Consider the following 72,089-nt stretch of genomic DNA (forward strand, 5'->3'; position numbering starts at 1 on the left):
TGAGTTCGCGGCAGCGGAGTAGGGGAGTGGAGATCCAGCATCTGCTCCTGTGGAAACCGAAGCTCAGCTTGAGGTACTTGACAGATTGAAGTGCCTGAAAACTGAATTCCACCCGAGCACGATGGCTGAGGGGATTGATGTTAAGGCTCTAGCTACAGTATTAGATAGTATCCAGAAGCAGTTAAGTGATACAATGGAAGAGAACAAGTCTTTGAAAGAAGAGGTTAGAAAGTCTGTTTTAGATGCAAGTTATTTGCGCCAACGGTTTGAAGAGTTTTCTGGGGGAACCCGTCCATCTGTCCAAGAAGATAAGCCTCCCTCTTTTGCCCCGGCCCCTTCCGCTGCCGAACTCACTACTCAGGTTATCCACGCTATCTCGCCAACTATTCCATTGGCTGCTCCTGAAAGATATAGTGGGGATCCGAACAAGGCCCAAATTTTTCTTACTCAATGTTCCCTACACTATCTCTGTCGGCCAATTATTTTCAAAGAAGATCAGTCTAAGGTGGCGTTCATGCTGTCGTACCTGAGTGGAGATGCCGCCGCCTGGTCTATGCCGTTGGTGAACAACAACGACCCCATTTTGTATGAATTTGAAGGCTTCAAGAAAGAATTTCTACGAATTTTTGACAGACGGTCCATCTCGCAATCCACTGATAATGAGTTGTTAGATCTGAAGCAAGGGAATCGAGAATTGGTTGCTTATTTGGCGCAATTTAATAAATTAATTGTAGAAACCAACTGGCCAGAGGCAAAACGTGCTGCAATTTTTTATCGTGGTCTCAAGGATGAGATCAAAGATGGTCTATCGCAGATTCCAAAACGTCCCACGGAGGTTTCAGAATTAATTGACTTAGTTCTTCAGATTGATCAGCGTCAAAATGAAAGGAGGAATGAGAGGCGGAAAGAAACCAGGTATATCCCTCCTCGTTTTGACAGAATGAAAACAGAAGGATCAAAGCAGAAAGAATCGTCGTCAGAAGATGAACCAATGCAGATTGGTTCCGTTCGAGGTCCGTTGTCTAAAGAAGAAAGAGAGAAGAGACGTTTGGGAAAGCTGTGTATGTATTGTGGGAACTCTGGCCATTTTGTGAAGGAATGTCCAAAGAGGCCAAAGAACAACTCCTGGGTAAAAGATCGGCTCCACCAGTAGAAGGGGTTGCCCTGGTGGAAGCTAAAGAACAGTCAACTCCAGAGGCGAAATTAGTGGCTAATACTTTGCAATCTTCGGCCCCACATTTAATTTTGTCAGTTCGGATTAAGTTTGGAGGACAGATCAAGGAAGGAATGTCGGTCATGATCGATTCAGGGGCCACAGGAAATTTTTGTGACATTGGATTTGATAGAGCTCTTGGAATCGCCTTCTTGAGGAAGGAACGGCCGGAGCCTGTACGTGCTGTAGATGGAACAAGTTTGTCCTCCGGGCCTATAGTCTACGATTCAGAGGAGATTTTGTTGTACGGACCCGGCCAACACGTGAGCTCTTTACAATTCAACTTAATCGATGCTCCGCAGTTTCAATTTATTTTGGGCCTGCCCTGGCTCACCGAGCATAACCCACAGATTGATTGGGCTCAGCGATCCATTCGCATGAATTCACATTTTTGCTTGCAACATTGTTTCCAATCCCATCCAGAACCATCAATAGCTTCACAAGCTTCACAGTCCCAAATCTTAGCTAGCATCCCAAAGACCATTTGTGCTTTAGATACTCAAGAAATTCCACAAGAAAATGAAGATCTTGCCTCAGTTTTTGATGAAAGAGAAGCGGACCGTTTGCCTCCCCATCGTGAATACGATTGTCGCATTGAGCTGGAGCCGGGAGCCTCTCTGCCCTGTAGCCGAATTTACGCATTAACCGAAGCGGAAAATGTCCATTTAAAAGAATATTTGAATAATTATCTGGCTAATGGCTTCATTCGCCCTTCACAGTCTCCAGTTTCGTCTCCACTTTTCTTCATTCCGAAGAAGGATGGCCAGCTGAGAACTTGCATAGACTATCGCGCCCTCAATTTGGTGACCAAGAAAAATCGTTATCCACTACCTTTGATTTCTGAACTCTTGGATCAGGTAAAGGGAGCGAGGGTGTATACTAAATTGGATCTGAGAGGCGCCTATCATCTGGTCCGCATGGCTGAAGGAGAGGAGTGGAAGACGGCCTTTCGCACTCGTTTTGGTTTGTTCGAATACCAAGTTATGCCCTTTGGTTTATGCAACGCTCCAGCCGCTTTTCAGCACTTCGTAAACGATGTGTTGCGAGAATTTTTGGATCGATGTGCAGTGGTTTACATTGACGACATCCTCATTTTTTCTGCCAGTTTAGAAGAACATATTCAGCACGTCAGGTCCATTCTGAAGAAGCTGCTCGAGAACCAACTCTTTGTCAAACTGGAGAAGTGTGTGTTTCACTCCATACAAGTGGAATTTTTGGGATTTGTCCTGTCACCCAATGGTGTTTCCATGGATGAATCAAAGGTTAGGGCCATCAAGGAGTGGCCCTCCCCGAGTTCAGTGAAGGAAGTACAGAGTTTCCTCGGCTTCGCCAATTTTTACAGGCGTTTTATAATTAACTTTTCGGAGAGAGTTTGTCCCCTCACGAAGTTGCTCAATAAAAAGGCGAAGTTCGAGTGGAATGCGGAAACAGAAGCAGCCTTTAATGAACTCAAAAGCATTTTTGTATCATCTCCGGTGTTGCTTCATCCAGATCCTGGAGAACCGTTCTTTGTGGAAGCAGATGCCTCCAATTTGGCCATTGGAGGAATTTTGTCTCAGCGCCATAAGCAGACAGGCCAATTACATCCTGTAGCCTTTCGCTCCAGGAAGTTAACAGCGGCAGAGATCAATTATCCCATCGCGGATAAGGAACTGTCGGCAGTCAAGGATGCATTTTTGGAGTGGCGTCATTATTTATTGGGTGCCCGGCACGTGGTGACCGTCTTCACGGACCATCGAAATCTTCAGTTTTTAAAATCTGCCCGCACCCTCACCCCTCGTCAATTGAGATGGTCACTATTTTTTGCCGATTATGATTTTGTTCTAACTTACAAGCCTGGATCAGCAAATGGAAAGGCGGACGCCTTATCTCGTCTGAATGTGAACGTAGAGGGGAAGACTGGAGAAGAGGGAGTTATAATTCCTGTAGATCGAATTATCGGAACTCTCACTTACACAGACATTGAAAAGAAACTACAAGATACACAGTCTCCAGAAGAAGTGAGGAATTGGACTGCCAGGGGAAAAGACTTCCAAGTGAAAGAAGGAAGGCCCTATTTTCAAGACAAGTTGTTTGTATCAAGTGTGGAATTGCGAAGGCAGATCATCGAACACTTCCATGATGAGCCTCTAGCTGGACATAAAGGGGTGAAGAAGACATTGGAGTTGATCCGAAGAGAGTTTTGGTGGCCGGCAATGGAAGCTCAGGTGCGGCAGTATGTAGCCACTTGTGAGTTGTGTATCAAGGGAAAGACTCCCAGAAGGGCTCCACAAGGTCTTTTACAGCCATTGCCTCTCGCCCCATATCCTTGGCATACCATTTCCATGGATTTCATTGTGGATCTTCCGTCTAGTGGAGGCCTTTCTGTCATTTGGGTGGTGGTGGACCATTTTTCTAAAATGAGTCATTTTGTCCCTTTGAAGGCTCTTCCCAACGCAACTCAGTTGTCCAAACTGTTCACACAACATATAGTAAGGGCACATGGTATTCCAAAGATAGTCATTTCCGACAGGGGTCCTCAGTTTGTCTCTCGTTTTTGGAGATCTTTTTTAAGGAGGTTGGGAGTTGACTCTCGTCTGTCCACCAGTTTCCATCCAGAGACGGATGGACAGACGGAAAGAGTAAATCAAGAATTGGAGCAATACTTGCGCATGTTCTTGTTGGATCAGGAAGGTGAGTGGCCTGACCTAATATGGGCAGCCGAGTTTGCTTACAATAATGCCGTTCATGCATCTACTGGTTACTCCCCATTTTATTTGAATTCAGGAAGGCATCCTAACACACTGGTAGATAAAGAAATCAGTAATGTTCCAGCAGTGGAGACAGTAGTACAAGAATTACATTTGGCTTACCGGTGAGCTTCCAGAAATTTGTCTAAGGCTAAGATTTCCTATAAGAAGCAGGCAGACAAGAAGAGGCGCCCAAATCCAGTTTATGAGAAGGGAGATCAGGTCTGGGTTTCCACCCGAAACTTACGTCTGAAGGGGAACCGGAAGTTTCAGCCTAGATTTGTGGGTCCTTTTCGAGTAGACCGGATGGTGAATCCTGTCAGTGTTAAGGTTCGTCTTCCTCCAAGGTTAAAGATTCATCCAGTCTTCCATGTTTCCTTGCTCCAGCGTTGTCCTGAGGGTTTTAGAGTCAAGAGGTCCCCTTCTTCAGTCTTGGTGCAGGGAAGTGAAGAATTTGAGGTGAAGAGAATTCTAGATTCTAGGCTACAAAGAGGGAAGATTTTCTACTTAGTTGACTGGAAGGGTTATGGTCCTGAGAGAGATCCTGGGAGCCATTTTCCAACATTCATGCTCCACGTTTGCTCAGGGAGTTTCATCGCACACATCCCACTAAACCCAAGGAGGAGAGGAGGGGGGTTTTGGTGGGAGGTACTGTCAGGATTGGAGCTGAAAGGTCTAGTTTTCCCCAGTTGAGGCAACAATCTCATGGTCAGGCTAGGTTGGTCCGAGGAAGGCGTAGATGCGTTTCTGTAAGATCGCTCTCCGCCTTCCTACGGTCCTTTGTAGTGTAGTCACATTTCTACCCCTTCCTTCCAAGATGGCCGCTGGTCGGTCCAATTCTTCCCTCCCACTGTTCCTCTGCTGCGGTGCAGCGTTCCAATTTTGAAGTTGTGCGCGCGCTTCCAATACGCGGCGCACTTCAACTGTCTAAATTTGTGGAGTGGCGGTGTTCTCTCGAGCTCCGTCCTCTTCCGGTTAATTTCCAGTCAGAGTTTAGACCTTCAAATATAAATTAGTTGCCAATTTAGAGAACCTTCACTCAGTCCCGCAGTGGGACACTATTTTGAGAAAAACAGCTGTATTTTCGAAGGAGTTTTGTGAGGAGAATCTGCAGAGAAGTGGGCATCTCGTTCACGACGTGAGGGCAAGTTCTTCATGAGTAAGGAGGGTGAGAGGCTCGGCGCGAGAGCAGGGCATTTTGAGAAGTAAGTGCGCCTTTTTTCTCTCACATTCTTGGAGCGTCAACCTTCCAGTGAACTTCGTTTCAGAGACTAGAGACTCAGTGGGTCAGTAAGCTTTTAAGTGTCCGCTTATGATTCACGTATTTTCTGCAACAGTAATTCTTCAGTAAAGATTCGCCAGTCAGAATCAATTTTGATTTCCAGTGGATAGTAAAGAAAAGAAAAGAGACTGAATTAAGAGACAGAAGGAGGAGTAGTTGTGAGACAAAGAAAGACTTCCGCAGCTTGAATTAAAAAAAAAGCAATTGTAAATATATATATATATATATATTATTTAAGAGCATTCACCTACCAGCATATCTTCGTTGTGCAGAGTTCAGCAAGAAGATTAGCTCACCTTACTCAACCTCAATTTCCAGCTCTTCTTTACAATATAGAATACCTCTTGTTGGGAGACAGGTAAAGTTGGAGGGAGAGAGTCAGGGAGCAGGGGGCTTAAGGAAGAAATAGGGTTTTACATGTGAGTTTTCATTACAGGATTTGCTGCACGCCAACAGTACAGCCCTTCATTCCCAATGAGATACCCAGCCGAATGAGTATAGAGAGTAGCTACCCACTGTGTCAGGACAGGTATTGTGTGGAATAATTACATTTGGAATTCTTAAGGGGAGTGTTGGTGGAGCTGTTGTTTATTAACTCTCGTTACAGGGATCTAGAAGACAGAGGTTCGTGTCCAGACCAGAACGAAGACACAGTGCAGTCTCTCTTGTCTGTCCAATTCCCCTTTCCCCCTCCTCGCTGTTCGTGAGCCTTTGAGTTCGCGGCAGCGGAGTAGGGGAGTGGAGATCCAGCATCTGCTCCTGTGGAAACCGAAGCTCAGCTTGAGGTACTTGACAGCTAAGTCAGTCCTGAAGCAGGCGTAAGGAAAGTAGCGATAACAGGGGTTATCGCTACTTTTCCTGATGCTATGCTTCATAGCGTTAGGCTTGCTGATAGGAGAAATGTTGCTTAGCGACATTTCTCCTGTCATGCCAGGACAGGAACGCCCACTTTGCATCTCATTAGAGATGCAAAGCTGGGCGTTACGAATCCTGACGCTAAAGCAAGGTTTCACGCGTTAGCGTGACCTTGCTAATTAGGCGATAAAATTATCGCCGCTTTTCGGACGAAAACGGCCGCAAAAGCGCCAATAATTTTTTATCGCCTGCTTGTTGATATGCCCCCATGTTCTGGTGTGAACATGGGCTTCTATTGGAACTCTCTGCGGCATATTATCAAGCCCCTTATCACCACTTTAGCTGCAGTTTTCTGCCGCTAAAGCGGCGATAATTTTAACGCCGTGCTTGATAATATGCCCCAATGTTCTTTTACTGTTAGAAATTACCTTGCCCTACAGGCCTACTTGTCACACATGATGTAGGGTTACTAGATTGCACTATTGAATAAACATTAATATTTTATCCATACTGGGATTGCATTCATGTAACCATATCACATTTGGAACAAATTTAAAAACAGACATGCGTTTCCCCACATTTTGGAGGGCATTGATTTTTAAACATTTCTACATATTAGAACACCTTAGATATGCCCCTGCAGAGAAGTGATTGCACTTTCTTATTAAGATTATAGGTACTAGTCTTCAAAATGTAAAAGCTCTACTGACATGAAGTCTAAACTCTTCTCCTAGTAACCTCTTCTTTCACTTTGAGAGCTCCCTGATCAAACCGTTCACATTCACAGCACAAAACAAAACACCATGGCCTGATATACTAAGGATTTGCGTTGTCCATGGGACTTACAATGCCACAGAAGTGGAACTTTACGCCGCCCTGCACCAACCATAGAATTTTATGCATTCCCAGAAGAACTCCTGTAGACCTTGTATTGCGCCGAAATGGCACTTCTTCCACAGAGAGGTGTAACAAGGAGAAATATCTTTATTTCTCTTCATTCTTTGCTCTTTCCACTTTTGCTGTATTCTGCAGCAAACACAGAAACTTCCTCTAAATATTGTTTTTGTAAAGGAAGGAATTGTGTCAGAAATGACGTGCCATGTGATCAAAGTTACTTTCCTGCAACAAATTGTGATCACACAGCAATGTGGTTTCTGACACAATATCATATTACGGGCTTATCAAGGTCCACAATTTTCAGGGGATCGCATCTTCCTCCCAATATTTCAGTGCAAGGGCAGAACCTGGCAGTCTTCATTTCTGGGATGGGACTTCACATGCATATTCACAAGACAGACATGATATTTGTTTCCATATTACTTTGGAAAAAATAACAGCCTACTCATCAACTGGAGAAACAGAGATTTTCTTTATTATCTGGTCGGCGAGTAACAATAACTAGAAACTTGTGTTTACCATCCCAAGAATTCCAGTGACTTTGCAATTATTTGAACATTGCCTTAAAAACGTTCAGCTGCAGTGTCTAAATACGAGTCAACTGAAAATGGGCTGAAATTTTCTATGAAGCAAATTTGTAGCCTTTGTGAAAAGCGATGATATTGTTTGTATCAAATTCTTGTTTACTATAACACTTGCAAAATATTCTGATTAACCCCTTTGTTGCTATGACTTTTCCTCCCATGCTAAGGCTTTTTTTGTCTATTTGGGGTAGTTCATGTTTAGGCCCCATAACATTTTGTCCACGTAAGATATCCACGTCAAACATGTGTCCTTTTTTTCCATCATCTTGAGGATTCTAAATGTATCCAGGGTTTGTGGATTCCCACGAAGGGGACCAAGAAATTAGCCAAAATACAGCAAATGTTTGTTTTTAGGGGGAAAATGGGAAAAAAGTGCTGCAGAAGAAAGAGTCTGTGTTTTACCCTGCAAATGGTATCAATGGAGGTTTTATGTTTCTAAAATCACCATCTTCCCATCTTTCAGGAACAGGCAGACCTTTGTCAGAAAAACAGATTTTTTCTACACAGTTTTGGCATTTTACTGGGACATAGATTTAGGATATTTGTCCTATTTTTGGTGCTTTCAACCTTCTTCCAGTTAGTGGTAGAAATTGGTCTGAAACCAATAATTAAACCTATATATGTTTGAAAATAACAACATTCTGCAAGGGGTAATTTGTGTAGATCCTTCAAGGTTTTCCTATAGAAAGTAACAGTTGAAATTAAAAAATATATTGAAATTGAGTTAGAAAAAAAATAGCATTTAGTACCTACATTTTCACCCCCTCACTTCTAAGTATGGCAGATTTTTTAAAGCACTATATACTGTTATATTTGCTGAATCTTTCTGGTTGCAGGAATAAATAGCGTTTGTAGGTTCGCCAAGAACACAAAGTACCCAAATCCAATAACTGAGCTGCACCTTGCAGTGGTTTTTCATTATGTACCAAGCATACAGCAATTAATTTAGTAGAAAATAAAGATTGAAAAATAGGTATTAAGGAAACCTATGTATTTATGGAATGGGAACAAGATGTGGAGTTTAGAAGCAGTTGTTATTTGCACATCTCTGGGTTTGTGTGTTGCCTGAAATCAGAATGACAAAATACATCTTTTAGTGAAGTTGGTTTTAACATTCTGTGTTTGAAAATACCACTTTTAGAAAGTAGGTATTTTCTTGCCTAACTATCCAAGCCTGCCTCTGCTAGGTTGTGTATTCCATGTCTGGTTTCTGAGTGACAGGGGCTGGGGGACCTATCAGCATGAGGAGTGGTGGGAGGAGTACCACCTGGGCTAAATAGGACTGTGCCTGCCTTCCACAATGCTGGCACCACCTCCTGTGGTGTGTCTGAGGAGCCTGACCCACACTGACAAAGGAAGAAGGTGTACACTAGCAGAATGCACCCAGAACTGGTTTGGACTAGGTACAGACACTCTCTGCCTTCAGAGACAAAGGATTTTGGTGTATAAAAAGGGGGACGCAGACCCCAGAACTTTAGATCACTTCTGGGAATCAAGACGAACCTTTGCTGAGGAGAAGAACCAGGAAGCTGAAAGAGGAGACTACCCCAGTGCTGTGTGTTTGGGGGTTGGCCTGCAGTTGTTGCTTCATTGCCAAAGAAAGGAGAAGAGGACTGAGTGTGCTTTTCATCAACTTGAAAAAGAATCTCCAAGGGCTTGAACTTTGAGCTTGCCTCCTGCCTGAAGTCTCAGGGATACAAGACTTCACCAACTAGCTCCCCCCTGAATTACCTTGCTGGGAATTGAAGTGCCTGCTATTGTGCTGGGCCTTCTGAGAGACTGCGTGTCGCTGGGAGCTGGAAGCGCAACTCAACGACGAGAAGCGTATCGCCTCCGCAGCAGTTGCTGTCGCATCGCCAAGGAAGCATGCCGCCGTCATTGCATCACCAAAGCACGTTGCATCACTGGAGAAGCGTGCCCCCGCTGCAGAGTTCACAGTCGCATCACCAGAGAAGCGTGTCGCAGGGGCTGTCGCGGCTCAGAAGATCATCGAGTCGCCGCACGGCCGTTGGGCATGCACGCATCGCATCAACGTTGTCACATCGTAACCAAGACGCCATTTTGTTGCATGGCACCGGAGAGGAGTATCGCATCGAGGCGCCATCCTGTCGCATCATACCGGAAATCAGTAAGAAACCGACACAGCACCTCCCCACACTGTAAGGAAGTGAGCATCAACTCCCCTGCGCAGCAGTAAGGAATCGACGCATCCACTCCCGTGAGTGTAAGGAACCGACGCATCACCTTCCCTGCGACCCTTTTGTTTGCTTTGTGTTATGCATCCATGGTACTTTGAGAGTAAAGTGTTTCATTTACAATCTTAAGAGAACTGAGCTATTTCCTACCATTTTAAAGTCTATTTTTGAGTACAGTATTGTGGATTTTTGTCGTTTGGTCTTGTGATAAGTCTATATAAAAATAATTATTTCTATAATACAACCTGTGTGGTATCCATCTGTAGTGTTGTCACTGTATTACTGTATGTGTTCACAAATGCTTTACACACTGCCTCTGAGATAAGCCTGCCTGCTCGTGCCAAGCTACCAAGGGGATGAGCAGGGGTTATTTTAGGAGTGTGCCACTTACCCTGACTAGACGCAAGGGTCCCTATTTGTCAAAGGTACCTACCTCTGCCAACTAGAGACACCCAAATCTAACATTGGTGGTCAGCGGTGAGGATTTGGACTTGCATTTGTGGCTCATATACAGTGATTGGTGGACACTACTAGTGAGTGCAGACCATAACGCAACCACATACATTTTGGTAGAGTTTTTCCTTGGAACTTCTATTCTATTTTTGATTCTTGAGAACTGCCAGTCTTTTCTACCATGAGTAAGCCAACATCCATAGCACCTGTAGACATTGAATTGGAAGAAGAGAGAATTGATGCTTACACTGTGCCTAATCTCAAAGCTTTGTGCAAGAAATTAGAAATCTCTGTGAAAGGCCTTACCAGGAAAGAGGAATAACAAAAGGCGCTGAGGGCCTGGTTGGAATCTAGAAATGCTAGTGAGAATCCTGAGAAGCCGGTGGTGGCGGCAGAGGATTTAGATGGGCAGTTTGAGAGGCCAGTGGGCCCAAACAGGGAGAAAGTACCTTCCAGGGCAGGTAGCAGTGTTTCTTCTAAGGGTCTGTCCCCAGGAGAGCTGGAGGATGGAGAGAGGGAAAAGGGTGCACAAGTTGGAGCTAGCTAAGCTCAAAATGGATGGTCAGAAAGACATATGGAGAAAATAGAGCTTGGGATGGAGCTAGAAATGAAGAAGTAAGCCTTAGAGGAAAGGAAAATGCATTTTGAACATGAGAGAGTGTTGAGGGAGTTGGAACTCAAGGCCAAAGGTTTAGACGTTCCTCCCTCTGGTGGCAGCGCACCGCCAGTGCCTGTAGAAGCAAGAGCCTACATCCCCAAAGAAGTAGTTAAATATTTACACAAGAATTAGGATATTGGTCAATGGTTTAGGGCTTATGAAGCTGCAATGTTGGCCCACTGGGTCCCTGAGAAGGATTGCGAGTGGGGTTGTGGGGCCGCTTTGTTAGTGATGGGAGAGACACTTTGTTAGATTTACCTACAGAGGAGCAGGTGTCCTATGCCCACATGAAGAGAGCCCTAATCTCCAGATATGGTTTGACCCCAGAGTTATACAGACAAAGGTTTAGGAATTGCAGAAAACTGGAGTCTACCACTTGGGTGGAATATGTGTCTTTCTTTTGCAGAGCATTGGATGGTTAGCTGAAGGGTAGCAAAGTGAGTAATTTTGAGGCGTTCTATGATTTGTTTGCATAGGAGCACTTGTCCAATAACTGTTTTCCAGAGCTATGCCAGCACCTGATTGATAGTAAGCTGACTAACCCTAGGAAGCTTGCTGAGGAGGCGGACCGCTGGGTGAGCTCCCGGGTCCAAAAGGGTCATGTGGGAGACTTCACCAAAGGTGGGCAGGGTCCCCAGCAGAGGAGTGGGGGGGACAAGGGTAAATAGAGGGAGTTCCAGAAAGGGCCCCAAAGTAATCCCCAAGGGAACCAAGGGAAGGGTTCCTAGCCTCCCCCTGAGAAGAAGGCAGGGGCCCCGACAGATAAGCCTGTTCAAAGTGGCCCAAGACCTATTTTGAGTATGGTCTAGTGGGCCACTTTTCTTATGATGCTAGATGTCCCATGTATGGGAAGACAGCACCCACTGGTGCACCACACCGGCAGATGGCTAGTGTAGCCCTGGGGGAGGAGATGGGTGCCCAAGATGGGTGGGGTCCCGCAGAGATGTCCCTAGTCTCTTTAGGAGACTGTGAGGAGGTCCTCAGGACCCAGCTGCCTGATAACACTAAGAAGTACAAGCAGTGGGTGACCATCAATGGCCATAGGGTGGAAGGTCTTAGAGACACCGGAGCCAGTGTGACAGCTGTCAGTTGTTGGCTGGTGTCTGAAGAGCAGGTAATCCCCAATGCATTTTACCCAGTTGTTACCTCTGACAACACAGAAAGGCACTGCAAGGTGGCTCAGGTTCACTTTGAGGGGGGGTCTCAGGGACTCTTCAAGTAGCTGTGAGGCCAGCCATGCCTGTCGATTGTCTGTTGGGTAACAATTTGGAGAGCTCCCCTTGGGCTAAGGTGGAGCGAAGTGCTCATTTAGAGATGTTGGATTTGCCTCAGTGGACATTCGTGACCACTCAGTCTATGACAGCCAGTAAGGGTGTTCAAGAGGACCTTGAGCCTGAAAGAGTGGCCCAGGTGCCTGACTTAAAGAGAAGAGGCCGAGGGCGTGGGAAACCCACCCCCACGGTTTCCATGGTCCAGGAGAAGGCAGACCTTGAGGGGGATGCCCTGGAACCTGTAGGGGAACAGGTAGCTGAACTGGGGTACCTGCCTGAGCTGACCCATTGGCAGCAGGAAGGAGGACCCCTCAGGGAAGCGTTCTGCAGAGAGCAGAAGAAGTGCCCTTCTCTTGTGGGTTTGTCGCAACAGGCTGCAAACCAGGCAGCAGGTGATCAGTTTGGATCACATTGGATCTACTAGGAAAATGGTCTCCTGTATGGTGAGCCTAAGGCTGCTGAGCCTGGGTCAGCCCATGTGCTGGTAGTACCCCAGCACTTCAGAGCCTTCCTACTGGGGCTGGCTCATGATGTGCCTTTAGCAGGACATTTGGGGCACGACAAAGCCTTTGAAAGGCTTGCCACCCACTTTTATTGGCCCCAAATGCGCAAGAGTACAAACACTCATTGCAGGACCTGTCAGACTTGTCAGGCAAGTGGAAAGAGTGGGAGGAAGCCCAAGGCTCCTCTCCAGTCCTTCCCTGTGGTCAGCACTCCCTTTGAAAGGGTGGGCATTGACATTGTGGGGCCTCTGGATCCTAAGACAGCCATTGGCAACAGGTTCATCCTGGTCTTGGTGGACCATGCCACCCGGTACCCGGAAGCCATGCCTCTCCGGACAGTGACGGCTCCCATGGTGGGACGTGCACTGATGGGGATTTTCTCCCGTGTGTGGTTCCCCAGAGAGGTGGTGTCAGACCGAGGTACAAACTTCATTTCCAAGTATATGAAGTCCCTGTGGCAGGAGTGTGGGGTAACGTATAAGTTCACCATTCCTTACCACCCCCAAGGTAATGGGTTGGTTGAGAGATTCAACCGGACCCTAAAAGGCATAATAATGGGTCTTGAGGAACCTATGAGGTATAAGTGGGATGTCCTCTTTGCATGCCTTCTCTTTGCTTACCGTGAGGTGCCACAGAAGTCCCTAGGGTTCAGCCCCTTTGAACTTCTCTATGGTCACCCAGTGAGAGGACCCCTGAGTCTGGTCAAGGAAGGCTGGGAGCAAGCTCCCAGGAAACCTCCCCAGGATGTTTATAGCTACATGCTGGCCTTCAGGAACCAGACTAGGCGATTTAGACAACTCGCTCAGGCGAATCTGGAAGCCAGCCAGGAGGAGACGAAGCGGTGGTACGACCAGAATGCCACTCTGGTTGAGCTTCAGCCTGGTCAGAAAGTGTGGATCATGACCCAAATAGAGCCCTGTGTGCTCCAGGATAAATGGACCGGGTCATTTGAGGTGGTGGAGCGCAAGAGTGATGTCACCTACTTGGTGGACTTGTAGTCTCCAAGGAACCCTTTGCAGGTCCTACATGTCAACGTCCTGAAACCCCACTTAGAGAGATCCGAAGTGGGCATGCTCCTGGCGACAGATGCTGGAATGGGGGAGGAGACTGAGCCTCTTCCTGACCTCCTGTCTGCAACTGAGCAAGATGGGTCAGTGGATGGTGTGAATCTCTCTTCTACCCTGACCCCTGACCAACGGAATGACAGTCACCAGTTGCTGGGACAGTTTTCTGATCTGTTCTCCCTGGTTCCTAGTGTCACTGATTGGTGCGTCCATGACGTAGACACTGGGGACAGTCCTCCTGTTAAGCACAAAACTTACAGAGTGACTGACAGGGTGATAGCTTGCATCAAGAAGGAGGTCTCCAAGATGCTTGCGTTGGGGGGATTGAGTCCTCTAACAGTTCTTGGGCCAGCCCAGTGGTCTTGGTCCCAAAGGCTGCCACACCGGGTGTCACGCCCGAACTGCGGTTCTGTGTGGACTACCGAGGGCTCAATTCAGTCACCAAGACTGACGCCCACCCCATCCCCAGAGTTGATGAGCTCATTGATCGGTTAGGGGCTGCCCGGTACTTCAGCACGTTTGACTTAACGTCTGGGTACTGGCAGATCGCCTTGACTGATGGGTCAGGAGAGAGGTCAGCATTCTCCATACCAGTTGGGCACTACCAATTCCCGGTTATGCCCTTTGGGATGAAGAATGCCCCTCCCATCTTTCAGAGGTTGGTCAACTAGGTGTTGGCTGGACTGGAAGAGTTCAGTGCCGCCAACCTGGATGACATTGCAGTGTTCAGCGCCAGTTGGGAAGAACACCTGCGCCACCTCTGGGAAGTGTTGATGGCGCTGCGGAGAGCAGGCCTCACAATCAAGGCAGGTAAGTGCCAGATCGGGCAGGGTTCTGTGGTGCATTTGGGACACCAGGTAGAGTGCTGCCAAGTGGTGCCCCTACAGCCCAATATTGAGACCATCCTGGCTTGGGAAAACCCCAAGACCCAGACAGAGGTGAGAGCCTTTTTAGGACTCACCGGGTACTACAGGAGGTTTGTCAAGGGGTATGGCAGCATTGTTGCACCCTTGAAAGAGTTGACCTCCAGGTAGCAGCCCAAGAAAGTGAACTGGACTGACACCTGTGAAAAGGCTTTTGATGCCCTGAAGACTGCCATGTGCACGCCACTCGTGCTCCTGGCACCCAACATCTCAAAAGAGTTTATTGTCCAAACAGACGCTTCAGAGCAGGGTTTGGGGGCTAGTCTGTCACAGAGGAATGAGGAGGGCCTAGATCAACCTGTAGACTTCATTAGTAGGAGGTCACTTCCACGGGAACAGAGGTGGAGTGCAATTGAGCGTGAGGCATTTGCTGTGGTCTGGGCACTGAAGAAGTTGAGACCATACTTGTTTGGGACTCACTTCCGGGTTCAGACAGACCACAGGCCCCTCAGATGGTTGATGTAGGTGAGGGGTGAGAATCCAAAGCTTTTGAGGTGGTCCATTTCCCTACAGGGGATGGACTTCACGGTGGAACACCGCCCTAGTACAGTACACGGCAATGCTGATGGTCTGTCCAGATTTTACCGCCTTAGTGATGAGAACTTCCAAGAGGTAGAGTAGTTCTCCCCACATTTCAGCTGGAGGGGACACGTGTTAGACCTGGCACCATTGGCGTGGGTCTCCCTTCCATTTTTTGCTGTTGCCGCTGATATTTTTGCTGGTTTTAGATTCTTTGGGCACTGTGCCACTGCTATTCAGTGCCACAGTGTAAGTGCTCCCTATGTTAAATTGATGTATGGATTAGTGACTCCAATTATTGGCTTATTTGGCTTACTTGCCAGACCCTAGTACAGTGCCCTGCATGTGCCCAGGGCTGGAAAATCAAATTCTGCTGATGGGCTTGCAGCACTGATTGTGCCACCCACCGGAGCAGCTTGTAAAGTGTGTCTCAGGCCTGCCATTGCAGAGCCTGTGTGCAGTCTGGTACTGCTATGTTGATTTGGCAAGTGCACCTACTTGCCTGCCCCAAAACCTTCCCTTTTCCACATATCAGACACCTCTTAGGTAGGCCCAAGGGCAGGGTGCATTGTAGGTAAAAGGAAGGGCATGCCCTGATGTGTGTGGCATGTCCTAATAATATATTACAGCCATTTTAGTTTATCACTATTGCAAGGCTACCTGCTCCCATAGGCCAGAATGCGCAGTTTGATTATAACACCTTATAATCATAACTGACCCAGGGTACATGGTAGAAAAACAAATTTAGTATGCCTGAACTCAGAATGATAAATTACGTCTTTTAGTGGAGTTGGTTTTAACATTCTATGTTTGCAAATACCACTTTTAGAAAGTAGGTATTTTCTTGCCTAACTACCCAAGCCTGCCTCTGCTAGCTTGTATATTCCGTGTCTGGTTTCTGAGTGACAGGTGCTGGGGGGCTCCAGGAGACACGGTGAGACAGCACAGGGCTGAATAGACCTATCTGTATGAGGAGTGGTGGGAGGAGTAGCACCTGGGCCTGAATAGGGCTGTGCCTGCCTTCCACAATGCTGGCTCCACCTCCTGTGGTGTGCCTGAGGACCCTGGCCCACACTGACAAAGGAAGAAGGTGTACACTGGCAAAATGCACCCAGAACTGGTTTGGACTAGGTACAGACACTCTCTGCCTTCAGAGACAAAGGATTTTGGTGTATAAAAAGGGGGACCCAGACCCCAGAACTTTAGATCACTTCTGGGAATCAAGATTAACCTTTGCTGAGGAGAAGAACCAGGAAGCTGAAGGAGGAGAGTACCCCTGTGCTGTGTGTTTGGGGGTTGGCCTGCAGTTGTTGCTTCATTGCAAAAGAAAGGAGAAGAGGACTGAGTGTGCTTTTCATCAACTTGAAAAAGAATCTCCAAGGGCTTGTACTTTGAGCTTGCCTCCTGCCTGAAGTCTCAGGGATACAAGACTTCACCAACCAGCTCCCCCCTGAATTCCCTTGCTGGTAATTGAAGTGCCTGCTGTTGTGCTGGGCCTTCCAAGAGACTGCGTGTCGCTGGGAGCTAGAAGTGCGACTCAATAACGAGAAGCATGTTGCCGCCGCATCAGTTGCTGTCGCATCACCGGAGAAGCGTGCTGCCACTGCAGAGCTTTTCGTTGCATCACCGGAGAGGCGTGTCGCAGGGCCTGTCGCGGCTCAGAAGATCATCGAGTCGCCGCATGGCCGTCGGGCGTGCACGCATCTGTTATATGCTGTAATTGTACTAATGATTAGACACATGTCTCTTTAAAGATTAGAATGTGTTTGTGCTGGGTAATCTAGAGTTTAGAATGTAACTTGTACAATATCATTCTTACTGGGATCTTGTGTTGGAGAAGTCGTGGGTTTCATATCTCTGGAATAAATCCTTTTACTTACAAAGAAGAAGAACCTGTTTTGCAGTCTTATTTCTTCGTTATCATCATACTACATATATTGGCGACGATTGGGATTATTTTGAGGAACCCATCGACCGTGTTTGGACAAGTTACAAAAGATCATCTTCAACCTTATTCATTTTCATCTGATTCAAGACAAATGGCACCTACGTGAGTGTGTTCTCATGTAAAACCTGAAAGACTGTAATTATTTCGCTGCTTTCCTGCTTAAGCATAAGCATCTTTTTACAATTTGTGGAAAGATTTGGAACTGCGTCAGGGCGAAAACCTTGTGGGTTTATATTCGTCAAAATTGTGCAGCCTGCGTTATCTACACGGAGATACTCGTGAGTGTTGGATTCGCTGTGGCTGATCAAATTTCATAGAAAGCACTCTACCTTGACGGCAAGTTTTCCGTTGCAGCTCGCTGAGTTTTAATTCTCGCCATTGTTCGACTGGAGTCACGGGAGCAGTCGCGGGACCAGATGCGTATCTCAGCAACATCTGTCATCAGCGCATCGTCAACGTCACGCCTCAACATCGACCTCACTTCACGTCTGCTCGTCACTGCGTGATTCTCGTACAAGCCGCCATCTTTAGTTGGGGAATAGAAGGACATTAACATTACGGATAGAAAATATCCCGTTTTTGGCTTTTTGGATTCTCTATTTATTACGGAGATCGAGCATATGGAACAACGGGTGGTATAGCTCGTTGAAGGAGAATTACTTTGGTATTCAAGTGTCATAAATTATTGTCTCAATCTGTTTCTTTTAGCTTAATGATATTTACGTACAAGACTACTTGCATAGGTGATGTTTAGGTAATTTATTAACCTATATTTTCTTTTTAGGTGTTATTAATATTTCTTTGTCAAATTCATACGTGGTATACTGGGCATATAATTATATTTTAAGCATGTCATCTTCATCAAACAATGTGATGCAGCCACCACCATTTTTGACAAATCCAGGTAAACCACTTATACCATGGCATAGATGGTTTAGAATTTTTGACAATTATTTGGAAGCTATTGATGCAACGAAATACTCTGCGGGAAGAAAAAAAGCATTATTGTTTAACCATTTAGGTAATGCTGGTCAAGACGTTTTTGATAATTTACCTGTAGTAACAGCTCCACCCAGGGATGAAAGTTGGAATGTATACGCAGAGGCCTTGGCTAGATTAGGTAAACAATATGTAGATGAGCCTTCCGTTATGGTTGAACGTCACCTATTTTTTAAGCGTAAACAAACACAAGAGGAATCCATTGAGGATTATTTAGCCGTGTTACGTGTTCTAGCGGCAAAGTGTCAATTTGCATCTCAATTGGACACTTATTTGCGTGACCAGTTAGTGTTTAACTGTCATAATAAGAAAATACAAGAACGTATTTTAACATGTAAGAACCCTTCACTATATGAGGTTATGGACATTGCAAGGAGTATTGAAAGATCTGTGGTGTCCTCAAAAATTTTGACACAGAATTCTTCCAGTAATGTAGATTCTAAAGTTTTGCAGGTTGATGGGAGTGCTAACAATAATGAAACAAATATTAGTGCAGTGTCCACGAAAATGAAAGTTAGCAGTTCTTCAGTAAAAAAAGGTTCATGTTATAGATGTGGTTCTAAGTATCACATGGGGAATTCACCCAATTGCCCTGCACAAGGGAAAAGATGCAATACATGTAAGAAGATTGGTCATTTGTACACAGTATGCAGATTTTCTAAACATAAAAGTCAGATCAATAGCGTAGACATTGAACAGGAGGATCTTTGCAGTGCCATGAACAACATGTTATCTACAATTGAAGTAAATAGTTTACGTGGTGATGTGAGAAGGTGTAAAGGACCGTTATGTAGCGTGTCTATTGGGGTTATTGATGTGAATGTCATGGCTGATTCAGGATCTCCCATTACTATTTTAGATGAGATAACATTTTGTAAGTTTTGGTCAAAGGTTCTGTTGAAACCTACAGATGTAAATCCTAAAGCATTTGGGGGGTTTGATATTACCATGAAAGGATATTTTTCTGATTCCATCAAGTTTATGGGTAGAGAGATTTACACAAAGATGTATGTTGCTGTGAATGGCAGGGACATTCTTGGGTGGCAAGATCAGGCAGATCTGGGAATTATTTTGAGACCTGGACATATAGAACCTGTTACTTTAGGTGATCTGCCTATATCAACAATTGTACATAAACATGATTTAGAAAAGCACAATGTAGAAGATGTTAACAATATTGTAGCAAAGTATCCTAGCGTGTTTTCAGATAAGATAGGATTGGTTAAAAATTTCCATCATACTATCAAACTTAAAAAAAATGCTTTTCCTATTGTTCAAAAATGCAGACCTGTGCCTTTGTCTGCTAGAGAAGATTTACGGAAGACTTTGAATGATTTGTGTGCACAAGATATTATAATGCCTGTTGAGTCGTCGGAATGGGTTTCTGCGGCTGTAGTGGCTCGCAAGAGTTCTGGCGAGATCCGCCTATGTGCAGATTTGAGAGTTTTGAATAGAAATATTGTGGTGGATTGCCATCCACTTCCTAAGATCCAAGAGATGTTAGCAAATTTAGGTGGTAGCAAATTCTTTAGCACAATTGATTTAAAATCAGCTTACCATCAAATTCCATTATCTAAGGAATCTCAATCTTTAACCACTTTCGTTACACCTTTTGGTGTCTTCATGTACAAACGTATGCCGTTCGGGTTAGCGTCGGCTGCTAGTGTATTCCAACGTCTCATGGACAAGTTGTTTACTGGAATGAAAGGCATTCAGGCTTTTCAAGATGATATTTTAATTCATACTCCCACTCTTGAGTCACACTATTCACTACTTGATAAAGTTTTACATATATTAGAAGAGGCTGGTATGACTGTCAATAAAGGTAAATGTAAATTTATTACTCAGGAGGTGGATTATCTGGGGCATAATATTTCTGTTGATGGTATCAAACCTAAATTATCTCTTGTCAACGCCATTAAAGAAGCTCCGAGACCATTAGACAAGGATGCATTGAGAGCCTTTTTAGGTTTAAGTGAATATTATGCTCGGTTTGTGCAAAGTTATGCGATCATTGTACAACCTCTGAGGGACCTGTTAAAAAAGAATGCGAAATTTCTTTGGTCTGAGGAAACTCAAGTGTCCTTTGATAAGGTCAAAAAATTAATTTTGGACGCACCTGCTATCAGAGCTTTTTCTCATGGTCATAATTGTGTAGTTACGGTAGATGCTAGTTCAAAGGGTCTAGGCGCAGTTTTAAGTCAAATTGTGGAGGGAAAGGAATTCACTATAGCATTCGCGTCAAGATCTTTGAGTAGTGCTGAGTTAAATTACAGCACTATAGAACGTGAAGCTCTAGCATGCTGTTGGGCTGTAGAGAAGTTTAAAATGTATATCTGGGGTTCAAGATTTCAGTTGTTTACTGATCATAAACCATTGATATATATGTTAGGTGATAGTAATTCTAACAAAGCCTCCACTCGTTTGATCAGACTACTTGCTAGATTACAGGAATTTCATTTTGATATCAAGTACATTCCAGGTGGCAAAAATGTCAGGGCTGACTGTTTGTCGAGGATTCCTTTGGAGTGTGATGTCTCGGATGGTGATAGCAATAGTGATTCTGACGTGGTGTTTAGCATTAGTGATATCACACATATGACTAAGTTATCGGAAGAGGAATGGATGGAAGGTGCACAGAAAGATTCTTGCTTGGAAAGGGTGAAGAAGTTTTTGGTTCAGGGATGGCCATGTGATAGGAGTTTATCCATGCAGGATAAATGTTTCTCGCAAGTGGCGCACGAGCTTTCAGTTGTCAATGATATTCTCCTTAGAGATGACAAAGTTGTACCACCCGAGTGTTTAAGGAGTAAAATTATAGTGCTTGCGCATGAGGGACATTTAGGAATTTCCAGTACGGTTAGGAAAATCAAAGATGTGTATTGGTGGCCAGGCATAGATAGTCAAGTAAAGTTATTTGTGGATAAATGTCCAGAATGCTTGTGTTCTGACAAACACTGGCGTAATTCTACTTCCCCTTTGTGTCCGGTTGAATGGCCCAGTGGACCATGGCAAAAGCTGGGGTTGGATTTTTCAGGTCCTTTTAACATACTTGGGAATGATAGCAAATTTTTGATTGTGGCTATTGATTATTTTTCTAAATGGTTGCATTTCTCTTTTGTCAAGAGCTCAGATTCCAAAGCAGCTATTTCCTTTTTGCAGCGTTTGTTTTTGATTGAGGGGCTTCCTTCCCAGATTGTTACCGACAATGGTACCCACTTTGTTTCTAATGATTTTGAAAACTTTTTGAGTGAAGTTTCTGTAAAACATATTTTGGTGCCATTGTACAGTCCTGCCTCAAATGGTTTGGTTGAAAGAGCTAACAGAATGTTGAAGGAAGGGGTACAAACTGCCTTGAATAATGGTTTGGATGTATATAAGTATATCTGTGATAAGATTTGGAGTTATAATGTGACTCCCCATTCTACCACGAACTTGTCCCCATATATGTTATTGAGAGGTAGGAAACCGATCACAATGTTTAGTCCATCATGGCTGAAGGGTAAAGTAGAACTAGGTAATCACCATGAGATTGACTGGCAAAAAGTTAGGACATATGTAAGGGAGAAACAGCTTTCTTATAAAGCTAACTATGATGCTAGAAAACATGTTAAGGATATGGATTTGGTTCCGGGAGATTGGGTACTAATTAAAAAACCTATTAGAGTTGGGAAAGGTCAATCTAAATTTTCGGAACCAGCTAGAGTCATAAAGGTGGCTAGAATGTCAATTATGTTGCAAGATCGTGGATGGTGGAATCGGAATGCTTTAATTAAACTTAAAAAGGGTCAAGCAAAAATTATTTGTGATAAGTTGAGGTCTCAAGGTAAATTGTTTGATCATTCGGATTGGTTCAATTTAGGTGATCTGAATGGCAAGAATGATAAAAATGAGTTGTCTTCGCATTTTTCTAGTTCTTTGATAAGAGAGGGGGATGGTGACAATGGTTCTAGGAATAACGATGGTGACAATGGTTCTAGGAATAACGATTTGGAGATCTGTGATGACAGTGGTGAGACTAGAAATGTAAGTGGTTCTGGTGACCACATGTGTGTAAGGCAAAGTTCTCGAATTAGAATTCCATCTTCTCGAAATAAGGATTTTGTTTATTATTAATGTGATATGTTGAATGTTGTTTATTGTTTTCATTTTCTATGTAAAAAGGGGGATGTGTTATATGCTGTACACTAATGATTAGACACATGTCTCTTTAAAGATTAGAATGTGTTTGTGCTGGGTAATCTAGAGTTTAGAATGTAACTTGTACAATATCATTCTTACTGGGATCTTGTGTTGGAGAAGTCGTGGGTTTCATATCTCTGGAATAAATCCTTTTACTTACAAAGAAGAAGAACGTGTTTTGCAGTCTTATTTCTTCGTTATCATCATACTACAGCATCGCATCAACGTTGTCACATCGTAACCAAGACGCCATTTTGTCGCATCGCACCGGAGAGGAGCATCGCATCGAGGCACCCTCCTGTCGCATCGTACCAGAGAGCAGTAAGAAACCGATGCATCACCTCCCCTGCGCAGCAGTAAGGAACCGACGCATCCACTCCCCTGTATGTAAGGAACCGATGCATCACCTTCCCTGTGACCCTTTTGTTTGCTTTGCGTTACACATCCAAGGTACTTTGAGAGTAAAGTTTCGCATTTACAATCTTAAGAAAACTGAGCTATTTCCTATCATTTTAAAATCTATTTTTGAGTACAGTATTGTGGATTTTTGTCGTTTGGTCTTGTGATAAGTCTATATAAAAATACTTATTTCTATAATACAAACTGTGTGGTATCCATCTGTAGTGTTGTCACTGTATTACTATATGTGTTCACAAATCCTTTACACACTGCCTCTGCGATAAGCCTGCCTGCTTGTGCCAAGCTACCAAGGGGGTGAGCAGGGGATATTTTAGGAGTGTTTCCCCTTACCCTGACTAGACGCAAGGGTCCCCATTTGGTCAAAGGTACCTACCTCTGCCAACTAGAGACCCCCAAATCTAACAGCCTAGCTGTGGATTTTGGGCCTACGGAAACTTAGCACACCTGTACATTTTTGATAACCAGACACCAAGGGGAATCCAGGATGGGGTGACATTTGTGGCTCCCATCAGGTTATGTTACCCAGAATCACTTGCAAACTTCAAAATTTGCCTAAAGAAGCACATTTTCCTCACATTTCAGTGATGTAAAGCTCAAAAATCTAAGGAGAGCCACAAACATCCTGCTACCCTGCATTCCACCAAATCTTCTGATAAAAATGGTACCTCACTTGTGTGGGTAGGCCTAGTGTCTGCAACAGGAAACGTAAAAAGGCAACATGGACACATCACATTTTTCCACTAAAAACTGATCCTTTTTTACAATGTGCCTAGCTGTGGATTTTGGACTCTAACTCAGCCTGCACCTACAGAAACAGAGAAAACCTGTACATTGTTAAAAACTAGACACCCAGGGGAATCCAGGATGGGTTGACTTATATGGGTCTCATCAGGTTCTGTTACCTAGAATCCCTTGCAAACCTCAAAATTTGTGTAAAATAACCAATGGGAAGTTCTGGAATCTTCCATCCACCTAGCATTCCCTCACATGTCCTGGTAAAAATGTACCTCACTCGTGTGGGTAGGCTTTGTGCCTGCCGTAGGAAAAAGCCCAAAACACAGCAAAAAACACCACATTTTTCCACTGTAAACTGACCCCTTTTTTGCAGTGTGCCTAGCTGTGGATTTTGAGCCCTAGCTCAGCCGGCACCTAGGGAAATCTAACAAACCTGTATATTTTTTAAAGCTAGACTCCCAGGGGTATCCAGGATGCAGTGTCTTGTGATGCTTTCACCAAATTCTGTTACCCAGAATGTCTTTCAAACCTCAAAGTTGTCTAAAAAAACACAATTGCCTCACATTTCTGTGATGAAACAAGGGTGGCTTCTACGCTAAGGCGAAGGAGCTTCGCCCCAAAAGAAAAATAAAATTATAATAATGTCATGTTATTATCATTTGATTTTCCCCTAGTGACTCTCTAGGTGCGGAGCAGAGCTGGGCTGCCCTCAGAGCAGGGGAGGAGTAGTAGGCACTCTCAAAGTGAGCATGACGCTTTGCCGGCCGTCTTGGGATGGCCAAACAGTCATGCGCACTTTGCATCTTTCTCCACCACCTCTAAGGCAGAGCCTGGGTGGAGACCTTGTACAGGCCCCCAGTCCCCATCTGAGCACCGAATCTCGAATCTACTATTAGCAGCGTAGTGATTGGCTAGAGGAATCTGGAAGCCCGGGTGCATTCTGTTCCTGCGTAATGGCAAGAAGGACGGAGTAGAGTTGGACACCGTTAGGGTAAGTTTAATTTTCATTCATTTTCTCCCTTTTTTTTACCCCCCCAACCCATCACTGATGTCCCATAGCAGGCGCTATTGGATGGAAAGCTCTAGAATCTGAAGGGAGCCACACAATTCCGTCCACTCAGCATTCCCCAAAGTTTCCCCGATAAAATGGGTACCTTATTTGGGTGGGTAGGCCTAGTGCGCGCAATACAAAACAGCTTAAAGCATATTGTGGGCACATCACATTTTTACACAAAAAATTACCTTTTTTTTGCAATATGCCTAGCTGTGGATTTTGGGACCTAGCTCAGCCGGCACCTAGGGAAACCTAGCATGCCTGTACATTTCTGAAACCTAGACACTCAGGGGAATCCAGGATGGGTGAATTTTGTGGCTCTCACCAGGTTCTGTTAGCAAGAATCCCTTGCAAACCTCAACATGTGTCTAAAAACACATTTCCTCACATTCCTGTGATGGAAAGCTCTGGAAATTGACAGGAGTCCCAAACTTCCTCCCACCCAGTTTTCCCACAAGTCTTGGAATAAAAATGGCACCTCATTTGTGTGGGTAGGCCTAGTGCCCATGAGAGGAAATGGCTCAAAACGTATTGCAGAGACATCAAAATTAGCTATCACAAAACAAGCTGGTTTTATGATGTTTTCTGGGGATTCTGGATAAGAAAACATTGGGGTATCCACGCAAGCCACACATCAATGGACTCCCCTAGGTATCTAGTTTTCAGAAATGTCTGGGTTTCGTAGGTTTCCCTAGATGGCCGCTGTTAGAAATGGGGGTGTCTAGTTGGCAGAGGTAGGTACCTTTGTCCAAATCGAGGATCTTGCTTCTAGTCAGGGTAAGGGGGATACACACTTTAGATACCCCCTGCTCACCACCTTGGTAGTTTGCCACAAGCAGACAGGCTTATCCCAAAGGCAAGTTGTAAAGTATTTCTACTCAAAACACACAGCAATACAGTAATAACACCACAAATGGACACCACACCAGTTTAGAAAAATAAATCATCTTTATCTAAACTCGAAGAAAATCGAAATGGCAAAAATCCATCATACAGGTTATAAGATATGGCTTTAGATCAGTTATTGCAAAAATACAGCTTGTGGAAAACAAATAGGTCCACCTGGGGCTATTGCGGCGTTGTGACACCAATAATTCCAAAGTACGGCGCTGACCGCAAGGAGCGCGGAGTCGGGCAAACTTACACTGATTCCCAAACAAACAGTACCTTGGAAACGAAGTCTATGATGATGCATGGCATTGTGGAGGCAAGGCGTCAGTGCCGAGGTCAAGGCTGGCTCCCTGGTTGCCACAGGGGAGATGAGATGTCATGTGTGAGAGGAGGCGACATGTCAATTCCAGAACAGGGGAAGACTGTTGCATTGGCGGTGAGGCGTCAGTTCCAGTGACGAGGCAAAGTTGCCAAGTTCATAGAGTCACCCTCTGCGGTTATCAGTGCTGGGACAACAGGATTCAGGTGCTGGCGATGAGTGAGTCTGTGTGTGCTCTGGTGTCAGGAAATGCTGATAACTGCAGGCGTCTGCAGGCATTGAAGGGCGTCAGGGCTGCAGTGCAGGCTGGGCGGAGCGTTGTGCACTTCACGAGCAGTGCCCCTGACATCTGTGCAGGTCGCGGCATCACTGACAGCGTCGGATACAGGTTTTCTTACTTCTCTTAGGTTTCTTCCAGCTTCCAACAGCAGGGATAACCACCAGAGGTCCACAACTAGAATAGGTGCCCCCTGGCAGGTGATAACTCTCAGCAATAGAATTCAGGGGAGCTGGGGGGATGCTTTTTTGTCCTTGAGACTTCAGAACAGGAGGCCATTACACACAAGCCCTTGGAGATTCTTCTTCAAGCAGGTTCACAGTAAAGTTTCAGTCTTTGTCCTTTCTTTGGCAGAAGCAGCAACTGCAGGCCAACCCTACACATCACACGTCAAAGGGACAATACTCCTCCTCACAGCTCTCTAGCTCTTCTCTTTGGCAAAGGTTCCTCTTGAGTCCAGAAGTGATCTAAAGTTCTGGGGTTTAAGGTCTACTACTTATACCCCATTTTGTCTGTTTTCTTTTTTTGGAAGGGTCTCTAAGCCCAGTCCAAACTAGTTCTGTGCTCACTGGTGCAGTGTGACCACACAGAGTGGAGTCAGCATTAGTCAGGGGAGACGGACCCTATTGAGGTGCAAGGAACACTCCTCCCACTTCTCTAAATGCATCCAAGCCCCATTCAGCTCAGCTCTGAGTCATCCAGGAAGGGCCAGGCTCCCCTCAACCCCTGAAGTGGCTGTCTACAGTGAATGCAAATCCTAGCCCCTGTCTCTCCAAAACCAGACAGTCAATCCACAAACAGACAGAGACACACATAATGGTTAATCAAAAAAATGTATACTTTCTAAAAGTGAGATTTTCAACTCAACACTATAAAAACCATCTCTATTAAAATATGTGTTATTAAATTCTGAGTTCGAGAGCCCAAACTTAATTTCTCTATCTTATCCCAATGGGAAGTTATACTTTTAAGATGTTACAAAGTATCTCCCATTCTAACCCAAGGCGGCAGATAGCTTTTCAATAGTGAAAAACAAAATTGGCAGTATTCCCCTATCAGGATATGTCACTCATACCAATACATGTCCTACCTTCCACATACACTGCAACCTGCCCATGGGGGTGCCATGGGCCTCCCATAGGGGTGTGTTAAATGCAAGAAAAGGGAATGTTTGGGCCTGGCAAGTGGGTGCACTTGCCAGGTCAACAGAGCAGTTTAAAACTGTTCACAGACAATGCAGTGGCAGGTCTGAGATACCTTTTCAGGGCTACTCATATGGGTGACACTATAAGTGCTGCAGACCCACTAGTAGCATTTGATTTACAGGCCCTGACACATGCAGTGCATTTTACACTGGGACTTACTAGTAAAACAAATATGCTAATCAGGTAGAAACAATTGTAATAATAATTTACACAGGAAGCACTTGCACTTTGACACTGATCAGCAGTGGCAAAGTACCCAAAGCATCTAAGCCAGCAAAAATTAAATCCAGCACAGCATAAAAAATAAGGAGGTATAGGCAAAAAGCCAGGGGAAGCCACGCCAAAGATGCCAAGTCCCAAGGCCCAGGACCAAAAAAGCAGATGCATCTTTGCAAAATCAGGTTGTTTTGTGATAGACCATTTTGATGTCTCCAAACTACGTTTTGGGTCCTTTCCTGTAGCAGGCACTTGGCCAACCCACACAAGTGAGGTACAATTTTTATTGGGAGACTTGGGGAAATGCTGGGTGGTAGGTAATTTGTGTCAGTCCGTTCTTTCCCACACAGAAACGTGAGGAAAATGTCATGTTTTTAAGTACATTTTAGGTTTGCAGGGGATTCTAGGTAAGAAAACGTTGGGAGATCCACATAACCCACACCTCCCTTTCTAATGACACCTCTCCTGTGTGTTTCAGTGGTTGGGGGCTGAGATTGCCCTACGAGCACCAAAGCAGTGAAACTGAAATGTGCCAAGCGGCTCGTTTCAGTTTCACTTTCGATGTAATAACGTCAGAGCATCATGAGCGCCAATCATCATTACATTGAAAAGTAAATGCCTAGGGCAGCTGGGGAAGCTCTTCCCCATCTCCTGAAGCTAAAAAGTAAAAAAGGAAATCCCTCTGCTGTTAACAGCAGAGGGATTTTCAGGTTGTGTGCAGAGGATGGAATGGTTCTGTTCTCAGCACACAACCACAGTAGCTGAGGATGGAACCGTTCCATCATCAGCAATGAAAGGGTTAAGCTCTTTAAACATCCATTGAATTGGTATGATATATATTTTATACGTTATTATTATGTAAGCGGTTACTCCAACTGTACCTAGACTCACAGGCTGAATATCATATACACCATAAGAGTGCTCTGCTATTTTTTTGCATTTGCATTTGTTTTTGTCTAGGCAGGGAAATATTCTTCTTTCTCTTATCCAGATACACACATCTTGGCAACAGGTGTGTTTTTAGTGTTCTGAGCACCATTGTTGACTGTTGGTTCCACACTGCCCCAAAGACGGCTGTATCATTGTTGCCCCTCTGTATCAGTCAATTGTGAAGCATGTTGCTTGAGTGATATTAAGGGTTTTAAGTGAAAGCCACTACAATGGTGCCTCAGGATTTACGTGACAATCACTCATTCCCTCACTTCAAGAAGAAACGTAAACTTATGTTTATTAATAAATTCTTAAACCCTCACTTCAAGAAGAAACGTAAACTTATGTTTATTAATAAATTCTTAAATCCTCCCCCATAAATGATATGATTGGCTGGTTGCTCCTACCCCACACCCTCCATTTCAACTTGAGTACCAATGCCTTGGGGGAAAACTGTGTCTCTACTCTCCCCACCCTCGCAACTTCCTACTATACACAGAACTATTTTTGTATATTCTACTGTCTATTGTAAACTTAATTTTTTTAAAGATTTCTATGCACTTTTTACTTACTCTTTTTATGTAACTTGTGTTATTGCTGCTATATTGTTCATATATCCTACTGTCTATTGTATACTTCTCTTCATACTGTTATTATGTGCTGTTACTTGCTTTTTGTGTAACTTATGTATTTGCTGCTATATCGTTCACATATCCTTCTGTCTATCATATTCTCCTTTTTTATATGATTACTATATACTGTTGTTTGCCTTTATGTAACTCCTTTAATTGCTGCTATGCTAACACTAATGCCTTCTGGTCAAGTTTGCGATATACAAAACTGGATAAATAAAAATAAAATAAATAAACACGTAGGAGAGGCTACAGAGAACGAAGCAGCTTAAGGTTAGAGTACAAAAAACAAAATGCTTTATTGGCTCAACTTTACATTGCAACTGGCTTCTTCTGTGGGCTCCATCATTTTGGATTACCAGGGCCCACCATTTCCTCTTACCTGGATTGTCTCAAGATACTCTACATTTCTTCAGAGGGAATCCAGCTGACTGTACATTCCAGGATGGGGCTACACTTCCACATCTTCATTCATGTGTTCCAGCAGCTGGGTCATACCAGACAGAAGCACAGATACAGATCCGTAGTCTGTCTTGAGTGGTACCACAGAGATGATTCATAGTTTGGTCCCTCCCCGCCATGACAGCCAGAGTTGCTTCTGAGCCTATCTGCCAAGCGTTATCTATTGAATAAATGTGGCAGGTGCCCATTGGCACATAAGTTTAAATTATACACATGTGCCATCATGGGACATACCAGCATGTCACACAGCACCATCTTGTGCGACTGCCCATGCAAACACTGTGCACTTACAACTCAGCAGGTAGTTGATAAATGGATCCAACTTGTTCATGGTCATGGTCAGTGATGTGTGTCATAAACATATTGTGTGGTGCTTCATCCCCTCTCTTAACAGAGCTTACCCCACAATGTGTGCGTGTCGCGTGACTTGTACACAGAGATAGAATGAGTGGATTTACTGTGCAGCATTAATTCTTGCATTTTTGATTATTTGATACTCTGCATTGAATCTATCTGTTTTAAATTACCAATAAAATATATTTTTTTAAAGTTGAGCTCTCTCTGAAAAGACACTGTTTTATTAACAATACAATATGCCTATGTAACTGACATAGGGCCATATGTAGGAAGCCCAATACCGGTCTGTAACGGCCGATTTTCGGTAAAAATCCCGTTACCGACCGGTATTCAGGCTTTTGGTATGTAGGGGGCACATTTCAGGATTCGGTAAATACAGAATCCTGAAATGAGATGTAGGGGGAGTGTGTGGGTGTTGTGGGGATTCGTTATTTACCACCAACTAAAAGTTGTTGGTAAATGACGAATGGCTTTGAAAAAGCATTTTTTTGCACTTAGAAGTGTGCAATGTGGCAGACATACATGCCCTTAGGGCATGTATGTGTGCCACATGTGCACACATGCAGGAATCAGGGGTGCAACAGGGTGTCACTGTGACACCCTGCCACCCTTGATTGTGCTCCCCCCATTACCGAATCGGTATTTACCGATTCGGTAATGGTAACTGGCTTTCCATTGATTCCTATGGGCCTCTTGGCCCATAGGAATCAATGGAAAGCCAGTTACCATTACCGAATCGTTGAATACCGATTCTTAAATACCGACCCATTCCGAATCGGTAAATATTACCGATGGATTACCTACATAGCATTTACCACTTCATAAATACCGAATCGGTAAAATTCGGTATTTATGAAGTGGTAAATGTTAGGCCACCTACAGATGGCCCATAGTGTTTTAATAATTAGAAAATAATATTTATTTACATGTGATTAAGTTAGCATAAATAGACTGCAAAACTAATTTATTGGGCCTTTGTCAGTTTGCACTAAAAGCTGAAGAAAACAGTGCATTTAGAGTTGCATGAAAAAGTTTCATACATGCAGGTTTTTTTTCCTTTTCGGTATTTTTCTTTTTCATAAAATTGGTGAAATATGAGTCATTTCATAGTGTTGTTTTCTTGTACTGTATCAATCTGTGTGCCTTCGAAGTAAGTTCATGCATGGTGTAACAATCAAGGCTGTTTCCCGAAGCCACAGCTGTCTTTATATTCATTTTCCAATGCTTTATGGTTTGGTTTGCTTCAATAGTGCAATGTCATTTTTCATACAGGGATGATTTATTAGTAATATGGGCAGCCCCCAAAGTAGCATGTTTTATGCAGACAATGTTTATTGGTTTATGTCATGTAGCTTTGCTAGTACAGCCCTATCATTTCACACTATGTCAAGAGCATTGTTTTCCAGTCTAAAACTATACATTTTGCCTTTTCTGGATTGTGTTCCAGACTTTTCTTAGACTAGTGCTAGAAATTCTTTGTTCCTTTCTATAAAGACAGAGGGGCAGATTTATGTTGCACTTGCGCCACTTTTGCGCCGCTGTTGCGTCACTTTTGTGACGCAGCAGCGGCGCAAATCCTGCGCCATGGTGCGGGGTATTTACAACGTGACACATCTGGGAGATGCGTCACATTGTAAAGCCCTGCGCCACATGTAGGCGTTCCAGGGCAGGTGGGGGCGTTCCGGCGCAGGGACGCCCCCTAAAAGTGGCTGAGTGAAATCTACAAGATTTCACTCAGTCACTTTTAGGCCCATGCTGCGTCAAAACCCTGCGCCTGCTTGAAGCAGGCGTAAGGATTGACGCAGCATTGTAAAGATAGGGCCCCCCAGAGCATTGCTGGAGCTGCGTCGCGCTTGCGACGCAACTCCAGCAATGCGCCACTTTTACGGCACAGATGCGTCACGCATCTGTGCCATTTTTGCCCCATGGTGCGCCGCATTATAAATGCGGCGCATCCATGGTGGCGCAGCTGTGGCGCATAATAACTGGCGCATCCCTGCTGATATGCAGGGATGCGCCAGTTATTATAAATCTGCCCCAGAATTTGTGACAGTCTATATTTTTTGATTTATGCTTAAAGACTTTTTCCTTGCTTCCATACTGAGCAGCACATATGTCGGACTGTTAGGACTGAGTAGATTTATACTATTCATTAACTATATTTTGATTGTGTCTAATTCTCTTAAGTTATGGCCTCTCTCAATTTATATTTTTATGCATTGTTGATGATGACTTGAAGTTATATAACTGCCTGTGGTCCTCTGCAATGATTATTAATTTTGACTAAACTTTTCTGATTTTGACTTGTAACATTGTCCGGCAAAAGATTTCATTTTTTGCACTGGGTCCTAATGCTTTGGGACACACAAGACCCCAATACTGTGAGTTGACCCTTTGAATTTATAGATGCTAAGCACCGCCATGACTGACAGCGAGAAATGCTGTCTACATGCATCCTAAATGTCATGTGTGACTGATCAATGAGTTCTAGTAGAAGCTGTAAAAAGTAGAGGCCTTGGGTCAGAAACACTGCGTGTGCTCACAGAGGCAAGCTCTGAGAGTGAAAAAGAAAGATATCAAAGTTCATTATGAATCACAATTGCTGCTGAGCCTCACAGTGTACATTTCAAGTTCTTTTGAACTTCAAGACAAAGACGAGGCAAATGGTTCTAAGAGACCTCTCCAGTGCTTAAATTGTAAAAAAAAACAAAAAAAAACAGTGCCAGTGCTCCGAGGTCTGCTCAGAAGCCCACAATCAAACGTTGCCATGCCCAGTTCCAATGCTGGTAGTCTTAAATCCACCTCATTCTTTTGACTCCATCACCAGACACTCCCTATGCCTTTATCTTACTCTTGCATATTCCTAGTTTCTTTCTTTCTGATGGTTTTGATGTCTTTCTCTTCCTCGGTCCTTCCAATCTGTGTATTTTGTTCTCTCTTACTATTGGGAAACGACTGATGAGGGGAAATTACTGCTGGTCCCCAAAAATAAGTGCTGGTGGCCCAACCAACAACCACAGGCTCAAATTAAGGACTTGGCTCCTCCAGCAGTTGGAAAGCATTGAATGATGTCCCAATGCCACAATCGATCTCAGTCGGAACTTCCAGAAAATTTCAGCTTTTGCTATTCCATTAACAACTGGATACCTTGCTTGCGCCTACCAACGTCCCGTTCTTGACGTGCAGGCATACGAATTCCAGTGTAGCTGCACTGCGAGACTGAGAGAAGAGTCTGCTGTCCCTTGCAGCCATATGTCTGTTTCCTTCTGTCTCTTTAGTTGTAGCTGCTTGTATGAATTCACAGATGGAATCCTGTCTCATGAATATTGATCTTGGATGCTGTTCTGTTAAGAAACACGAAGAAGGGGGCGTGGCTTGGATGCCGCGCAAGATGGCCGGCTAGATACGGAGCTCCGCCGCATCGACCACCTCACGGCATTTTTTTCCCGATGTAAACGGGACCATTACTGTGCACCGTCGCCGGATTTGGCTGGCGGAACATTAGTGGAATCAGCGGAGCAGTTTTTCATCGCTTGTGGAGCCGTTTTCGCCCCTCTCCGCGATGAGTTCCCTGCCCCTCACGGAGCCGCCATTTTGAGGCTCTTTTGAACATCGGAGCCTCTGCTGACAGGAGCTGTCAATACGCGACGTGCCACTGGACACCAATGAACTCTTAGACACCGACTTCACTTCAGGGGTGAGATTTACATATATTGTGCAAGTCACCTTTACTGCGTTTTTTCTCTCCTCCTCCACATTCGAGGCCACGTCCAAATACGCAGTTTTATGGCGCTTCACCCCTGACAACTGGATGTTTCCCGCCCTAACATGCTTACTGCTCTGAAATACTTTTTATCCTAAATTCCCTCCTCATGGCGATATGACAACAACGTTTTTCTGAGACTTTTTGCCCGTTTCTCCTGCGCCTCAGCTACTTCAGGATGCTCCTTCCTGTGCTCCCACTCTCACCTTCTTTTTTGTACTCGTGATTTAGCATACTCTAATTCCCTGTCGCTTTTTCCACTGAGTTACTTTTGGGTGCTTCTCCCTCTTTTTGGAGATATTTCTGGAACATTTCACATGCACCTTTAGTCGCCTCACAGGGAATTGAGGCTATATTGTCGCACGTTCATTTCTTTCTATGGTCAACTTACGCACACCTAAATTTGTCTTCATACCATCGAGGAGTGCTTCAGGTGCATCTTCATCGGGTACGAATAGAGCCACTCCATCTGCGAAAATGACGACTCCAAAATCATCATTGGCTCATACTAACACCAGTAAGTCTTCCCCACCCGCTCCGGCGGGCAAGCGACCCAAGCAAAATTCTCCTACACCAGAAGACAATCCTTCTCATTCTTCCATTGACCAAATTCTGGAGGAATTGCGTGCGCTGCGCCCATTTATTGAAAAGACGAGTACAGATATGCAGCTTTTAAAAGATAAATGGGAAAATATGGATGCCCGTCTCTCTACTGTGAACAGCACCTTCCTGAAGTTCAGTCCAACACACAACGTATAGACTCTCTAGAAAAAACGGTCCTCTCACTCCAAAAGCATACAGAAGATTTGGAAAATCGAAATAGGAGGAATAACCTCCGTATTTACAATTTGCCGGAAAATCTTGAGGGGGATAATCCAGTAACCTTCTTCACCACTTTCCTGTCGAAACTTTTGGACCTACCACCTTCCACCACCATTAGTATACAAAGAGCCCATAGACTAGGTGCCAGAACGGGCTCCTCCTCAAAACCTCGTGGAGTCATTATCTTATTTCTGAAATACACAGATCTTTTATTGATTCTCTCAGCCGCGAGGAGTAAAAAACAAGTGTATTGGCAAGGTCAACGAGTATATCTATCTCAGGATGTCTCTAATGTCACCGCCTCCAGACGTAAAGAATTTCTGGCTATGCGTCCCTCTCTGCGCGCCTTGGGAGCAAGATATGGCTTGTTTCATCCTTGTACTCTCAGAGTCACCTATCGAGAAAAGACTTGGTCATTTCAGGAACCTGGAGAATTAAGGAACTTTCTTCTTCTACACAGTGATGAAGGGATGGACGCCTCCACTTCTGCTCCGACCAGTGGCTGAAATTGGACTTTTATTGTTTAACTTGTTTGTCTTCTTAATGGCTTGTCTTTGACTTCGTGTATTCTCCTTACTTCTCATCTCAGTTCTTATATTCTCTCTTCGTATCTCTTCTCTCTTTTATCTGTTTCTGGCATCTCCTATATATTCCTCTATTTTTCTTTTTCGACTCTCTGGACTTCTATTTTTATGCCTACAGGTTATGTATGTTAACATTTTTCCCTTTTTTCCTCTCCAGACGGATATGTATCGGATACTCCTTTCAGCACCTTGTCCCATTCCATGTTCCTTTTGTGCGGTCTCGATGTGGTTCTCCTCCTGATCCTGGTCCGTACGTCTTGTAAAGCATCACCACCTCCCCACCTTCCCTATGTGTATTTTTTCTCTTTCAGGTATGTTTAATACAGTCATCCTTCTGGATTTGTACTGTCTTCTATGCATTCTCTCTTTTCTTCCTTCTTCCATCCCCACTGGTCTCCCTTTCCTTTTCCCATCCCTCTCCTCCTCCCTTTTCCTTTTTCTTCTTCCTTTTCTACCTGTTCTTCCTTCTTCCTTTTTGAAGAGTTTTATGGTTAATACTTCTATACAGTTTGGATTATTATTACATGTACAGTATGTTTTTGCAAATCTTGATTTAGACCAGTTTAGTAAGCTTTCACCTTCAAAGTTGTTTCATGGAATGTGAAAGGTTTTAATCACCCTATCAAAAGGCAAAGAGTACTCTCCCACCTTTCCTCTTACAACCCAGATATCGTCCTTATCCAAGAAACTCATCTATCTGACATCGAATCTTTAAAGTTAAAGCGATTATGGGTTGGAACTGTTTTATTTTCTCCTGCTTCCCAAAAAAAGAATGGAGTAGCCATTTTGATTCATAAGCGTCTCCAGTGTAAAGTAGTTCTAGAAGAAAAGGATGACGAGGGACGCTGGGTCTTAGCTAAACTACTAATTAACAATATCCCACTTACGATACTCAATGTTTACGGTCCCACATGTTTTGACTCCTCTTTTTGGCCCTCCATTACAGCAAAATGTATTCAGCGTAAAGATGATGCTTTTCTATTGGGTGGAGACTGTAATCAGATCATTGACCCTTTTTTAGACCGAAGATCCTCTGTTCGTTTTTCTCCTCATAAACCACATAAACAATTCCTTGACACTATCACTCAAACTCATCTGGTAGACTCATGGAGACTCACTCACCCAGACGTTATGGATTTCTCCTTTTTCTCTCCTCCTCATGCTTCCTTCTCCCGCTTAGACTATATCTTTCTCTCTTCATCTCTTTCTCAACACCTTATTTCTTCTTCTATTGAACCGATTGTTATCTCTGACCATGCTCCTATTATTACTGTTTTTGACCTTCTTCCTCCTACTCCTAAATCTTCTCGCTGGCGCTTCAACCCTTCTCTTCTTACTGATCCTATTTTTTCCTCCTCTTTTCGTGCTTTTGCTTCTGAATTTTTTCATCTTAACTCTACGCCTGATACCCCACTTCATATTCTTTGGGATTCCTTCAAGGCCACAGCCCGAGGTTTTATTATTGATTTTGTCTCTAAAAAAAAGAAAAAATTCCTTCAAAGGCGTAAAGTCACCCTTGCACATATTAAATCTCTGGAGCATCAATTCTATACTTCCTCTGATAAGATTATGTCTCCTGAATTGCTTAAGGCTAAGATTGCCTTTAACAAACTTACCACAGACTCTGCCTCCTCTTTTCTTCTCCGGAGCAGCGCACGTTTTTATGGAGGTCGAAATAAATCAGGTAAACTGTTAGCCAATTATTTAAAATCTCGTAAAGAACGTACTAATATTGATTCTATTTATTCCCCCTCTAATGTACTTCTTCATACCAATGCAGAAATCTTGGAACAATTCCACTCTTTTTATGAAACTCTATATACTCCGGAAAACCCTCCCACCCCAGAGCTTATTCAATCCTACTTTGACAACATACCTCAACCAGATACTTCCCACCTTAATATTTCGGCTGTTGATTCTGATCTTACGATTTCGGAACTGTCCTCTGCTCTATCCTCCCTCACTAAGGGGAAAACCCCAGGACCTGACGGCTTCCCAGTTGAATTCTACCTACATTTCTCAGACCTTCTTTTACCCCACCTTCTATCTCTATTTCAGTCTTTTTGTTCTACTGGATCAGCCCAAGGCTCTTTTCAAGACGCTACCATATGCCTTATCCCTAAGGATGGTAGAGACCCTAAGTTTTGTAAAAATTATCGACCTATATCTCTAGTTAATGTTGACTATAAAATCTTTGCGAAACTATTAGCTCTTCGCCTTGACCCGCTCCTACCACATCTTATAGGGAAAGAACAATGCGGCTTTGTCAAGGGCCGCTTGACCTCGGATAATTCCAGACTCTTCCTTAATGTTTTAAGTAAAGCCCCTTCACTATCGATTCCCCTTGCAGCCATTTCAGTAGATGCTGAGAAAGCCTTTGACCGGGTTGACTGGTCTTTTCTTCTGGCCTCCTTAAAATGGCACGGCTTTAACCCTAAATTCATCTCTTATATTTCTTTGATATATTCTATGCCCAAAGCGTCTGTTCTTGTTAATGGTCAACTCACTTCCCCATTCACACTTCGATGTGGTGTTCGTCAGGGCTGTCCCTTATCACCTCTTCTATTTATTTTAGCGCTTGAACCTTTCCTTACCTCCATACGCAACAATTCATCTATCTCTGGCTTCCCGTACGGTAAACGTCACCTTAAATTGTCTGCATATGCTGACGATATTCTTTTATTTATTTCTGACCCGCCTTCCTCAGTCCCCGCGTTACTAAACGAATTTCAGAAATTCTCCTTGGTCTCCGGTTACAAAATAAACTCGGATAAAACAGAGATTCTTCCTTTAACCAAACTTTGCCTCCCCCATTTTTTCACGGCTACGGGCTTTGCTTGGAATTCTACAAAAATTAAATATCTCGGCGTTCTTTTTTCTAGCTCTATATCTTCCTCCATTCAACTCAACATGAATGCAGTCATATCTAGGATAGACTCATTACTCACCTCTTGGAATCCACTATTTCTTTCCTGGTGGGGCCGTCTTGACTCCATCAGAATGATGATTGCCCCTATTTTGATCTACCTATTATCCATGCTACCACTTCGTATCCCAAACTCCTATTTCCGTCGCATTGATTCTTCATTGTCCAAATTTCTTTGGAAACAGAAAAAATCCCGCATATCCCTTTCCAACTTACGTAAATCTAAACTTAATGGTGGTACCAACTTTCCAGACTTTCGTCTCTACCATAAGTCCTTTTCCCTTCGACAGGCTTCCCGCTGGTTATCCCAGGAACCCTCCCCTTTTTCTCCCCTCTGGCTTTCTGTTGAACAGGAATTACTGCTTCCGTACTCTTTCCAAGAAGTAATTCGTTTTACCTCTAAAGCCCCATGCCTTAATCCCCTTTTATTCAAGCATACTTTTTCTCTTTTGCGCCCTTTAGTCTCCCCTTCCTCAGTAACGCAGGAATCCTTCCTACTATCGCCTATATGGCATAATTCACTTCTATTAATTAACAATCGACCTATTGTATGGCCTTCTTGGAGAGCGAAAGGTATCATCTGGATACGTCATCTTTTTGATGGGTCATTCCCTTGCTCATTTCCTGCATTTCGGTCTCAATTCCACTGCCCTCCCTCCTTTGTAAAGAAATTTTCTATTCTTATGGAAACCATTCTAGATCGTTATTACTCTCTTCCCTCTGAAGCTTTACCTACCTCATCTTCCTCTCTACTCACTGTCCTTTCTACAACTCCTAAAGCTTCCGTCATTTACCGCTACTTTTCAGCCCCCAATCCAGATCGTCTCAAATCAAAATTAGAATTGTCCTGGGAGACAGACTTACATTCTTCATGGCCGACTTCTTTCTGGGACAAAATATGGGCTCGCTCCTTGAAGATTTCCCGTACTGCCTCTCTCACTCAATCCCTATTTTTCTTTTACCACAGACTATACCTTTCTCCTCTTTCTATCTCTCGCTTTCAACCTGACGCTGTATCTAACTGTTGGACCTGTAATGCCCCTTCTGCGGATCTTTTCCACCTCTTCTTCTTTTGCCCCTCAACTCGTATTTTCTGGTCTCAGCTATTCTCTCGCCTTTCTCGCATTTTCAACCTCTCTATTCAATTTTCTCCTTCTTTAGTATTTCTCGGTAGCCTTTTAGTGGATTTAGACCTCCCCCCACATTCTTGCGGTCTTTTTGACCTTATGCTGGCTCTGGCACTACAGCATATTGTCTCTAATTGGAAATCTCTGAACAAATTGTCTCTCAATTGTTGGTGGAACCTTGTATGTCACTCGCACAGACTTGATGTTGCCTTTGCTTCCTCCTGTAAACCCTCCCGAAATGTTGAATTTTACTGGCTACCTCTTACTCTATACCTTGATCAATCCGCCAAAAAGAGTTACTCTCCACTATCTTCAGATAATTTCAAGCCCCCTTGAACACATGTACTCTTGCCTGCAGTTCTTCATGATATTTTTCAGTCTCAATATTGTTATTACTTAGCTTTATATTGACCTACTTCATACTTCTTTTTAATCCATGCAATTACTCATATGATGGTCTTTTACTGTACGTTTTGATTGCCATTGACTGTGTTTCCTATTATTGCTTACCCATCTTCCACGATCAATACCATGTTTTTGTTTTCTTCTCTCCTCCCCTCCCTCCCCTCCTTCCCTCCCCATTATTTAAAATGCTTTGTTTTTCATTGTGATATTAGCTGCTTCTATTTTCTTTGTCCCATTTTTTACCTTTGTTCTCATATTGGCTGATGTCACCTTATTGTAATACTTATTTTTCTCTAATAAAGCTTTCAAACATAAAAAAAGAAACACGAAGAACACAACACAAAATGACCACTTCCCAGCAATGGAGGTGTGAAAACGCAGCTCTGTATGTTGGCTACATAAATAATAAAATAATACACATGCACCATATGCACTGAAGATATTTTGAGGGAGATGTATTAAATTATAGAGCAACAGGGTGCAGCAACACAATGTTATGCAGTGCATTGCGTTAGTGGGAGAGAACAGCACAGAGATATTTTAATCAAATATGACCTGCTCCTGCTGTGTTTACCTCCCCTGCCACACAAAAATGCAGTCTAGCATAGGTTCTGTACTGGAATAAGTGCAAAGTCCCATGCCTAGACAAACTTTAAAACATTGCACACAATGAATGTGTTTTGTACAGTGCAGTGCAGTGAAAGGTTAGGAGAAATAGAAAGCTTGTACAACTTTGTGCCTGCCTCAGGGAGGTGTGATATATCGAAGCAAAGGCCAGTCCAACAGTTATCGTAGATGGGTGTTTACATCTCAAACCTTTGCTGTTACGCTGAAATACCCAAGAACTACCCATGGAAGGTCCCCTTGATGTAAAGTAACGCAAAGCAGCAGGAGGCATTATTTGTGCTAAAAAGTGCACTTTTTCAGGGCTATAACAGTTTTGTACCACAAAGTTCGCAGCCTTTCAAGACTTTGCAGGGCTTTGCAGTCTTTTGAGTCTTGATAAACTGCCTGTTTGTATTGAAAAACACAGTGTTGTGCTAAACAGGATGCTTGGTGAATTGGTGAATGGAGAATCTCAATATCCAATGTACATGACTGACATTGCAATTTGCAAATATTTGGCAAATAATTTATCAAATTACAGCAATTATATTGCAAGTTCTTGCATTCTGAAGGCAACTGGACAATAGAGGGCTGTTACAAATGTTCTTGCATGCTGTGATTGAATCATTTCAAACACAGTAAAATGATGGATGAAGCGCTGAAACCTTTCAGATACCCACCCGCAGTCACTAGTAGACCTAGGTTGAACCCATCATCGTTCTTTAGCTCACTTCACCACCCCAGTTCAGACCCAGCCATATGCAAATCTGTCTTGACTCAGTTCCTCATGGGAACAGTCCAGTCCGAACTGCCAAGCCAGTCCTGGGACAGGTTTTGGGGTTTCACCCCACATCAGCCAGGCGTGCTTGAATCCAGTGGCAAAGTGAGCAAGGGACAAGGGACCCACGTCTGGGCATACCGTGGAAACTAAAGGCGGACATAGCAAACACAGTAAGATGATGGACGGATTGCTGAAACTTTACAGACACTCACCCCCAGTCACAGATCTGGGTTTATTCCATTATCATTCTTTTAATCTCTAAACCACCACAGTTTGGAACCAGCGATATGCAAATCAGTCTTGACTCTTTTTCTCATGGGAACAATCCAGTCTAAAATCCCATGCCAGGTCCTCCCTGGACTGGAAACTAGCATCCTGGGACCAGTTTCTGGGTTCCACAGCTCTTCAGCCAGGGTAGCTTGAATCCAGTGGCAAAGTGAGCAAGGGCCCCATGTCTGAGCATACCCCATCTACTAAGGGTGAACATATCAAACACAATAAGGTGATAGCCAGAGTGCTGAAACTTTACAGACGCTCAATCCCAGTCACAGATTTGGGTTTGATCCATCGTCGTTCTCCTGCTCACGAAGCCACCCTGGACCCGCCTATATGCAAATCAGTCTTGACTCTGTTTCTCATTGGAACAGTCCAGCCCGAACTGCCAGGCCAGGTCCTCCCTGGACCAGAAACAAGCATCCCGGGACCGGTTTCAGGGTTTCATCATTGCCAACTGCCAAGGACAGTCAGTAACTTCTAAAGAAGTGAAATTTGTCGAAATCAGACTGGTTTCACAAAGAGAGAGATAGCTAATAACATCAGGAGAGCAGACCGTACACCCATTCATAACTGCATAACCCTGATGTATCCTTCATGATGTGACATTTGTTATGGCATTGCTATGCCTCTCCATGCCCAGGAATGGACCACAATGTGGGCATTTAGTGAAAGTGAAAGCAGAGATGGGGTAATGTCCTTTGTAGGACTCCTTTTCTGCTTTTGCAGCTAGTGCAAAGTGTTGATTGTGAGTTACTCAGTACTGATGGTGCAGTAAATCTGCATGTGAAAATACCATTACAGTGTGGTAACATCTCACCACTACCATATAGTTACAACTTAATCTCCATGAAGAACGGAATTACTCTGTGGGACTGGATTTACCAGTTGTTAAAACACACATAATTCTCTATTCGAATTGTTTAACGCCTTCTCTTAGCAGGTAGTAAATGCATACTGCAGTCTCTGTGTAGAGGGAGGGTGGGGTGTGGGAAAAGGGGAACGAGAAATTAGGTTCTGACAGGTGCAATGTGGGCTTCCCCATCCCAGAAAAAAAGAGAAAAACACAGGCTTTAATGCTGAAAAGCGTCATGCAAATTTTCCGGCCGTAAAAATCGTGTCCAGTGGTCCAGCACCCAGGAAAACCGGCACACTCAGAATCAGGTCAGTAGAATTCCATATGGTAACTCCGCTCTGAGGGGCATATTATCAAGCAAGGCGATCAAATTATCGCCGCTTTAGCGGCAGAAAACTGCCGCTAAAACGGCGATAATGGGCTTGATAATATGCTCTATGGAATTCAAATTGAAGCCCATGTTAAATGTGAAGGAAATCTAACCTGAGCTTCAATTGGAATTCCATAGAGCATATTATCAAGCCCATTATCGCTGTTTTAGCGGCAGTTTTCTGCCGCTAAAGCGGCGATAATTTTATCGCCTGGCTTGATAATATGCCCCTGAGTGATTTATAACTAGGGCTAAGAAAGGGAGACTGATAAATAAATTGAGAGTGTGAGGCATACAGAGAAGGGCATAGAACATGAGGAGTAAGGGGGAGAGACAGTGTGAGAGAGTGAGAATGCTTATTCATTTCTTGTTAGTCAGGCTGCAGAAGTCTTAAACATTAGCAGGAACATCATATTATTTCAAGAAAATCCCCAAGCTGCTAATTACCCTTGAATCTCTGTCTCTGACATTCTTTCATCAAATTGCTTATGCTTCCACCAGACTGCCATGCACGTCCTAAAATAAAACACATCATCGGATCAGCTCAAAGACCAACAAAGGCGAAACAGCGCCAATTACAAGAAAGGTCTGCGTGATTCCGGGCCGGAAGAATGTCATCCCTAACAGGAAGAAGAGAACCACTGCAAGGATGCGGCGAGCTCTCGGCAGCTTGTCCAGCGCCGAGGTGACCATTAACTGGAGGACTCCACAGATTCCAGATGTTACCCCTGAAGGTGAAAGGCAGGATTATCTATTTCCACTGCAACAGCAAATTCTGCAGCAGTGACCAATTAGATTATACATACAAAAGAGGAAATAAATAAAATTCTGCGCAGGCAAAACGGTGTCAGAGTGAATTTACAGTGGAGAACACAGGAGAGCAGAGGCCTGACATTCACAGTCAGGAATGTGTCAGCAAAGACAAGAGAATTGTGAAGCTGTGACAGCATCTTTCCATATTAAGTGCAGAGGGCGCTGAGGGCGCAGAACAAACACAAGGAAGAAGAGGGTGCTATTCATTTGAAGACAAAGCTTTTTTTTAAACATTTTTAAAATTAGGAATCAGCTTAGAGTGTCTGAGCTCTGCAGAAATGTTTCTGCCCCCAATATTCTGCAAGGGATCAACTATGGTAACCCTGCCAGATGTTTGAGATTTAAAACATTTTCAGGGACTTATTAGCAGGAAAGGAGGCCACAGTGAACGAGATGACTGAAAAGACTGCATAACGGGCACTGCCTATGGATACAGTCTGAGACACAACTTGCATTGACTGCCTGGCAAATTAGTAACCGACAGAGATTCAGACAGAACTGTTCTTCTCTAGAGAAATGGGGATTGAACGCATAACTTAATATAACCCAAATTTACTTAAAATAGCAGTTAAGCTCATCAAAACTTGAGGTACAGGGGCACTGAAAGACTAACACGAGTGTACATCTTAAACAGTCGAACACCCTCTAGATAAAATGTATGACCATGAATTTAGAGATGCCACCATCATGAAGTGCAAACCACTATAGAAGAAGTCACACTTTAAAATTTAAGTTAAATATTTTGCATATATAAGTGTTTGCATTTTCTTCGAATGAGGCTTCGTAAATGGCTATTCCTGAGTACTTACTAACAATCTTTATGGTATTGTACTCGTTGAGTTTCATTGCAATTTGAAAATGTAATCTTGATTTAAGCAATCAACTGACTTATTTATCGATTTAGAAAGCTACTACTGCACATAAAACAGATTTCTATATGCAATTACCCTGGTTGTACTGCCCCTGCCCTGGAAAGCTGTTTTCTTAGGTCTCGCTGGTGTTGCAGCGCGAAGCGCTGCCACCAATGAGACTATTGTTGCCGTGTTTACTCCCAAGGGAAACAGACATGGGCACGAGCCGATTCTGGTCTGGGCACGAGCCGATTCTGGTCTGTGAACACGCTTCACAGTGGAACAGCTTGTGCGCATTAATTCCAGTTGAGTGCTCGTCTCCGGAAGACGTGCTGCGCCGATTCTGGTCTGGGCACGAGCCGATTCTGGTCTGTGAATGCGCTTCACAGTGGAACAGCTTGTGCGCGTTAATTCCAGTTGAGTGCTCGTCTCCGGAAGACGTGCTGCGCATTAATTATAGTTGAGTGCTCCAGCAGCCTGGGGCGCCTGTCGACATGCTGTGCTAATGATTACTGTGGGGTCTCATGCTGTGATAATTCTAACTTTCTGTTTTGTGATCGGGAGCAGGCGTATTACTGTCGCCACCGCCACGCCTTCATTAGTCATAAAAGCTGCATGGCAAGCGATAATTAGAGCGGCATGTTTTAGGACATTTTTAGCAATTACTTTGTTTACTTAGAGCTATTAGTGATATCTTTCGTGCATCCAATGCTCTATTTAAACGTTCAGCACTGAACATTTTAAAAGAGGGCGAATCAGCGACATTCATTGGAGACACAACCTATTTGAAGACGCTTGTTTTACTGGGGTAAGTTCTGTGAACTGTTTAGTTTGTTTACTTTATTATAGTATAACTGGCAGGGTTGGCTAAATTATGTGAGAAAAGGAAAAATATGCAGGAGATGATGGTATGAGGCAAGTGTGGCAAATGTATAATTATGCGTACACCATATAAAAGCAAGTTGCAAAATGTCCGGTGTTGGGTGGATGGGTTCGCTGTGCTGTTGCGTCGCCTGTAGGTGTGGTTATGAGTGCATGTGACTAGCTGGCGACATGTCCTTGTACTGTTACTTGCCTTATCACTTGTTTTTTTTGCATATATATATAGCACAAACTCGACCCGAAGTTTATTGGAGCGCTTTACACGAGCACCGTATTTACATTACACATTCAGGCACGGGGAGATTAAGGGATTTGCCAAGAATCACAGGATGTTGATGCGACCTCGGGGCTCAAACTCTGGTTTCCAGCACCAAAGTCGGCAGTTTAGCCGACGGACCACATCCTCGCCCTTGCCCTGCTGATTTTCAGGGACGGCTGCTCTGTCTTCACAAGGGTCGGGCGAACTATGACTCCGCTGCCTGACCTGGAACAGATCTGTTAGGTGTTTGTATTTATTTTTTAGTTTTTTTTATTTAGCGCAAACTCAATCCGTAGGTATTGGAGCACTTTACATGTATACCACATCCATTATAGAAGGACACATTCATGTTTGGTAGGTACGTGGATATTAAGTTATTCATAACCGGCGGAGCCAAAGCTGGTCTCTCTACCTCTGTGACTCCGGTTGCTGCTCGCGCCTCGTGTATAGCTGGTTTTCCTAGTTATCTGGCGAATACAAAAGCGGGCTTTGCTGTGTTTCTGTTTAAAGGCTACACATAAGGGGCTCAACTGATCGAATTGTAACCAGCTGTCCAACACAATACCGGCAGAAGGGCTCAGTGAGACGTACACTTGTAAGGGGCAGAGGTTACACTCCCGGCAAGTCTGCCTCAGCCTTCATTCTTCCGAGGTGGATCAATTGAATACCATTGATTGGGTAGTAGTTATATCTGTTAACCGAGCATAGAAATGGAGCAAATTTAATACGGAGGGCTATTTGAAAAGTATAATTTTTTTCCAATGTGCCAGATGAATTTGTCTTTATGTTCTTGGGACTTATAAGAATCTTGTAGTGTGTACATCAGGCGGGTCATGTGTCTTTGGAAAACTAGCACCTTTTTGTGATATTGTAGTTGCATGATAGTTTCACATTATAATAGTGGGGGCTCGGATGTCAAACCTCCTTTCCGGGTGTTGGTCCTTGCCAGCAGTCCTCACCTACTTCCAAAGACCAGCTTTTTAAAATGTATATCACCTGTCCACCCCCCTACCCCTTCCGGTACCCCCCTCACAAGTGCCCTCTGTCCCTTTTGTTTTCACCCTTCCAGCCTCTCTTCCCCCGTTCTCTCTTGGTCCGCCATTTCTCTCCATGCCCCCAGTTCTCTCTCCCTGTGCCCCCTTTCTCTTTCTCGCTGTACCCCCCTTACTCTCCATCCCATTTTCCCGTGACTCATAGCTTTGGCTGCAGGTGAGTTGGCACAACTCCTGTGAGAGAAGTGTCTCTAGATGAGGTGGCATGTGCCCCTGCTGGGACCATGGTCAGGTGTTTGTCTGTTACACAGAAGACCACGTCTCCGTTAAACTGCAGTTGGAGAGTATTTTTGGTTATTGTGTTTATTTACTGTACCAAATGAATCATGGTGGAACCGGGAATCTTATGCCAGAGCATCCCAGGAATCCAAAAAGTAAAACTGAAAAAACACATTTTGGAGAAAAATCATGTGATGTTGCAGAAATCGCTTCATCTCTTAGTGGTGTGTAATGTAGGTTCATTTACAAACCCCAGCCATCATATAAGGTCTCTGGAATGCCTTAGACCTCGCAGAGTCTCTTGATTCCCATGAGCAACAGTAAAGAGCATGTTCACCGCTGAAGAGAGTGACCACTTCACCTTTCATCCCTTTGTGCCTGCAAACAGAGCTGAATACTTCACCTTTCACCACTTTGCATCTGCAAACAGAGCTGACCACTTCACCAGCTGAACAACATTTGCACAAGCGTCGCTGACACCCCGTACTACCGATTTTTTTATTGCAAATGATGCCCCAATCACTTCAAGTACAGTTGTTGTGATCGGTAGTCCCTGTCCTCTGCTATACATTCCATCGTAAATTTTTAGATCCTGTTTTTTGTATTTTTATTCATCCATTCACACTCCTTTACTTTAAAATAGCCATAGCTTTACTGCACAGTTGCTAGAATAGCTTATAATATGGTATAGTGTGTAATTTTTAAATAATCACTCCACTGCAAACAAAAACATTGATAAAAAACACTGCCATTTACAATGCCAGTAGCTCCAACTGCAACAAATGCGAGACCTATTGCATTGCAAATGCTTGTTTTACTAGTAAATAGATCTAGTAAAGCAAATTTTGTATATAAGTAAGTTTAATTTAATGAGTGAGGAGTGTGTGCTCCACCATAACAATGCCTGACAATCTGTATACAACCACACGTGTTGGCACAAAATATCGAGCTCACTACCTACCTAACGACGGTTATTGAGGGGTCTCTTACACAATAAGGAGGGAAAAAGGGGAACACTAGGTTTTTTTTTTTTTAAAGAACCCTCACTCATCAACCTAGTTGGTGACATGCTACATTATAACACCTCAAAATACAGAACTTCATTTTTGGACTAGGAGGAAAATGGTTCAAATATACAAATTAATAGTGAGTCAAAATCCAATCTCATGGTCTAGTCAGATTTTAAATTACTATTTTGGAAATGCCACTTTTAGAAAGTTTGCATTTTCCTGCCTAAGCCAAATGTGACTTCTTGCCAGTGTACAAGGTCACCTTATTGTTAATGGCCCTCCTTTCTGTGTGTTCCTCCCAGACAGTGGACAAAGGGGCCTTGGGTGTGGGTAAGGAAATTACTCTCCTGAGAAGGGTCGCCTAGGTGGCTGTATGACCCCTTCCTGACCTTCAAAGGGATAACCTTTGGGCTGTACTTAGCCTCTTTCTGGCTTCAGAAGAAGCCAACCCTGTCACTGGCAAATGCAGCTCACACCGTGTCTGCCGTCCCTTTATTTCACTAGGCAGACTGGAGCCAAACCCAGAGTGGAGGGAAGAACTTACCAGAACCAGATTAGGGTGAAATAAAGGGGCTGTCCCTCATGTGAAAGTGGTGCTGGGCATAAAAGTGGCATCGCCAGAACCTGAACTCAGAACACTCCTGGGCCTGAGATGATTCAGACGAAGGACTGCCCTTCTGTCAGAAGACAGAAGACTGGACCTGCTTGCCTTGAAGCCAAGAACCCAGAAGTGACTCCAATTGTCTGTTGGCTGACCTCCTGTTTGAGCTACAAGAACACACACAACAAGCTTCCAGAAGCCGTTCCTGCTTATCAACTGACCATACCAAACAGTACCTGACCTATTCACCTCTGCTGGCCTCTGAGGGAGTGAGTACAGACCTCAAAGTGCTGTCCTCAAGGTCTTGGACCATTGGATTGTGTCAAAGTTTATTTCTCCCTTCGAATTGCAGCCCTGCATTGCAGAAACTCCTGATGGGAGGTTTCACCAGGTCAGACACCGAGCGACATATAGTCTCATAATGTTGCACCGCACTGCTCCTGGTCACTGGCTTCAGTGGATCTGATGTAGAGTGGCGATGAGCTCTGCAGAGCCATGCAGCTCCCGAGTAATTGCCTCACTGGATCCAACTCAGCGTGATGCACAGAGATGCTGGATGATGCCACACCACATTGTCTTTTCATCAAAGTCAGAAGGTAGAACTACTAGTGGTAAAAAGCTAGTCCTATATCCAGCCCGCGCTCCATCGGAGTCAGCCTGAACTCGTAACATTGTTGTGGTCTAAAGCCATCAGATACCTGCAGGGTATCATATCTTTACCTAATTCTTTAGAAAGTCAAAACAACATTAATACTGATTGTATTTTTGTCATTTTGTTTTTTAAAAATGTACTCTATTTTTCTAATTTCGTTTGGGATTAACTTTGTGTTGTGCTTTTAATGTATTATTGTTTGAGTATTACATAAATGCTTTACACATTGCTTCTAAGCTAAGTCTGACTGCTTTTGTGCTAAGCTACCTCAGGGTTAAGCACAGGTTTCTTTAGTCACTTTTGTGGTACACCTTTAAAAGTACTGTAAATATTCTCTTAAGTGGGTAAATACCCCCTTCAACAAACAATGCAATTTTTTACCATGGGTACAAAAATCAATATATTTAAATTGCCACTGCAGATTTCTTTGAAGTGAAAAACTATTGCCATTTTTTGTTTGTTTGACAACATGGAATTTGAAACAGTTTTCCAAGCTGGAACATGAATGGGTACTTTCAGGGTTTTTCTTTCTCAAACAAGGAGCAGCTCCTCCCTTTTGTGAAGCCATCAGAAATGGAGAGACCATACAATCAGTGCAATTCCTCCCTCTTCTGTTATTTCTATGCTCCTCCAACGAGCTTCTAAAAGCAGAACACTGTGGCTAGAAACTAAGGGAATTATTATTACATTTTTAAAGTAGAAGTTAACAAACTATAGGCATATGTATTGATTGCTTACCTCTGGAGTACTATAACTATATCTAGATAGTTTAAATTATCCTTAAAACCACTTGCATTTGAGGGATCCACAAACACTTTTTAAAGAAAGTTTCATGAGAAAAGTGAAGATATTTTCAAGGACTGAATGTTGTGAAGGTCTGTCAAGTTTCCTTATTGATTAGCAGAGGAAAGGGCAACTCCGACCAGTAGCCTCTTTGCCACACTAAATTTAATAGTTCATGTGAAATATGTTACGTTTCTTCTTAAGAAGGTTACAGTTACAGAAGAAAAAGCCAAAAGGTCATAAAACCTCCTTGCCAATCTTGTAGATTTTGTAACTCTGCAATACGCAAAATAACACTTAATAAATCATAGCGCAATCAGTGTTTTTATGTAAAAAGGAAAGGTTTTTTCATACATATCAGGGGTGGCTCCTCCACTAGGGTGGAGGAGTGTCGCCCTACTGCTTTCTCTCAGTGCGAGAAGCAGAACCTAAAAATGGTAATAACTGCAATTTTATATTTCTGCTTCTCGCACTGCGAGAAAGCAGAAGGGTTTGGTTAGGGGCGGGCAGGCGGGCGGGTGGACGGCTCTGCTCTAGTGCAGGGTAGGAGTGGCTTGCCCACTGCTGAGGACGCTGACTGTTTGGTCGGCCCTCCGGGCCGCCCAAACTAGTCATGCGCACTCTGCCCTTTCTCCATGTTGGCTGCAATTCAGCCTACTTGGAGAAAATGGTCTCCCCATAGGCACCTGGCTGGACGCCGTCCCGACCAATCAAAATGCTGCCATTGCAGTGTTGTGACTGGCTTAGGGGAGGGGAGGGAAGGGAGTCTGCCTGCTTCCTGTTCCTGCCAGAGGCAGGACAGCAGGAAAGCAGGTTAGGAGCAGAGACAATAATGGACCTGGGAAGGTAAGTTTATTTTATTTCTTACATTACCCCCCCCCCGCACGATCCACCCCCCCAGCCCCTACCCGCGAGTCATGCCGGCCGTGACTGATACATACACACCTGAATAGCAAGATAAAGGTTAATGCAGAAATGGACCAGCAACACGCCACAGACTCCCTAACACCAGTGCTGAGAAAAGAGCTAAGTCATGACATCCAATAGAAGATTCATATGGAATTTTGCCTTCATTGGGCAAAAATCTGGAACAAAAATTGTTGCTAAAGGGGTGTGAATATGATGAAAAATAAGGGAACAAACGCATTGTGATGTATCCATTTCTTGTTAATGTCTCCTTCATATATCGATCAGGCAGTAACATCTAATGAAGATTCAACTTCATCTTGGACTGGGAAGCTAACATAATAATCATTGGAATGCCAGCATCTTTGAAAGAGTATTTCATAAGACTTTCATGCCCCTTTCTTCCACAACTGGCATCAGTGAGGCATGTATATAAAAAGACCAAGGTAATGTGTAATGTGTTTTGTCGGGGAACAACCTTTACAACGCAACTTTTACAACGCACTACCATTACAACGCATTTTTTACAACGCATAATCCATTACAACGCATGACATTACAACGCATGACACTACAACGCATTTTTAAAAACTACCTTTACAAAGCATTCCATTACAACGCATACTACCATTACAACGCATACAATTACAACTCATAATATTACACTATACTATCCAACACTTACCCTACTGATGCACCCCCTGGAGTTAGAATAGTACTTTTTACCCCTATACTATCCAACACTTACCCTACTGATGCACCCCCTGGAGTTAGAATAGTAATTTTTACCCCTATACTATCCAACACTTACCCTACTGATGCACCCCCTGGAGTTAGAATAGTAATTTTTACCCCTATACTATCCAACACTTACCCTACTGATGCACCCCCTGGAGTTAGAATAGTAATTTTTACCCCTATACTATCCAACACTTACCCTACTGATGCACCCCCTGGAGTTAGAATAGTAATTTTTACCCCTATACTATCCAACACTTACCCTACTGATGCACCCCCTGGAGTTAGAATAGTAATTTTTACCCCTATACTATCCAACACTTACCCTACTGATGCACCCCTGGAGTTAGAATAGTAATTTTTACCCCTATACTATCCAACACTTACCCTACTGTTGCACCCCCTGGAGTTAGAATAGTAATTTTTACCCCTATACTATCCAACACTTACCCTACTGATGCACCCCCTGGAGTTAGAATAGTAATTTTTACCCCTATACTATCCAACACTTACCCTACTGTTGCACCCCCTGGAGTTAGAATAGTAATTTTTACCCCTATACTATCCAACACTTACCCTACTGTTGCACCCCCTGGAGTTAGAATAGTAATTTTTACCCCTACACTATCCAACACTTACCCTACTGTTGCACCCCCTGGAGTTAGAATAGTAATTTTTACCCCTACACTATCCAACACTTACCCTACTGTTGCACCCCCTGGAGTTAGAATAGTAATTTTTACCCCTATACTATCCAACACTTACCCTACTGTTGCACCCCCTGGAGTTAGAATAGTAATTATTATCCCTATACTATCTAATACTTACCTTAAATGTAATTTAATATTATGCGTTGTAATGGTATGCGTTGTAAAGGTAGTATGCGTTGTAATGGTAATGCGTTGTAAAGGTATTTTTTAAAAATGCGTTGTAGTGTCATGCGTTGTAATGTCATGCGTTGTAATGGATTATGCGTTGTAAAAAATGCGTTGTAAGTGCATGCGTTGTAAAAGTGTGCGTTGTAACGTCATACATCCGTTTTGTCCAGTGCAGAATTTCATAACAAGTCATGGAACACCCCTCTGGGCCACCGTGGAAATACCAATGAGCTTTGAACTGGGAGGGTGCTCAGCTATGTCTTGAGTGCAGAGTCCCGTGAAACATTGCCTGGCTGCTCAGTAAGTGCATTCTTTTCCCCTATTTGCTAACCTACTTAGGTAAGCTTCTGGTACAGATGTAATAGATACCAATAAATGTTCTGCTAAGCATGTTTGATGTCACTATTCTCAACCACTGTATGAAGATTGAAGCCATGCCTTTTGAAATGCCTAAAAACATGCCAATGAGATCATTGTGAGCCATCATACATCAACTTATGTTTCAAGAACAGAGGGACGATTAGAGGAGCCACGAGCACACAAGAGAAACCAAAGTAGGCTAACATTTTAAGGATTACTAAGTACATGTTCTTATGGCAGTAGGCATAGAAATCACTAAAATGCCTGTGGCACTGAAATTACATATTTCCATTCTGATAGTAGTGAAAATTAAATAGAGTAAGTCTTTCATTCTTATACAATTTAATTGAATTAATTCCAGGAAACACTATGATGACCATGCAGTCCTTGGGCATATCCATCACTATGGTAAATAGGGATCTTTAGAAAACAGCTATGTATAAAAGAAATACCAGGTATAAATAAATTCATAAGGCACAACTCCCCCTTCCACGGCGACCTATTATTTCTGGGATTGGATCACTCCTTGAACCTTTTTCTTCATTCGTTGATCACTTCCTTCGCCCTATTGTATGCAAGATGCGCACATACCTTCAGGACACTAAGGATATCCTGAGATTGTTATCGGAGACTCCGTTCGATGTGGTCAGAGATTATCTGGTCTTGTTTGACGTTGAGTCATTATATACTTGCATCCCCCAAGACGAGACATTGGCTGCAGTGAAGCTACTATTGGACAACAGGGACCTCGATACCATTTTACCAGTGCACTTCATTATGGAGTGCACCTGGATAGCTATGAAAGAAAACTATTTCTGGTTTGAGGATTCCCTCTATCTACAGACATCTGGCACGTCTATGGGCAGCGTTTTTTCTCCTAGTCTAGCGAATCTATATGTCCATCTCTTTGAAGAGGAACCCATACTGACTACCAGCAATCCATACAGAAGTCATATTCTTAACTGGAAACGTTACATTGATGATGTGCTCGTCATTTGGAGAGGAGAGGCTGAGATGATGTGCAAATTTCATCAATAGCATAACACCAGAAATGTCTTCCTCAGATTCACGTATGAGTACAGCAAGACTAGTTAACCCTTCCTAGACATACGGATTTTTCCTTCCGAAGGTGGCTTGGCACAGAGCTCTATCGTAAACCTATGGCATGGAACTCTCTTTTGTCATATAACAGCTATCATCCCAAGTCGCTCCGCGATAATTTGCCATGCGGACAATTCCTCCGTATTAGGAGGAATTGTTCCACCAGAGACAAGTTCAATGAACATGCCAAGACAATGTTCGCTCAGCTCAAAAAGAGACACTATCCTATGAGACTCATTCGCCGCTCTTTGAAGAACAACAGGGATGCACTGATGGAGATACCAGCCCGAGAGAAATACAACCAAGGATAACTTGTGTCAATACATTCAGGACCCTTTCTAACGGAATACAGAAGAGTGTACGTAAAAACTGGAAAATTCTCAATATAGGCAATGAACCAATGCCAGAGCCTCTTTTTGCTTTTAAAAGAAGTACTAATTTGAAAGACAACATAGTCCACACTAGATCTAAGACTTCAAAACCCCCGAGTCAAGACACCCTTTGGGGTTTACCAGCAGTTAAGGGCCATTTCCTGTGTGGCTCCTGTGCAGCTTGCCTTCAAACAAAACATACGATATCTGTGGATATAGGGACGGACAGACCCTGGTCTCTAGTTCGCCATACTAATTGTAACAGCGAAAAATTGATCTATTTGGTCACAAGTGGTTGTGGACTTCGCTGTGTGGATATGACCACCCGCAAAGTGAAATTGAGGATACTGGAACATAAAAGCACCATTTGGTGTAAAAAACAAGCCACTAAACCAACTAACCACTTTCTTGATTCTAACCGTACATCAGATGACCTTAGGAGGACAGTTCTCGAGCAACCCTTCATTCCTACACACATCACTGACATAACTTAATTTCATTTCACCAAGGAGCAGAAATGGGTTTCCCGAGGTACCGCTGGACAAGTAAGCTGCCATTGATTCTACTGCACATTTTAGCGGGTATTTTGGATACATGAGCTAGGCCTTAATGTTGTTAAGGATGTTATTAGGCCGCCTAAGTTAATTGCTGAGGTAACCTTTGATACCCTCCTTGTTACAACCTGACTATTTTTACTACAAGAGGCATTGGGTTGTTCTAATCCCGCTTAGTCTATACACAAGGTAATGGTATCAGCGATACTCTACGATACTCTATCTTACTGTCGGTGCTTGTTCCGGGCGCTGTTTGACAACTCCCCCCTTTTAATTTTAGTACAGCCATCTTTTGGGACGTGCCTTTGTTATTATAGCTATAGAGATTTATATAGCTGGACTTACTGTCCACGTTATACTTCTGTAATTGAGCTTTTGGCTGCAGATTACGTACATCTCATCTACAGCCAACATTTCAATAACAGCACTGTATTCCCTTATTTAGGATGTTGACATTGTATTTTACATATTTGTGTGCCCTCCTCCCTGCAAAACATTTCTTTTTAATACCTCAGTGGAGTCACGCTTTTCACTGCGAGCTTTCTTGTGCCTCATTTTCAGGGGCTTAGCATTTATCTTCTTGTGAGACCGTTTTACGTTATATACTGGTAACCTGCCTGACAAACACGACTCCTGCTACTCGTGCAGGTCTCTATCGTTTATTCACTAGGGTGACCGTTTTGACGATATACACCAGCAATTTGTCTTACAAAACACCACTTTGTGATTTCTGAGACCAGACCTTACTGTTCAAAACCTTTTTGAATACTTTAATTGTATCTGACTGAATATTGCTAGTTTGGTTTGATATAGGTGTAACAGATGCCCTTTCTTTTTCTTTCCTATCTTTTTTCAGAGCGGTGCCTCTCCCCTGAGCTGTTGCCAGGTTGAGGTGAGGTTTCTTACCTCCACTGATCGGGTAAGATATACTTGTTTAAACTTGGTTCTTTGCACATTAGTTGGCTTAGTAGTGATGAGGACATAAGTCTCACATTACTTCTGTCACCTTTTTCTATGATGACCTATATGCATTGGGACATATTTATTTGATTTTCTTTATTGCTTTTCTCTTTTCACAGGGAAACCAGAAAATCGTACTCATCATAATTTGGATTACTGGTTTTGTATATATAGTTTTCTCATTCAATTTCTTTACTATTGATTAATTTTCACTTGTCACAATTTGAACACAGTAGCTAATTATTTGTTTGTCCTGAAGAAGGCTGAGACACCATCATGGGTCTTATAGGACGAAACATGTTGACCTTGTCCATCAGTTACATTCAGTAATTATTTTCATACTGCATCTGCACTGTTTTTAATCCTGACACTAGGAATGATTTAATAAAGTTCTGTTCACTCCTAATAGTTAGTTTTAACATCACTGACCTCACATTTTGAGGTTTTTTTTGCACTGCGCCCTTAACCCAACCATTCTTAAACTCCTCATCTGTGGGAATTCGTAGATCCTCCGTAAAGTAGGAATTCAAAACATCCCTGAGCTCCTCCCTCATAGTGAGAGGATTGTAGCCCTTGGCGGAACTAGGTTTCTCTGCCAAGAGAAGAATCCCAGATGATGAAGCATGCCAACTCGGTTGGTGATGGGATTATGTCCTAATTAAAGGACTTCTCCTTTAGCGACTCGTAATCTTTTGTTGATGTTCCAATTCTTATGCTGTCGTATTATTTTAGACCTGAGGATTCTTAGTGTTTTGTATAAATAAATGAGCTTCCATTCAAATGACACAAGTATGTTTGTAGTCAACATTGGGGTAATCAGTCTAATCCTTACACAAGAAAGATTAACTGATACAGTAGAGGTTAGTTAAGTGTGCATGTGGTTGGTGTCAGCATGTGACCTGAAAGTAAGAAGAATCTCATTGCTTGTGAGTGGGCTTCCCTCTGAATGTTTTGTCTAGTGAACTTTGTGCATCCACAAGTTGATTTCTGTAAGCCAATGGATGTGTTACAGTGCCTCCAGGAGAGTTCAGATGATTATGAATCCCCTTTATAAGGTGTGCATAGCCATGAAAGTAAGAGGACGGGGCAAGTGTGTACAATTTCAAGGAAGGGGCCTGCAGTAGAAGTAAACATTTGCTTCTGTTCAAACTAACACACCGTGTAATATAAATAACATTAATGCTGGAACATCCCATAAACAATCAGCACCACCTATAATAAGTAGCACTTCTAGACATATAAAAAAATAATATATTTATTTTGTATATGGCTATGTTTTCTACATAGACTGGATATCCCTGACATTTAATGGGGCATCCACTCACTTCTGTGTTCAATACAGAGCATGTAAGGTGTTGTGGGCCTATCAACTGTCCGGCACTTAATTCCTGCTGTCGGTTGGGCAATATGCATTTGCCTCTTCTTCCCTCCTTCCCTTCTTATTCACCTTGAAATGCATGTGAGTTGTGTATAGACAGTGCTTTTGGGGGCCTAGGAGGACACCTCCCTTGCACCTCCCCTGCACTACAGTGCTTAATTTGTAAAGGGAAGAGTGCTGGTGCCCCAAGCTCTGGCCAAAATGCCAGCTGTCAGTGCAAATAAAAACCTGAAATACTAGGGCTGGTAGTCTTAAATCCACCTCATGCCTTTTTAATCCACTACCAGGCACTCCTTTCCCCTTTATCTCACTGTTGCACGTTCCAGCATTCTCTGGTTGTGAAGGTTTTTCCATCTTTTTCTTCCTCTGTTTTTCTGATGTGTTTTTTTCCCTCTCTTGCTCTTGGTAATTATTTGTTGTGAGAAATAAGTGCTGGTCCCCAAAATTAAGTGTCAGTGGTCCCCACTGGCAACCACCAGATAACATGAAGCACTTGGGCCGTACACCAAAGACCCAGAAGCTCTCTTGGGTCAGGGAAGATCTCTTGCTCAGTCTCTGTGGTTTGAAAGATATCAGAGCCCTGTTCCCTCCCCTCTACCAAGGGGAAAATACATGTAGCCTTGTGCTAAAGTCTCCTTCGGAGACTCAACACCAAATGGCTCCCCAGGATGGAAAGCTTAATTGTGCTTGGGGTTTCTAGGTGCTACAGGTGAGCCTTGCTCCAGCACTCCTTTTAGGGGTGCTTAAAATGCAATTCACGAGAATCCAACAGTGTTTAAGATATCTTGGGTCTATTGTATTTAACTGTTATTTTCAAATCCCCAGAATTTTGCTTGAGAATGCCTTGCTACCATTTACTGCCGTTGGAACTGCTACTTTCTCCTCTGAAGCACCAGCGTGGCAGTAGAGGTCTGAACCTGCCCTCCTGTCCAACCCTGGTGGTCCCATAACTGGGGGTCTACCTGGAGGAAGGCCATGAAGGTTCTTTATGGCAGAGCACTCTCCATGCTTACCCTGCCCATCTACCAAGGACTTCATCTATTTGCAGGATGAATGTGTGTTCTGTAGCAGCAACTCCTGGGGTGCCCACATGGGGAGCCGTACACTTCAGAGTACCAGCAAGTCTAATCTCTACTGTGTCCTCCACCCCTCCAATGTTTTCCAAACCACTCACTGTCACCCTTCACATCATAATATTTATTTGTTTATGTGTTTATTTATTTGTTTGTTTGTTGGTTTGTTTGTTTAGAGGCTTGGCAGCCGCGAAGTGATGTTAAGTGGCTCGCTTCTTTTAATTATGCTCATGCTGATGAACGTTTCTTCTTTTTTACCTTTATTTATTTACTTTTCTAACATGGCTGTCTGCCATGGAAGAATGGTAAATAAAAAGGACTACCTTCCACACACACGTATTATGATGCACACTTGTGCATGTATCATGACACACTCATGAGCGTCTTTGGCCATCTTGGAATGGAGGTTCATTAATTAAAATCCAGTGCAACATTAGGAGCCATCTGTGCATATGCTCCTTGACACCCCCATTCACATGCTAATGAGAAAAAGCATTTGGCAAAGATCTGTCTTTTAAAGCATGGAGTTACTAGTTTGCCAATGTTTGTTCACCATCAGATTTTGTCCAAGAGCAGCAGATAAAAAATACAGAAAAGGGAGGAAGAAGGAGGAAGTCTCATACATGGAACAATGACGTAGAAAGAAAGCAATAACAAAAGCAACCTGCAAGAGTGTAAAAAAGAGACAAGAAGTTTAAGGTGGTGAAAGAAAGAGGCAGAAAGTAGTATAAACAAGCATTGGCAATGCAATAGGACTCACATTTACGCGAGTCCTATTGCGTTGCAAATGGGAATGCGTGCTGGTGACATGTCACGAAGGGCGGTGCGCGAGAAGGCATCGTACTGTGGGAAGGAGGGAGGGAGGCAGGGGAAGAAAGTAGTCTGTGCAGTAAAGGGGCTAATAGCCATGGAAGGACACAAATGAAGACATGTCCATCATAAGGAGGGACTAACAAGCCCACAACCAATCGGAAGGCAGCATTTAAGACACAAGCCAATAAAAATGATGGGCGGAGAGTGGGCGGAGCTTCCAGGAAGCTTCGACACTATAGTGTATACTGCATGTCTCAACGAGACAGCGTAAGCGCTGCCTAGGCAAGACCTAAAAAAGGCAAGGTTGATATTTTGCAGCCCATCAGTCAACAGTGCTGGTGTCAGGCTACTGAGAAAAATAAGAACTCCTTTATACAGACAGTGTTTCTGTGTATTGAGGTTTACTAAGAAAGATCCATGTCAGTAGTTTATGAAAAAGAGATTATGTGAAGATTCAATCAACTCAACTAAAGGAAATAACTCCGAACTTTTAAAGGTCGGTGCACTGATCCTCGACCAAAGAAATTATTTGTTCTAAGGCTGAGGACAGCACTTGCCAACAGATTATCGTAAAGAGCGCTGATAGAAGCTCAGCATTGACCCTATTTCTTAATAGAGTCACTATAAGAAAAAAAGAGATTTAAATTGAAAAATCAAGAAACCCAAAACTGTGAAAACGTTGTTTGCAAAAATGGATAAAACCCTGTAGAGAGAGACGATCTCTTTGTTTGGAAATACCACCATGACAGCTATTAATGCTGAGTTTCCACACTTTGAAAATTCCCATAAGTCCTGAACCTACAATCGCAGTCCAGACATTTGCGATTTTTAAAGCAATGTATTACAGTTTTCTAACCTCTGAGCTGTGAAGAGACACATATTTAACACAATTTTTCAGTGGATGCAGAAAGCTATAGGCTATTTTTAATATATGGATTCTAAATGTCAATTCTAAGTCTCCTTTAAGCCTTTATTTTCGCTTTTTGAAAAATAATATATATTTTCAAACGAATTCAGCCAACAATATTGCTTTCATTATTTATTTTAGATGATGTAAAATCATTCTCATGGGAATGAATGCCTGGCATACCTCTAATAGTGTTTCCTTGCTTTATTTTCTTATTTTTTAGGTACGCTTTTATCAATAGCATACAGAAAAACCACTGGAAAGGCCAAGAAGTCTGATTGCGACAGCTGGAGTGATTTTTTTTTTTAAACTTATATACTGCAACGAAAAAAAATAAAATAAGAAAACATGGCACTGTCTAAACATGGATCCATACCCATGCAATAAACGTTTGAAACTATACAAATTAACCATCACATAAAATGTTACTAAAACGGCATACGTGCTTTTTATCAGGTAGGTGTGCTTACAGCAGATATATAGAAATACTGTTTAGTTGTAATGCACATCTCAGAAAAATACAATTGTCTTTGAATTAATTTAAAATAAAGGTTGTCTAAAAAATAAAAATAAAAAGGGTAAAGAAGGAAAATAAGCAGCCCTGTCAAGGAATTGCAGCTCATTAGGTGGGTGTACACGTTTAATCAGGGAAAAATGCTGTTATTCACGGTTCAAGAGAGCCAGTGGCTAGAGACGGCTGAACCAGTGCCCAATGCTGCATGCTGCAGTTGTTAGAAACAATATGTGGATAACTGCTGAACACCGTGATTGCCAACCCAGACGATGCACTGGCGCCCTTGACAATGAGTAGTACGCTACTTAGGAAACCCAAAGTTAGAGGCTAACCGAGTGGTATTGTTGGTTACATATTGGATTTATTCATGAGCTCTCAAGAAAAAAAACATAGCAACAAAACCACTGGATTAACTTCTAACGTTGGGTTTCCTAGCGTGCTACTCATTGTCAAGCGCTATTTAAATTAATTACACTACAAGACAACACTGACAGTGTGATTCAAACTAGGGCTGTTTTGCTTATGTGGATGTTGATATGAACACCATTCCCAGGATACCAGCCAGAGAAGATATTTACCAAGGCCATAGGCCCCCAACAGCCAGATAAGACCCTCAAATCAGCAAGCACAAAACTCCACATGACCTTCCATAGTATCTCCGAGGTCCTGCACTCCCCTTAGTGATAAATAAACAGCTAGATGATTATGTGTTTCTGAAAGAAACCTCATGATACCTCATGCTGGTTGGCAAGCGTTAGTATTCTTTGATCTATTGTTTTGTCCAGGATACTATTACATGTTTCTGTATGTTGCAGTAGTGCATTTGTGAATAGTTGTATTGCATTGCCGTTCGTTGGCGTCTGATGTATTTTGTGAATTTGCTTTTTATTGTCTGTTGCTACTTATTTGTGTTTTGCGGGTACCTGAAATAAGTCTCTGATTGCAATCATCTTAATTAAAATATTTGTTTAAAAAAGATGAAAGAAAGAAAAGCAAGAGCATGTGTGTGTGTGTGTGTGTGTGTGTGTGTGTGTGTAAAAATGTGTCTACGTTGGCTGTTTGAATTCCTGATCCGTGTACTAGTGTCATATGCTGGGCACACCAAATGAAGAAGCCTGTGAAACATTGAAAGTTATTGAACCATACTATTTAATAGAGGTGGGAAGCCCCTTCAAGCCTAGAGCCTGGCTCGAGCTCAATGCATGGCTCTGGCTCAGCTAGAGGTATTCTTTGACTCTATAGCCCAAAACGAGCCAAGCCCAGCCCTTTCCTGATAGAGTTCTTGGGGTCCATGCAGTTATTGGCTCCTGCTGACAAGCAAGTCCTACGGCCAGTATCTCTGCCCTCGCAGTTCCCATGTGTGCCCTCAGTAGACTATTGGGGGAGTGGCTTTGGCACAGAAGAAGATGACCACCAGCTATCTCAGCTCTGTGACGGGTGAGGAGTGTTTTTGGCCACCTGATGGACTTCGCATCTCTACAACACCGCCCTGGTGTGCCACTGATGTGGGAAGTCTTCCTGCCCCAGATGAAATCCCATTTCCTCAGGTGACTGCTTTATTATGTGTTATAGCAAGTGCACTGTCTGAAAGGAGTAGTGGCTGCTATTTTGATTTACTTGCCACCAGAACACCTGAATGAGCTTGTGAATGCCGCAGTTTTTTTCCATTCCTTTCTGCAACTTTCTTCTTGCAACTAACCACTTGAAGGTGTATAGCTTCTGTATACTTTGTTCCATAATAACTGCAAATTAACTTGTATACTCTGGCATTGGAGGTTCTTCTAAAATATACACAAAGATCTTCCTCAACAATTTCTCACATTCTGCAGAGCATGGTTATTCAGAGTCAACTGTCTTTGAATATTGCTATCATTTTACCGGGAAAACACATTTTTAATGTAATTCCCCTTTTTATGGTGACAGACTCCAAATCACTAACTTTCACAGATCCTAATCCTTTTTCTATTCTGCTGCATACCATAGAAAACTCAGAGCCCACTCAAGAATCCCAATTACTATTAATTCTTGTTTCTGTCACAGGCACTACCAAATCAACACCAAAGACAAGTGGCACCTCTAATATCGCATCTCAAAAAAGAGTGAAAAAAGACCCTACTTCACCAGATAATTCTCCTTCTCCTACTTCTATGGAGCTTTTTTTTGAGGAAATACATGCTCCTTATGTGGAGGAAACAAATAGACGCATTTAGACCCTGGATGATAAATGGTCCATCATTGAAAACGGAGTGCCATTGATTAAAACAGAGAGAGGATTCTATACAGATTATTACTCAACAAAACAGATTATTACTCAACAAAACACTTTATTATAAACCGAGGAGTGTCATCTTCAGAAACAAGTGGAAGACCTTGAAAATAGCAGTCATCAGAATAACCTCCGTATTTATCGTCTGACGGAAGATTTAGAGGGACCAAATCATGTTTCCTTATTCTCAAACTTCCCTTCGTAAAGTTCTTCACTTGCCAGAAATACCTGCCTTAAATATTTAGAGAGATCACAGACTTGGTTATACCCTAGGCACTCCATCATCTTCTCAAAAACCTAGAGGTGTCATCATCTTTTTTCTATAATACACTGACTTGTTAAAGGTCCTTCCAGCGGCTAAAAGTAAAGGCATGGGTGTCATTTGGAGGTAGTCAGGGGTCACAGCTGTGACCTCTAGCTTGCTCCCTGCTACTCCTTACACTTCCTTTGCGACCCCTGCCTCAGATGGGTCAATACCTTTACCTCCTCTGAAACCATGGATCACAAAGGAAGTGCAAGGAGTAGCAGGGAGCAAGCTAGAGGTTACAGCTGCGACTCCTGACTACATCCAAATTATGTCCATAAGTAAAGGTACTATTTCTTGGTTGGGATCCACTTTATTATTTTCCCACAACTTATCTAAGACCACAGCTGACAGAAGGAAAAGATTTATTGATATGCACCCGGCCATTTACAGTTTTAACACCAAATTTGGTTTGTACCATCCCTACCTTTATATGATCATCTAAAGCAATAAAGCTACAGCATATTAAGATCCAGATCTTTTAAAGACATTTTTGGATACTTGCAAATGTGAAGCTATGGATGTATCCGGATTTTCCACCACAATGTGACTGTTTTTCATCATACTTGATGTGATATCTTCCTTGTTACTTATCTATGATGCTCTCACTTATTGGTACTTCTTTAATGATCTTTATTGTATATGTTTCTCCCTGTGTTAGGTGTTATGCCTTCTATTACTGATTTGTTTCTACATCTGTTCAGTTGGACTGATGTCCTCCCCCGATGTGCTCTGAAGTCACATAGTGCCATCTACCTCATGCGGCTTCACCATCCCCAATTCTATGTTTGTCCCTTAGGTATGTCCTTCTCCTTATTTTAGTTTTGTTTGTTGTCTATTTCTCTAATCATCTTTTTTCTTTTTCTCTTGCCTTGCCTTATTTTTCTTTTCTCTTTCTTTTTTGCAATGGTTATTTAATGTCACTATTATGGTTGTTCTTCTTGTTCTCACATATTCAATTTCTTCTACATGTGCATATATTTTCTCATATTATCATTCCATTATGTTAGACCTGGCACCGTTGGCGTGGGTCACCCTTCCATTTTTGTTTGTGCATCAATGTATTTTTGTGCTGGTGTTAGCTGCTCAGGGCACTGTGCCACTGCCATCCAGTGCCACAGTGCAAGTGCTCCCTATAGTAAAATGTATTATGTGAATTGACTTCCATGTTTGGCTTATTTGGTTTACTATCAGTCCCTAGTAGAGTGCACCAGGGGTGCCAAGGGCTTGTATATCCAAATGCTGCTAGTGGGCTTGCAGCACTGGTTGTGCCACCCACAGAAGCAGCGGGGTAAAATGTGTCTAAGGTCTGCCATTGCAGAACCTGCATGCAGTCTGGTACTGTCATGCTGACTGGGCAAGTGTCCCCACTTGCCAGTCCCTAAACCTTCCCTTACCTTCATATTAGTCACCCCTATGGTAGGCCCTAGGGCAGGGTGCATTGTAAGGATAAGGTAGGACATGCTCTGAGGTGTGGGGCATGTCCTAATAGTGAATTACAGCCATTTTCGTTTTTCACTATTGTAAGGCTCTCCATAGGCCAGAATGGGCTGCTAGATTATAACACTCTATAATCCTAGCAGGCTCAGTAAGCATGGTAGAAATTTGTGTTTAGTATGCCTGAACTCAGAATAATAAAATACATCTTTTGGTAAAGTTTATTTTAATATCCTGTGTTTGCAAATGCTACTTTTAGAAAGTTAGCATTTGCTTGCTTAACCATTTCAGTCCACCTCTGGAGGGGAGGGCTATCTTCTTTGTGTGTAGCTTGAGTGACAGGGCTGGGAAGTTCCAAGAGACAGGCTGGGGCTGCCAGGTGGTGAATAGAAAGATTACACCAGGATGGGTGGGAGGAGTGCACCTTGACTCTGAATAGGACAGTGCTCTGCCTTCACAATGCTGGATCCACCCCCTGGGGAGGGTCTGATGTCTCTGCCCTGCCTGCTGAAAGAAGAAGCCAGAGTCTCAACAACAAAGTGCTCCTCACTGAAAATAACTGGACTGGGATTATGCAAAGGCCCCCCTGGGCTGTAAAGACAAAAGAAACTGAGTATAAATTTAGGAGCCCTGCTCCTAAGAAATCAGATCCTGATTGAACCACGAAGGAACTCTGCCTGACTAGAAGGACCTGGAAGAAGCTGAAGGAGGAGTAACTTTCCCTGACCTGGGGGACTGGCCTGCAGTTGGTGCCTTGCTGAGAAAGGAGAGGAAAAGACTGAAAGAGACTTTGTACTTTGTTTTTCAACTATCTCCAAGGGCTTGGAAGAAGAGCTTGCCCCCTGAACTGAGTCCCAGGACCATTGGACTCATCTGCCTTCAAAACCTGAGTTGCCTGGACAATTCTTGCTTGTTTCCCGCTGGATTTGGCCCCAGTACGCCTCGTACTACATCCGCCGCGAAGCCGTGTCTTTGCCGCCCGGCACCGTGTGTCTACGCTGAACCAAAAGCGTTAGTACGCACCGTATCCCTCCCGGCTGCATTGCACCTAACCTTCCCTGCCGATTCGAGACGTACACCCCTGGCTGTCGAACCCTGTACGCCGGACTCAAGCTTCGCTGTCCCGCAGGTACGGTCCGTACGCTGCCAACGTACTGCACCGTGCCGTACTCAGAGCCGAGAAGCCACAGTACGCTGATCCTCCCCGTACCCTGTACGGCGCCGAGAAGTGTCGCCGCCGATCCACACCGAAGGTACGGCCCAAAAGCCGACGCCACGGACTCTGCAAGCTGATCCGGATCATCCGCACGTACCCCTGAAGGTCCCGTACCAACGCCGCGTCCCGACGCCGCGACCGGACCAGACCGAGTACGCTGCCGAACTACGACCCGGACACATCAACTTGTCCCGCACTGTCCGTCGTGGACCCCACAAACTAAAGGTACTTTGTTCTGTTCGCACCGCAGTGTGCACGTCCCGGACCCCGGAGTCCGCACCGATTGTTTGACTTGTACTTTCTTTGTTTTTAATGCGGACGAGTCGTACACCCAGGTACGAACCATACCGAGCCTGAAAAGAAGCAGAATTGAGTGAAAGAAGCCTATTTTTGCATTTTAAGCCTTTTTACAAGAACATTGAACTTTGAAATAATACTGTGGTCATTTCTAAACGTTATTCTGGTCTTGTGCTAAGCCTTATATAAAGAGAACTATTTTTGAAATAACCTTGACTGGTGTCCATTTGTGGTGTGTCATTGTATTACTGTATGTGTTCACAAATGCTTAACCTATGACGCCCTGAGAATAGTCTTGACTGCTTGCGCCACACTACCTAAAGGGTGAGCAGGGGTTATTTAAAAGGGTGATCCCCTTATCCTGACTTAGAATTGAGAGTCCCTGCTTGTCGCAAGTGCATACCTGTGCCAACCAGAGATTCCCAATTCTAACACATTATATATGTCTTTGAAAGTTATTTACTCAAATGTTAAATGGTTAGGTTCACCTATTAAAAGACAGCGAGTTCTCACTCACCTGTTCCAGCTAAAAGCAGATATTGATCTTCTACAAGAAACTCATCTTATTTCTTCAGAAGTTAAAACTTAAAAGACAATGGGTGGGTAATGTTTTTTCTTTCACAGTTTCTTGGGAAATAAATTGTGTAATTATACTTTGTCATAAAGGTTTAAATGCTACATACATTTCGCAAGATGTTGATAATGGTAGATCGGTGGTGGTTCATTTACATGTCCACATAATTCCAATTGTTTTATTCGACATATTTGATCCCACCAAACCAGACAATACCTTCTGGCCACCTATTTTCCATAAATTGACATCTCTGGTAGATGATTACATTCTTTTTGTAGGAGATTGCAATCTGGTTTGAGATACCTACATAGATAGCAACTCTAAAGTTACTTTGATCCCTTCATCCTGCATCAACAGTTCACTACAGCTATAACCCAGTGCTCTCTTGTTGACAGCATGAAGAATTTGTAGCCCATTACTCTCAATCTAGAACCACCCATTTGTTTATTTCTATACCACTTGCTAAACATATTCTACGTGCCAACATAGGCTCCATCTCTCCTGACCTGTTACCCCAAGTTGTCTTGGATGCCTTTGAATCCACAGCCAGAGATTTTATTATTTCTTATGTCTCTAAAAAGAAAAAAACTACTCTCTCACAAATCCTCAGAACTTTTGACCGTAGCAAACATTTAGAAAATCTTACTTTGCTATCAAATTCAAAGCCATTTAGATGATCTAATCAAAGAAAAATGTCAGTATAATAAGCTCTCTAGAGAAACTGCTTCTGCTTCTCTTCTTCGAGCATACACTAAATATTATGGGAGACAAAATAAATCAGGTAAACTATTAGTGAAATATTTAAAAATAAAAAAGAACGTGTTAGAGTTGATTCCCTTCTACCAGTTGATGCCTCCCTGGTTTTTAAAGTTACAGAGATATTAGATGAATTTACGAATTATTATCAACATCTCTGCACTCCTCAGATGACCCCTCTTCCAGAAGATATACAGAAGTATTTGTCATCCATTCAAAAATAATTTGATACATCTACTGACTTAAATTCATTAGAAGCTGAAATTTCTTCAAAGGATATTTATACAGCAATAAAATTAATTGACAGGATGGTGATGATGAATGTATAAAGAACCCACCTAACGCATCAATAAGTTGTCCACAGAGGGCTAGATCTTATAAAGATAAAACCCCAATGAGCCGGCAAAGTAACTCACCTTAGTGTTAAGTTCAACTTGAGCCAGGTCCTAACCCAGGAGGGGAGAAGATATCAGAGGGCCCTTTTAATTCGGAGATTCTGGAAACAGTACAGAATGTTTTGCTCAATCACTCATGCTCATGCTCATTTATTCTCTGAGAGGTGTACAGAGAATACACAGTAGGACGGTTTCAATATATTTATTGAACAAATGTTATTCATGTATAAAATATGTGTGCTGCAATGATAATAGAAGCAGATAAAAGTGATTAGGAGCACCAAAAGCGTAAAAAGAAGATATCCTACCATGGTGCTAAAACAGTGTATATATGCAGACATATAAAACAAGGCAGTAATCGAGCATGCTCCTACTGTGCAAATCCTACTCTGAGTGTACCTAGAGTGTGTGTGGGTGTAGAGCTAAGAATTCCCCCAAGGGATGATCCAACTTCATTACCTGATTGCAGAGAATGAAGGACACGGTCTTGGTCACAAAGTGGACAACCCTCACGGGATGTCAGACCACTTGCTTGGTGAAGTCTCAACATGCAAAGAACCTCTGTGTCAGCTGAAGTGCCTCCTCTACTAATCTATCTGGATGCTCATCTTTTATATTAGAAAACAGCCTTGGGATGTGGGTATAGATTGGTGATGTTATGCATATCTAGATAGCCCTGTCGCTCTGTGGATGAAGATAGAGATGACATTTGTACATATTGCTAAAAGAGACCTTGTATATGATGTTCAGGGCTTTGTGATAATGTTGTGCAAAGCTAGATGTGTAAACAAATGTAGTTTCAGGGAAACTAATCCAACAGTGTCGCACATGCAATATGCAAAAGGTCACTGCTGAAAAATAGGACAATGTAAGAAATGAGCTGCTTACGCTACATGCGCCAAACCCGAAAATATAACAATTCTTCTTCCTATTCCAACCTATTTTTATAAAAAACTTTTTATCCATTCTTAATATGTATCTGTGGAATAAGAAGCATCCCCATATATATTTACTTAAACTTAAAAGAAATAATCAATAAGGAGGTGTAAACTTTCCTGATTTTCAATCTTACCAACTGCCTTCTTTCTTAGACAGACCACTCATTGTTTATCTGAAACTTCTTTAAACTTTTCTTTGCTTTGGAAAGATATTGATCTATCTTTCATATCACCATTCTCCTTTGAAGAATATTTATTTTTCACAAAATAACCTTTTACCTATACATAAAAATATTTGCAAGTTGTTACGCCCAACATTTTTCTCCCATTTCTGAGCGAGGGAATAGTCTCTTCAATTATCAATTTGTTATAACAAACTTATAAAAATAAATAATAAACCTATTTTCTGGAAATCTTGTAGAGACAGAGGTATACGTTGGGTACATCAACTTACCCTCAAAGACTCTTTTATTACCTTTCATCAAGCAGAACGTCTCTTTAAGTTTCCAAACTCATTCCATACTAACTCTCTTCTTTAATTCAAAGCTATTACATAGGCTTTCTCCACACTATCATAACATTCCCTGATTCTTACTTATACAATCAGATGAAATCTTTGCTATTGTCTTCTCAAGTTTTAAGAAAAAGAAGGGTACCCCAATACGTGAACCTGGGGTAAAATATGCGGTAAAAAAACAATGGTTCGGGTGTGGCCAAAAGGTCCAATAATAAAGTGATCCTAAGGAGAGCACTTATGATTAGAGAGTTGAAGATTAATTACTTTAAAGGAGCAAAGAAATTAATAATGTACATAGCGACATAAGTCAGTTCATGTGAAACATTTATTTCCACAACAATAGAATTCAGGTGCTCACACAATAAGTGAAAGAGGCATGACGTGCAAAGTGATGGTGAAGTTTAAAATAACGGCATCGCATTGACAACAATAGTGTAAAACTCCTCAAGCAACTTTTATAGAATAGGAAGAGTTTTTTGTTGTAAAGGGTCAACGGTGTTTCGATCTCAACTGTTCGAGATCATCATCAGGACATATGACGGGTGAGCAAGCTGAATCTAAAATGAGGAAAACCGGGCAAATAAATAAGCTATAGTTTGATCCCCGCATGTAGTATAATTAATACAATCAGAGGCTCCTTTTTATAAAAAACATAATGACATATATAAATATATATTAATCCTGAATTATTCTGTATATCATGTAACTAGCCATACCTAGGGGTCAAGGTAGGTGTGGAAATACATGAATTAAGGCAATTACAGAAGCGAAAGACATGATTTAAAGGCAATTCGGAAGCGAAAGTCAACTATGTAAATTACAAGCGGTGGAAGAATTTAAACGGTGGAAAAGAGAAGTTAGATAGTGAAAATGCTGCACGTGAATACACAAGCATAGGTGGGAGTACAAGGAATAATTTGCGCTAGTAGGAAGGTAAAGTTGAGAGCACAGATGATTCTGGGTAGCAACCCGCTAGACGAGAGAAGGGGGGAGAGAGGGAGAACACTCAGAGTAGACTTACTGATGCAATTATTCGTAGCGCAAGGAAGAGCAATTGAGGGCTTCAGAAAACAGCTGAGGGTAGACGAGCTCACCCAGATTAATTCGCTGACGGTACGAGTGTGAGAATATCACGTGCTGTAAAGGAGTTAGAGCAGTAATTAGAAACTGGTGTGCGTCCGTAAAGGGCGCTTGCAAGGAAGTAGGTGAAAGAAAACACTTACTGAGTAAGCTTGAAGAGCAGGGTCAGCTATATAAGTTGCGCTTAACGATCTGCTGCCAATATGTTTCTGTTAAGGGCAAAAGGAGGGTGGGGGTCAGGAACTCCAAGGTAAAGATTCAATGATGGTAAAGGTGTATGTGCAGTCATAGTACTTACAGTTAAAGTCACTCCCAGTTTATATTTGGAAAGTCTTGGGAGAGGAGCTCAGCACGTCATGCTGCTTGGGCTGTCCGCGTTTAGTGCGAGAGGGAGACAGAGTGAGCCAGGAAGTAATTAAGGGCTGAGTCAGCTGTGACACCAGCAGCAGGGCGGAGCTAATTAGCACGCACCTGCGAGCGGTTGTGTGCAAGGGAGTTAACCCTTTCCAAGCATGCTGAAGGGAAATGGCTGTCAGTAGGAATCAAGTAAGGGAACGAAGGAAAAGTACTAACTCAGCAGAGTAAGAAAAGAGAAGAAAGAGTCATAAGAAAAAATAAATCAATGTGTGTGCAACAACTGATTCATGCACATGATAGCAGAATTAATTCTGAAGCAACCTAATGTGTTGTACCTACTGAGGTAGTTGCTATATGAATTAAAAAAAATAAAAATAAAAACCAAACACAAAATCAGTTAAGGCATATAGTCTAGCAATGTACTCACTGATATGCAATTACTGTGGCAACATATAAACTAGACATGAACCAATGGGTAGCACATGAACCAATGGGTAGCAAGAGGTTCAAACATAAGGAAGTGTGTATACATCTGTTAGGAAAACACTAAGCAAGAAGTACATAAGTGGTATCAGGTGGCTGCGGTCAAAATGTGCAGATATGAATAGTCAAATGTTTATAGTATGGCATTCCATTCATCGATCGAGTTGAGACCATGTTCAATAGTGCGGCAATTAAAAATCCATTTGCATTTCAATCGTTTGAGGATCTGTTGTTGGTGTCCTCCCCTAACGTAGGAGTGAGGGGTTGCAATGATCTGCCAAGTGAAGTCTGTTTCAGAGTGTCCTTTTGATATAAAATGTTCCACGAGGGGCGCCGTCGTTATCTTACATCGGATTCTGCTCCTGTTTTGGGCGATTCTTGCCTTGATCTTCTGTGTTTTGGCCGATGTACCTCAGTTTGCATGGACACTCACTACAGTAGATTACATTTTGTGAATTGCAATTTGAAAAAGACTGTAAAGTATACTTAGAGTTCTCAAATTCAAATACTTTGGTGTTAGTAGTGGACTCGCATGCCATGCAGTTGTTACATTTGTAGTGCCCTTGCAATGGAGGAAGATTGAGGTAGGGGTGTATAGTCTGATCTCTTTTTGTAAGTTTGTGGGCCCTAACCAAATGGTCCTTTATGTTGCGACCTCTTTTAAATGAAAAAAGTGGGTTGCCTGTTGCGAGATTTAGTGGCGCTAGGACTGTCCAATGTTTTTTGATCATTTTTGTCAGTTTGTTACTCACAGGACAAAATGTGGTCACACATGTAATTCTGGATAATGGTGTTTTGACTTTGGGCTGAAGCAGGTGTTCACGGTGTGAGTACCAGGCCCGTTTCATGGAACATTTTACTAGGCATTTGGGATAGCCTCTGTCAGTGAGCTTCTTGCATAGTGTGTTGGCTTCTAAGAAGAAATCTTCTTTGAATTTGCAGTTTCTTCCGATTCTGAGGAACTGGCCATACAGTAATCTATCTCTCAGTACCCTGGGATGTGCACTGCTGTATTGGAGGAGGGTATTCGTTTCAGTAGGCTTTCGGAACAAGGTGGTATAAAGTTCGCCATTGTGATTTTTGATGGTGACATTCAAGTAGTCAATCTTGGTATTGTCATAGCTGTAGGTGAATGTAAGGTCAGGTTGTGCATTGTTGAGCCAGGAGCAGAAGTCTTCAAGTTCCGAGTTAGTGCCACCCCAGATCACGAACACATCGTCTATGTATCTGCGCCATACACAAATGTTTTGAAGGAATGGGTTCATCATATTGAAGATGATATTAGTCTCAATGTCGTCTACAAACAGAAAGGCAAAATTGGGGGCGAAAACTGCCCCCATAGATGTACCTTTGCATTGTCTGTAGTATTTCTCTTGGAAAAGGAAGTCGTTTTTAGTCTAAGCTATTTCCAGGAGTGATGTGATGAAGTCTGTAGGTACCTGATGTGGGGAGGGATGGAGGTTGAGATGCTTTTTGATGACTTCTATGTCTCTATCTTGAGGGATGTT

The sequence above is a fragment of the Triturus cristatus genome, chromosome 11 (genome assembly GCF_964204655.1).
Source record: "Triturus cristatus chromosome 11, aTriCri1.1, whole genome shotgun sequence".
In the NCBI taxonomy this organism is placed as follows: Eukaryota; Metazoa; Chordata; class Amphibia; order Caudata; family Salamandridae; genus Triturus; species Triturus cristatus.